The 59,778-nt window shown below is 37.6% G+C and overlaps 2 protein-coding genes and 2 long non-coding RNA genes across 4 annotated transcripts in view; 1 reads left to right on the forward strand and 3 right to left on the reverse strand.

The window, feature by feature from the left end:
• The first annotated feature begins 338 nt into the window (after positions 1–338).
• LOC130010255 (putative ankyrin repeat protein RF_0381) lies at positions 339–27,768 on the forward strand. Its single transcript, XM_056102405.1, has 3 exons — positions 339–722; positions 23,112–23,175; positions 24,183–27,768. The coding sequence occupies exons 2-3, from the start codon at positions 23,162–23,164 to the stop codon at positions 26,722–26,724; spliced, it is 2,556 nt and encodes an 851-aa protein (XP_055958380.1). The 5' UTR covers positions 339–722; positions 23,112–23,161; the 3' UTR covers positions 26,725–27,768.
• On the reverse strand, positions 5,767–16,147 carry LOC126808574 (uncharacterized). Its single transcript, XR_008788807.1, has 6 exons — positions 15,497–16,147; positions 10,057–10,189; positions 8,989–9,121; positions 7,964–8,096; positions 7,185–7,273; positions 5,767–6,821 (listed from the first exon to the last, which is right to left on the reverse strand). It is a non-coding gene; the product is annotated as an uncharacterized LOC126808574 (long non-coding RNA).
• LOC126808588 (uncharacterized) lies at positions 16,202–17,293 on the reverse strand. Its single transcript, XR_007674690.2, has 3 exons — positions 16,997–17,293; positions 16,376–16,564; positions 16,202–16,251 (listed from the first exon to the last, which is right to left on the reverse strand). It is a non-coding gene; the product is annotated as an uncharacterized LOC126808588 (long non-coding RNA).
• A 20,656-nt stretch (positions 27,769–48,424) lies between the features above and the next one.
• The window catches only part of LOC126808514 (structural maintenance of chromosomes protein 4), a 25,669-nt gene continuing 14,315 nt past the window's right edge, over positions 48,425–59,778 (reverse strand). The window contains exons 10-18 of the mRNA XM_056102480.1: positions 58,940–59,083; positions 58,226–58,303; positions 56,869–56,990; positions 55,047–55,155; positions 53,389–53,520; positions 50,757–50,959; positions 50,198–50,382; positions 49,334–49,443; positions 48,425–48,460 (exon numbers count right to left, since the gene is read on the reverse strand). Coding sequence (XP_055958455.1) covers positions 48,425–48,460; positions 49,334–49,443; positions 50,198–50,382; positions 50,757–50,959; positions 53,389–53,520; positions 55,047–55,155; positions 56,869–56,990; positions 58,226–58,303; positions 58,940–59,083 — 1,119 coding nt within the window. The remainder of the gene's footprint in view (positions 48,461–49,333; positions 49,444–50,197; positions 50,383–50,756; positions 50,960–53,388; positions 53,521–55,046; positions 55,156–56,868; positions 56,991–58,225; positions 58,304–58,939; positions 59,084–59,778) is intronic.

Below are 59,778 nucleotides of genomic sequence, written 5' to 3' on the forward strand. Positions count from 1 at the left end.
TCATAGACCAAATATGACATTTTTTTGCTTTCATCAAGGCCTATTTTTAACCATAATTCATATTTATTGCACATATTTTAGTTTATATGTACATATGTTAGCCAGGGATGGTAAAACATAGCTATTAGACATATTGCTTTGATGATGTTACTTCTGCAACCAAAGATTAGATTCATTCAGTCAGTGACATATTTAGGGGGTGGGGATACATGTTTAAGTATTACAATCAATGCATAGTGGAACAGAATGGACGATCTGAAAGTAGGTAAAAATTTTGAGTATAGTTGTTCGAGCAGAAGGGAGTGGATGTCATGCCCCCCCCCCCCACACTGTACAGAGGGAGAGCGAGAGGGGACCCTAATAGTTGTCATCGTCTATCGGATACTAGATTTAACAACAGGAATTTCAACTGTAATCTACAGGTGTAATAGTTAGGTGGGGCTTATTTACTGCCAAACAGACCGTGACTATTTTATCGTCTATATAAATATATATACGTTATAGACTTGTATATAGGCCACTATACTTATGTTATGTTATCGAGACAAGCAGGTATTCATTTATTGAAACTGACTATTATAATATTATATTAGATACAACCCGACATTTATACAGTAATATACAAGTGACCAATATGATATAATATTCACAGATTTACATGGAAACTTTTGTTGACATTTTGGAATAGAATCAGGCAACTACAAGATTGTTCAAGTAAATAGGTGAGTTTTTATTATGATAAAGGGGTTATAAAGACGGGAAATTTCCGAGGAACATTGTTCGACTGGGTAAGGTAGGCTACACTTTCTTTGGTGGCGGGTTGTGATTAAGACTGTTCGGGAGCCCCCTCTCCCTCCGACACCCCCGATAGCCCAGTAGGCCTGCAAGGGGAAAGGTAATATGTGCCCATCGACTGGTGTTTCGATTTGTTTATGTTTTTGTTACTCTCATTGGGAGTGGGGGGCCGGGGAGGTAAATTCCCTTTGATTTTGTCGGTTTTTTGGTCAAGAATGAAAAAAGTATATTCATAGGCGTACAAGCCAGTTGGTGGGATGGGGAGGGGGTCAGCTGCCCCCTAGCTTTCGGGCAATCTAACTTTTCGGGCAACGGGTAAAGTGAAAGCGAAAATTATTATTTCATCTATTTGGCAAAATAAAGTGCCGCAAATTTTTTAATTGAATGCCATTTTTGGCAAAACGTGGCAAAAGTGTGTTAATATTTTACCTACAATTTTGCCACGTTGTAACGTGGTAAAAAAAGTGGTAAAAAAAATGCCACGTTTGTCTGGAGTGCAGAAACGTAGCTTTTTAGATTGCCATGTTTTTGAAACGAGGTATTTTGTCCGAAACGAGGTTGGGTAAAAAAATGCCACGTTTTCTTCAAAATAATTATAACCGGTACTTGCCATCATCAAATAGAGCCACACATATAATGTCTCGACCTTCACGTGAATAACTGCAGATCTACAAATTAGATTATTTATCGGGATATCATAAATATAGTTAATTAATATGATGGTTTCCTTCACTGGAATTCTATTGTGTATAATAAACATGGCGGTTGGTGGTTCTTCTCCTAGCATATGTTAGATTAAATAAACACTAGTCTATTGTTTATTTAATTGCAAATCCCAAATGAGCAAATTTCAGATTTGATTAATTGTTTATTTTTTATTATTATTTGATAAACCATAGTTCAAAGTGTCAGTTCTGAATTTAGAACAATTTTACAGAATTAATATTTTTTTGCCAGCTTTTATCGGTCACCAGTTGGAAATATGAAATTTCCCTCAACGATTAATAATTTTGTTGAAAATTTGTGAATATTTCATAAGATCATTTTTAAAGCATATTATTTCTAATGATTGGTCATTCAAGCATACTAAAACATGTTTTCCTCAGTTTGGCTACTTTTTTTGTGTACCTAGTTTATACTTAGATGAATTATTATGGATTGTTTCTAATTTAAGTATGTATGTGTACTCAGACAATTATTTCGTCATGTTCTGTTGAGATACATCAATGAATCCTTGAAGATAAGTAGGACGACTGAAGATTTAGGCTTGCTATCATTTTTACTGACTGTTTATTCACAGTCTTACAGAAAGGACTATTATGTTACAGTAAAGACACAATTGTTACAGGGTTGACATAAAGTTATCTGTTTTTGAAAGAAAACTGGAAATATTCTGTCAAGAAATATATTTCCACAAACTACGTCACATGAGTACTGACTGGCACTAGCATCATATATTTCCAGACAAACGGGAGAAGGGTTTAATATAGGCTATGATTGTTCCTCAATCCCTATTCAGATACAAATCTGAATAAAAATATTGCTTTAAAAAAAAAACCAAAAAAAAAAAAACCGTGATATCAAATTTATGTTAATGGTGTGATGTTTCTGGATTGATTTTACAGGAAGGACATGCTCTCTGGAATCAAAATTATTTACAAATTGAAACAGCATAATTACATTCTTTTATTACTATTTTATTAGCTTGAAATTCCAATTTATAGAACTGTATATAAATCATAAAATGCTAAACTATAACATTGCTGAAATTAGTAGAATATATTGCGCTTCAAATAAATGATGATAACAAACGAATAACTTTCAAAATAAAAGCAAAAGTCAACATTACCAAATTTTGTAGGGGTTTGTCTTTATACTATGGCTAAAATTATCTATAGACATGGTAAGGTTTGGGGGCGTTTGGAAAACTTGGACCGTGAACATTTTATGATACATTTTCTATTTATTTTGTTTGAACATTAGTAGTTTATCCTATCATCTTCTAAGATTTTGGGAAAGTATATCCTACAAAGTTTTGTTCTGTGGTGTTTTTCACCACAAGAGTTCCACAAGATATTGGACATAGAAAATAATTCAATTTTTTCAAAAATTTCTTCTGAGACCCTCAATCCCCGTTGTGGTACCACATTCCACCAGATTTTCGGGGGCCATGAAATAAGATAGTCAAGTAAACTAGAGTACGACAGGTTTAGTATTCGGACAATGAATTACAGTGGGCTGATATCCAGTTACATTTGCTCTGTTTTTGCTTGAAAAGACACAAGAAACAGATTAAATTTAGATTAAAGCGATGTGCTCTTGCTTTTCTTTTGGAATTGTCTGTTTTGAATGCCATCTACAAGTCTTGCAAAATATTAACAAGCTTTTGCCAGGTTGGGACAAAAATGTCAAACGTGACATTCTGACTTAACTAGTCGCTATGATTGAATTTATCCACGACTGGACGCAATCACGAGCAATCAGTTGATCATAGTCGTAAGCGCGCCCATGTCGCCCGGTATCAATTGAAGAATCGGAGCCACAACGGATCACATGACTGACACGTAATAACCTTCAAAATGACCTCATTCCACTTGTCCCCTGGGTACCACGTGACTAAATAACCGAATCCTATTGGCTACGTCAGCGGAGCGCCGACTCACGCCAGTCATAGGTGCGTTCATGTCGCTTGCAACTAGGGACAACTGCTTGTCATCAGTCGTAAGAGTAGAACATGTTTCTCAGAGAAACTGGAGACGACTGGACGGCGACTGGTTGCCGTCCGACTTACACCAAACACAAGAGCGCTCAGGTCGCCCAAGTAGTCACGACTAATCAGTTCCACTTGATCGTAAACGAGTCGCCGATTTCGAGTCTCCGTCAGTTTTATCGCGTCGTAGGTAGGCTATATTGGACCACATGGAAGTGGCTGGAATAGCAGGACAATGCGTTTGCGGCAGTTAAATTTTCAAAATTTTCTCCTAATGGCTCCATCTTCGTGGACAGTATAAGATTGATTGGTTGATAGGAATTCGAGTCAGCTACTTAAGTTAGGCCATTTTGTACTTGATGTATTCATGAGCTGGGATCGCAGGAAAACGCGTTTGTTACCGTCCGCTCCTTCACCGGACACCACCGTCTGTGACTCTCATTTTTTTCGGGCATGGCAGGTTTTGCCACCCATCCACCCTCTCAACTCCTAACCTCTACCACTCATCGACCCCGGACGCCTATGTATCACGGGACAATTTATGTATAAATTTATCTGATATTTGTAGATGTATCTCGGTAAGAGGACACTGGTAAAACACCCTTCATAAAAGGCTTTTTGTTATTAAAAAATTTAAATGTCTCACCATGATCTAAATGTATAAATAATGAATCTATTTATCGTTGATGTTATACATACGTATACAATTTCACACACCGTCTTCTTTTATATTATAAATATTGTTATTGGCATACTTATTCAACAAGGATGTTACTCATATATCCATTTTATTTTTACACGTGTGACGGATTTAAGGGGCATAAAAGGTCTGACTATTCATTTTATTCGTGGAAAGCAGTGAGGTGTTACAATAGTTACATAGAAATAGATGTTAATACATAGATATGACGTCACCCTTTGGTGTTTTTAACCGGTATATAGGAGATTGTACACTTTTCTTAAACAATCGCCTATTATTTATAAAATTGTCCACTATTTATTGAAAATAATGGACAGTTTTACCAATATTAGACCAGTGCATGAAAATACTTTAAAACTTCATAGTTATCGAAATCTCAGATAACCTAATGTTGATTTCGCTTGTTTGTCGATGTGAAGAAATTACTGTTTCCATATTGTCTATTTTGTTGTCAGCGAATTTTGGTTTCTTTCCTACATAAAGAATTCAACTTAAATCCGCCTGTTGTATGTCACTGGTCTGTTTATAAGTACGTTCGGCACTTGATCGATGATACGTTTTTTATACGCTCACATTTTCACGTGGACGTATATTGACGTCGCTTATGTCCGTCCGTTCGTTCACAATTTCTTTGTAGACACTCTACGGGTTATAACTGTATATCCCAACGATCTCGGTTCCTTTCGATATTGGCTTGTATGGGATCGTGTCTTCATGGATTATGGCCCCTGATTGTACCCACTAGAGGTCGCAATTTTTATCCTATTTTGAAGATACTGAACATGTATGTTTATAACCCAAAGATCTCGATTCCTTGCGATATTGGCGCATATCTGAACGTAACTTCCTGGACTATGGCCCTTGATTGAACAAAAAACCGTGTTTGTACACAAGTTAGGTGTCTCTATTTAACAACACAAATTTGTGTTGAAAGAACACAAACTTGTGTTAAATGTTGAAACAACACAAGACTTGTGTTAAAATTTACCAAACAACACAAACTTTTGTTGAAACTTGTGTGAAAATCTACACAATACTTGTGTCGAAACTTGTGTTGAAATTTCTGAAACTTGTGTTGAAATTTCTGAAACTTGTATCAAAATTTCTGAAACTTGTGTTGAAATTTCTGAAACTTGTGTTGAAATTTCTGAAACTTGTGTGGTTTCATAAAAACTTGTGTATAACCACCAACAAAAACTTGTGTTTTATTTTCCCTCAATTTAGCAATCTTTCCCATGCAGCCCCCCACCCCTTTTGCTCTGTTTAACCTGTAAAGTTTGATAAATGAGGTAACAATAATTTTATTTGTTAAATTATCATTTATTCATAAAATGATAGGAAAAAGTAAATTAACACCACCAAATCAAAACTAAATAGACATCATTTGAAATGTTAACAGAAAAACAGAGATATAATTCTAATACTAATAAAATTTCTGTTATACTTTGCCCCCCTCCCCCCCCCCCCCCCCACATCACAAAATACAAAATAGCTATTTAATTTTTTCTTTACCCGAAAACAAGAACTGAGAAAAGAAAGATCCCTACCCCATAACCCCAAAAATATATAATTCAAATATATCTAAATTTAATAACATCCAAACCAAGCCCTAATTAGATTAATTATGCACTAAATTGAAATACTTTCAGAAACTGAAAAGTGCTACAAAGTCATATTACAAGTGATTTGTGAGGCATCTAGAAATAACTAGCATACACAGAAAACTAACAAAAGGAAAATGCACTATTTTGCAGGAGTAATAAAATGATGTAGAACCTTTTCCTCATTAAAAAAAACAAAACAAACAAAATGAATATTTTGTACATAAAAGGAGCAAAGCATCAAGATTACAGGATTGAAAAATAAAAAAATATCAGAGAAAATCGCAAACATTAAATAATATGTACAAAATATATATAAATAATCACAAGTCAAAAGCAAGGAGGAGCCACTGTGGTTCAGTGAGTGCATTGGCCGAGAAATTTCAACTGGATTTTCCGACATAGTTCCCACACGTCAGTAGTGTAGGACATGGCAAGGGATAATTGGGTATAAGCCCAGAATTGAAACTACCCCCACTGCGTTTACTTTAAAGAACCCTTGACAATTGAATTATCTGACTCAATGACAGACCCTTCTGATCCAATGTGCGTTTGTTAACCATTCGGCCCTCCTGGGTTCCCTTTAAACAACCCTTGACAGTTGAAATATTTGATATAAGAGTAGGTTGTAGGGCAGAATCACCATAATAACACAGAAAAGTAGGATATTAAACCCTATTTCATTTCATAAGCAAGGGAAAGTCACCTTAATGTAGGTCAAGGTTTTTTGTAATTCTGGGTATATTTGATCTACATTTGGTTTCTAGACTATGCCTATTAAATACTTTATGATTTCCGACCAAATTCTAAGTGAATTATATGTCACTTTACATTCTATATTATACATAAATTTCTGTAGAGAATTAAAATCTAATTGTGTTTGGGATGAATATTTAACAGTAAAAACAAAAAAAAATATTCAAAAATTGGGTCAAATGCATTCTTTTCCAGAATTATAAAATAAATTGATGCTTGGGATCTCTTGTTGTTATCATACATCAAATAATCTTCCAGCCTAAAAAATAAAAAGTAGGCAATAAGAATACTTTCTTACTATTTATGGTTCACAATGTTTAAATAAACAATTTATTTTGCCACATCGAGACTGAGTCTCCATCGACAACAAATTGGATATTACCTATTAAAATCTATTTGAAAAGTAAAATATTGTCCATTTTTATACTGCTACTTACTGTAAAAATACACATAGGGTCTATCACAACTTGAAGAAAATCAATGGATGTGATTGTCAAAAATCAAGAATGCCAAGACTTGAATAGGAGAGTCCTAGGCATTGCCCCAAGAAGAATAACTAGATTACTAATCAAGTGTATAGAACTAGTTGATGATTAAAAATACAAATATGTATGTTACTTACATTTTACCTGATTATCAAGCTCTGTGAGAAAAAGTTTCCATAATATGAATAGCCATTTCCAACTGTCTTCATCTTTCTGATGTAGTTAACTGAGAAAAAAAACATACTATGTTTTAGTTGACTTAAATCGATTCAATATTTAAATAGACGAAAGTTTTAAATTTAATTAAATTGTATTGTAATGTGTTGGTTTGCTTTGTCACAGATGAGACAAAATGAAAAAAATGAAATGAAATGGGGTTTGGCGTCCTGCTGTTCAGCTTCGACTGGGCTAATGAGGCTGGGCATATGCCATACAGTGTGCCACGAGAGAAATTTTGCCGGGTACCGTGACCCTAAGGCCTACTCTTGTATCAAATTCTAACTGCCAGGGGCTCTTTTACATGCACGCCAATGTGTACACGGGACCACGTTTTTTTGTTCAATCTGAACGACTAGACAGCTGTCCTTGTAAGGCCCCCCGTACTGCATCGTCTTACTGCAAACCCGCGACCTTAAAATATGCAAACCAGTGTCTAACCCACTTGGTCACCATGGGTCCCCACAGATGAGATAGTCACATCTACATGTATCTGGACATAAGTAAGATTCTGTCTGTGCACATACATGTACGTGTACAGTTTTACTATACTAAACTGAATTTTAAATTTCAAAATATTAAAATGAAATCGAGGTTTATGTCACATCAGCTCCAACCGGGCTATATTGTGCCAAACACATTATGGTGAGATTCTAAAATACCACAACAACAATCTTTTCTATTAGAATTGAACACTCACCCTCCAAAAACACCTATGAGAAATCATAGGTGCTCAAATCACCATTTCTTCAGCTCTTTCTTTTCCCATATTTGGGTTTTTTGACTTATTTTATTATATGATCTTTGATTTGCTATGGCATCTAATATGGAAACTGAAAAATATGAATATGTGACATATAACTGTTTAAGATACCTTACCATATACAAACTGTGTGATATCTAAAACCATTTTAATCCCGAAGATCTTACCTAAACCGTGAAAATCTGTTTTAATAACCCTTGTTTGTCATGTGACTGGAGAGTCACAGTAATTAAAAGAGAGCCATGTGGCTTAGTGTGTAAGGCACTGGCTTGCTACCCGGGAGGTTGCGGGTTCGCTCCCAGTGTTGACCGAGAAAGCTCATTTGGATTTTTCAGCATGGATTCCCTGTCTAGTCGTCATGGTGGCTAAGTGGGTAAGACGCTGGCTCGCTAGCCTGGAGGTCGGGTGTTCGATCCCTGCATTGGCCGAGAAAGTTAACCCAGATTTTCCGGCGTGGTTCCCTCTTGTTAGTGATGAAGGACGGAGGGCCTGACAAGGACAGCTGTCTGGTCATTCAGATTGAACAAAAAAACGTGGTCCCGTGTACACATTGGTGTGCATGTAAAAGATCCCCTGGCAGTTAGAATTTGATACATAAGAAGGCCTTAAGGTCACGGTACCCGGCAAAATTTCTCTCGTAGCACACTGTATGGCATATGCCCAACTTCATTAGCCCAGTCCTCCGTACTGCAATGTCTTACTGCAAACCCGCGACCTTAAAATATGCGAGCCAGTGTCTAACCCACTTGGCCACCGTGGACATAAGTAAGATTCTGTTTGTGCACATACATGTACGTGTACAAATTTACTATACTAAACTGAATTTTAAATTTCAAAACAATAAAATGAAATGGAGGTTTATGTCACATCAGCTCCAACCGGGATATATTGTGCCAAACACATTATGGTGAGATTCTAAAATACCATAACAACAATCTTTTCTATTAGAATTGAACACTCACCCTCCAAAAACACCTATGAGAAAGCATAGGTGCTCAAATCACCATTTCTTCAGCTCTTTCTTTTTCCATATTTGGGTTTTTTGACTTATTTTATTATATGATCTTTGATTTGCTATGGCATCTAATATGGAAACTGAAAAATATGAATATGTGACATGTAATAAACTGTTTAAGATACCTTACCATATACAAACTGTGTGATATCTAAAACCATTTGAATCCCGAAGGTCTTACCCACGCCTTGAAAATCTGTTTTAATAACCCTTGTTTGTCATGTGAGTGGACTGTCACAGTAATTAGAAGAGAGTCATGTGGCTTAGTGTGTAAGGCACTGGCTTGGTACCCGGGAGGTTGCGGGTTCGCTCCCAGTGTTGACCGAGAAAGCTCATTTGGATTTTTCAGCATGGATTCCCTGTCTAGTCGTCATAGTAGCTAAGTGGGTAAGACGCTGGCTCGCTAGCCTGGAGGTCGGGTGTTCGATCCCTGCATTGGCCGAGAAAGTTCACCCAGATTTTCCGGCGTGGTTTCCTCTTGTTAGTGATGCAGGACGGAGGACCTGACAAGGACAGCTGTCTAGTCATTCAGATTGAACAAAAAAACGTGGTCCCGTGTACACATTGGTGTGCATGTAAAAGATCCCCTGGCAGTTAGAATTTGATACCAGAGAAGGCCTTAAGATCACGGTACCCGGCAAAATTTATCTCGTAGCACACTGTATGGCATATGCCCAACTTCATTAGCCCAGTCCTCCGTACTGCAATGTCTTACTGCAAACCCGCGACCTTAAAATATGCGAGCCAGTGTCTAACCCACTTGGCCACCGTGGTCCCCCACAGATGAGACAGTCATATCTACATGTATCTGGACATAAGTAAGATTCTGTTTGTGCACATACATGTACGTGTACAAATTTACTATACTAAACTGAATTTTAAATTTCAAAACAATAAAATGAAATGGAGGTTTATGTCACATCAGCTCCAACCGGGATATATTGTGCCAAACACATTATGGTGAGATTCTAAAATACCATAACAACAATCTTTTCTATTAGAATTGAACACTCACCCTCCAAAAACACCTATGAGAAAGCATAGGTGCTCAAATCACCATTTCTTCAGCACTTTCTTTTTCCATATTTGGGTTTTTTGACTTATTTTATTATATGATCTTTGATTTGCTATGGCATCTAATATGGAAACTGAAAAATATGAATATGTGACATGTAATAAACTGTTTAAGATACCTTACCATATACAAACTGTGTGATATCTAAAACCATTTGAATCCCGAAGGTCTTACCCACGCCTTGAAAATCTGTTTTAATAACCCTTGTTTGTCATGTGACTGGACTGTCACAGTAATTAGAAGAGAGTCATGTGGCTTAGTGTGTAAGGCACTGGCTTGGTACCCGGGAGGTTGCGGGTTCGCTCCCAGTGTTGACCGAGAAAGCTCATTTGGATTTTTCAGCATGGATTCCATGCCTAGTCGTCATGGTGGGTAAGACGCTGGCTCGCTAGCCTGGAGGTCGGGTGTTCGATCCCTGCATTGGCCGAGAAAGTTCACCCAGATTTCCCGGCGTGGTTCCCCCTTGTCAGTGATGCAGGACGGAGGGCCTGACAAGGACAGCTGTCTAGTCATTCGGATGAAATGAAAAAACGAGGTCCCGTGTACACGTTGGCGTGCACGTAAAAGATCCCTTGACAGTTGGAATTCGATACACCGCAGTGCCGCTGTCCGGGCAAAATTTCCCTCATATAGCACACTGTGTGGTGCATGCCTGTCTTCATTAGCCCAGTTCGGAGCAAAACAGTAGGACGTTAAACCCCATTTCATTTCATTTCTAGTCGTTTCAATGGAACACAAAACCTGAGGTCCCATTGGCGTGCATTTAAGCCGATAGTATGGTAGTTGGAATTTGTTGGCTGTAGCACCCGTGTCACAGTTCGACTGCTAGTTTGCGATACCCACTCGATATGAATGAGTGGTGATTGGCTAATGAATTCTAAAATCAGACGAATGCTTCGGCGAAGCGGACACACCACTCAAATACAATTCGGCCAAATATATCAAACATGTTTGATTCGGGCGTATGTCAGTGGATAAACTAGGTGAAGTTTAGCGCCAATTGATTCAGCCAAATCCTTTGGCTAGTTTATCCAGCACTGACGATTTAAGTTTGTACTTTCTTTATATGCAAATATCACATTTGAAAGAGGCTGTAAGCCTACTTTCTTTATATGCAAATATCTTATTTGAAATAGGCCATTATTATGTGATTCCCCACTTGAATGTGACTAGGAATAGGGTCGCCTGTCCAGCCTTGTGGGTTTTCTCCGGGTCCTCCGGTTTCCTCCCTTTGCTAAATACCCCTAGGGTGTATTCGAAACAGTGTTCCGGTGCAGAGAACGGACGGAGAATGGGTTCTTGTCGGACTTGAGCAGTCTGGAATGCGTTCACGAACACATTCCCGTTCTCAAATCCCACACTACCTCATAGTGAGGGAGAACAAACATGGTCGACGCATCGATAACTGCTGAGAAAACAGCATCATGGGTGCATTTATTAATTTAGAAGTTTAATACCGTTCGAAAATTGGATGTAGTATGTGGCCAGTATAACATCAAGTAAGTTAGGTTGCCAGGCAACGAAACATATGCCCACAGCAGTTTAATCGTTTGGGCAGTCAACAGGGATTGTCACATATTCATTCTTTTGTAGGTAATGTGGGCATTTACAAGAAAATTTCATACAAGATTATAATTTTCGTCGTTTGTGGGTTTACAAAGGTTCTACACACTGAAACAAGGGCCTTAATTGTTGAAATTTGACAGATTTTTTTGTTTTGTGTTTTACTAATTTAAATAATGCATACAATTTTCATACAAATCGGATGATAATTTTGTTGTTCGTGCGTTCACAAGGTTCGAAAAAGTGAAACAAGGGCCACAACTCTAGACATAATTCACAGAAATCGCAGTAATTTAATAGACGTCTTCGTTTCACTAATTTAAAAGATTCAAATGAATTTCACAAAGTGAAACAAGGGCCATAACTCCAGAAGAAACTAACAGAAATTATTGAAATTAAATAGGATTCATCTCATTAAAATAAACAACATATCAATTTCAAAATAATCAGTTCTGTAGACGACGGACAAACCTACGGACGAGGGCGTATCAAAAGGTGATGTAATCGTCATCCAAAGAATTGAAAAGGAGTAAAACGGTGTCATAATTTATCAAAATTATGCTTAATAGCGAAGTAAATACTAAACAAGTTATCGTAACAGATTGTATAAAATTAATTCATCTTGTTACCATGGATACCGTTCTCTCATGTTCGAGACTCATGAAAGTGTTTTCATGTTCTTCAGCCGTTCTCGAACCTGCGCAAACACAGTTTCTAATACACTCCTACGGTACGCGCAAGCAAATCATTCAAATAAAATTGAACAATATTAGCCTCGAAATTACCTAGCGCCAGTAAGTATAAAGGATCTATCCGACAAACACTAACAACTCTAGGTTGATTACATGTCATTTGGGACTCACGTCATTTGGGACTCGCGTCATTTGGGACTCAAAAAAATATGACCACGACATTTGGGACTCCGGTATACGACGTTTGGGACTTTGGTATACGTCGTTTGGGACTCGGGTTAACGACGTTTGGGACTCGGGATAATTTATTAGAAATAGGCCAATTCAAACAAAACACGAAAGAAAATATTTATTAACATGAAACACGTGGTTAGTAAAAGGCTCAACCAAACGATAAAACATTAGTTGCACTTATGGTTCTTTGATAATCATCGTTTCTCATAAAAGTTTTATATTTATTTAAAACGAATAATATGCTGATGAATTTATTTGAAAATGACCTACACAAAAAACAAAATAAATATTTACACGACATGCAATCTTTTTTTACAAGCCCCTAGAAATTGTTAACGATAATCCGTGAGCTGCACGTTGACATGCTTGTCGTAGATGGCAATACCAATTGATAAATTAGTGCGTACAAGGCAAAGTTTTTTTGTGGAAAATATAAGAAATGGCAACGATCAAAGCGGGATAATTAAAGCTGATTAACTGATAATCCCGATGTTAGTGCAGTATGTTCAAAGAAACCTAACGGTTCTTTGGTGGATGAGGAAAAACGTGAGTTGTCAATCATCGAGAATGGCGGCCGTGTGTTGATTGCAGTTATACCGTTTCACGAAAAAACATTAGCAGTGGTCGGTCAATCAAGCTCGTTTACTATTTATAACGCAAATTTTTCGTTTCGGTTAAAACAAAATATACGTCCATTTTAATTGGCCGAAGGATGTGTGACTAATAGAAATATGGCGGGCGGACAAACTGACCAAACAGTATATTTCGAGGTATTTGAGGTAAGCTAATTTAATATTATATCATAACTGCATGTGCATACTTGTGTTTCTGTGTGATTAAATATTCAAAAAATCATTCTTAGGATACAGCCTCGACACCAGTCAGCCCTGAATTGCAATGTTTGTTTTGTGTTCTGGGCGCCATTTTGAAAAAAAACTGACATGACCTATATAATAAAATCCAGCGATAGTGCAGTCAATTTCCTTTAAAAGGGAATCCGAATTTGTTAATTTTCTGCAATATCACGTCGGTGGTAGCGGACGTTAAATAAACCTATTTCACGTACAAAGACCTAAAATAAAATCCAGGTGAATTGGGAAAAATATTCATGTATTTTCTTGATGAAGAGTAGCTATTTCAATTTGTAAATGCCCAGTCATCTTAGACAAATAATAATTCCAACTTCAAATCAGTTGTATTTATTCAAATCATACTATGAATAAGTGTATTTTTCCACTTCCATAATAATAAAAACTTGACTTTTATTATTTTATTTCTTCAGGCCAAGAACATGGAAAATTGGTAATTGCCTTGTATCACTGCTAACTATAAGGCACAGGGAGCCTTGGGCAGAAATGATAATAATATGGTTCTCAGATATGTTACTGTGTACAGACTGAACAAAAAATATATATACACTTGCTATTACATGTACATTATATCATTGGCAATAATAAGATCCAATTTTAGTTTTTAGTTACACACTGTTAACCACCAATAGATGAAAATAAATCATAAAATGTATTCAGCTCGACGTAAGACTTAAATAAATAGATACAGTTGGTTTAACTTGAATAGAAGTTTTAATTATCTATGCTGCATATATGCATATATCACCTTGCAGCTGAATCACATTACATATCTTTTTAGTTGATGTTCATATCGTCTTACGTATTTGTCAACATCAATGTGACCTTGTTCTATGTCACATTAGCCTATTCACACTTGTTACCACGAATTTACTCACCACACCCTCGCATAGTTATGAATTTATTGTTTCACTTGACTAAAGAAACATTTTGTAGGAATGTATGCTTTTATAGATTGGACACTTGTTTGCAATATCATTGTCGGTGGAAACTGGCACTATACCTATAGAATGACTTAACAAATAGCGGAGACGGGGTTTCAGCCGGCTGATTTAAATTATTTCTTTAAATACAGTAAAGCTTGAAATATGTCAGTTTTCCCTCTTTAGAATGTTTTTGTAAATAATTTTTTATTGTAGTTTCCGTGGCGTATTCCCAATAAGCGTTAGAAACAAAGATATACACCCTTAATCCCGGTGCCGATAAATGTTGGGTTGTGTGGAACATGCTAACAAATCTCAGGTACGATATATGTTTGATTCTGGTTGAGAACAGCATGAGAGCAACATGATTGTTTTCATTGGAGATGAGACGCAAATATTCAAAGGGGTCAGACAAACTCTAAACCAACCGCGTTCCCTTCACTGAGTCCCTTCAAAGGAGGCCCTGTCTGTCTACCTGTGGAATAACATGCATTTGTATCTGTTAAATTTGTGTGGTAGACAGATTGATATTATTTATATAACGTCTTACCCCAAACAAATTGCAAAAGAAACCATGAAGTTTCTGAGAGCGATATTTCGTAATTAGTGTGCTTTAATGGTGGGAGAATAAATAATTTTATTTTTTAAACACAAACTGGTCATATATAAAATAGCATTTTCTGACAAGACCAGCGATAATCTCGTAAGATATGACTTTTACTATGTCTATTAAATGGTTTTCGACGTCTCTTCAAGGTCACCGTCTTGCGCCAAAGTCGTGAAACGCACCGTCGGGGGATTTGTTGGGGCCTGTCTCCCCCAGAAAAATTTCCAGAAATTTCAAGTCGGTCTTGCCTGGCCGTGAATACGGCAACCTGAAAGTGGTCGATTTTAATGTAGACATCTGAACTCCAATCAACAAATCAATCAACCAGGCTGTTGTCGTTGCATTCACATGACACCAGACGTGTCACCGATGAAACAAATATGCCTGAAACAAATGTCGCTGTTAGTGCGACCCATTTGTGACAATTTCAAGGTCCCAAATAATAGTCCTTTTTTACTATTAATAGTTATTCAATCAGTAAGTGCTATTTACCTTATAATAGTCGTCTTGGCTTTTACCCGACATTACACAAAACACCAATGGTAACTGTCGGGTGGTCTCTCCAGTCTTAATGAAGGCGTGTATGGAAAACAGCTGAGACCATGGCTTGTTCACCACCCGAAAAGTTGCATCCATATACCAAGTTTTTGCACGTGCGAGTAGTTGCATCTGTCTATCAGTACAAAAAATGTGATGGCGCCTTTCCCCAACTTTTACTCTTTTGTTACATAGTGTGAGAGACAGTGATAGGTAAAAGATTATAATTATCCTATGACCGCATGTGTAATAAACTCTCCACTGTTCTCTAATTGACCACACTATTGTTCATTTAATAAAGAACCAGATGCTGCCATATGTATAATGGTCAAGTTAGATAATCCGCTGATCACTAATGACGTTTACTAGCGTTAGCTGTCACACATCAATTGTTCTGAAGCCTGCCATATGCTTATAGTGAGATAATCTATCAATGACAAATGATTTAATTATGTAGTCTTTACATAAGTCCTTTTGTTCCATATTATTAATTACCCGTGTTATCAAAGTGAATTTAGTATAAATTGGCTTTGGTTTTTCATGTAAATCAGACCAGCTTTGGCGGCTGACCAGGTACGACTTTATAGTATATCTAGTATGCTAGAATAAAATGTTGCATCCAGATCATGTTTTATTTCTATTAACTCAAACTATGTTATACTTTTTTGATAAAATCCCGGTGCACTATGATCGATGAAATCTTCGTCAAGCTAAAACAAAAAATAAATAAAAAAGTACATTTAAGTACATGTTAATAAATAAATAAAATTGTACATTTAATTACATGTTAATAAATTCTTATATACATGGGTATTTAATTGCATGAGTACTTACGCTTGACGACACGTCAGTGGGATCTTTTGGTCGCAGAGTCTGTCGGGTTCTTTATAGCGACCTTACAAGTGCTGCAATGGGTGGTCTGCTATGAATGGGTTCTTCTGCAGAACCGACACTGGATAAAACTCTCTCCGCTATTGAGGAACATGCCTTGGTAAAAACATTTTCTTTGGCTTCATGCTTTGCCTGTAATGATAAGATAAAACATATTAAACTACAAATATATTATTGGTTTATTTATATTTTCTTTATTTATTTATATATTAAATTCATTTATTATTATAGAGTTAACTAGGTTAACTAGAGTTAATTATGCAGAATTAATATAACACAACATACACAGATGGCAATAGAATGAGACAGTGTTCAGAAAAAGGGCGGAAGAAGACTACCTGTCCTACTTGATTTTAGGACATATATATAGCATGGACCTACTTGATTCGACCAATTTAATACAAGGAAATGAATGGCATAGTTTGTGTCAAGTGAATTTAGTGAACTTTAAACCCCATTTACTCGCCCTCTCTCTACAGAGATAAATACTTTTCGTGTTACATACAATAACAATTATTGGCCATTATTAAAAAAATATATTAAAAGGAAATGAAATTCTGTTACCTGTTTTTCTTTGTGTAGTACATGCTAACATCAATGACTGGAAAAAAAAATAACGAAACTGTAGAGAAACTTCTGAATCATTGAAAGTCTAATATTAGGCCTACACATTGATGACATTGATATAAAAAAAAAGGCTGATTTGTTTGTTGTTGTTTTTTTCTTTTACAGAAATAAGATTACATTTCAACTAAACAACTAACACAAAAGTTAGTATCTAGCTATAGTCCATGTCTGGATATACATTTCTCCTTTTGCCCGAACGTCTATAAAAATCAAAGATGGCGGCCAATAATTGCAACCGGGTATTACTATAAAATAAAGACAGATTCTTACCTGCTGGCTTGTCTGCGATATCACCTCGGTGGAAGCGGACGTAAAATACAACTAACTCAACAACAACAACAACAATTACCTGCTGGTCCTAGTCGGGGGTTTCAAGGAATTATAAGTATTTGAACAACGGTGTAGCGCCGATTAGCTAATAATAATTAAGCACGATTTCAGAAAAATTAAGACAGATTCATTAGATCGCTGAATTAGCGGAACACTTTTAGAACACATCAAAAAAATTTTCTTTGTGGCGCCATTTTTTAAATAGACTTCCGGTGCAGTTAGTGGCAGTAGATCTAAATCTGAATGTTTTAAACGAAACGAATTATTATATACATAGAAGCAATATATACATGCTAAATTAAATACACGGTTTTATTTTTTGTAAAAATTTACAAACCTGCGGTCTGGTATTCTATGTGACCATTATAATTTTTTTTAAAATATCACGGCTAAAGCACCCTGTTGATGCTAACTTCACTACATCTATCTAACTGAATGTCGCTGATATAATATCAAAGAAAGAATTTGTCGCAATGACTAAAGTATAGATACTTCTTCTTAGTTAGTTGTATTTTACGTCCGCTTCCACCGAAGTGATATCGCAGACAAAAAGTATAGATAACTTGGAGAACCATTATATCAATAAGTCGATTATGAGATACACGTGGATGGTCAATTAAATTTGATTGGTTACTTTACAGTTAACCAATACTGTCCAATTTCGATTACATCAACCAATTACATTATTAAGAGTTTTACTCATTTTTTTTGTTCATTGTACATTGAATCAATTTTCGAAAACACCAGGGTGCTGAAAATCACATGTACACTATATATTCATTTGATCTATCAGTTTATTGGGTCAATAAAAAAAGACAGACATTTTAACTTTACAGACAACTTAACATCAATTAACATTCAAGTCTGTCTGGCAATTGTCTGATTAATTGGTACTCACACCCTTCCAGTGAAGAACAGCATGTGATTTTCGAGATGTGAATTAAGCCCTTTATTACTTTTCTTAAAACTTGACGACTCCCGAATTCAGACTTTGTATGGAGTTTTTTTTTAAAAAAGAAAACAAATCTTGGAAGGTACACATTACTTGTGTTAATGATATGAAAAAAACACAAGATTTTATAAATCGACACAAGTTTGTGTTAATACAATGCAAAACAACACATAACTTGTGTAGATTAGTTTTAACACAAGTACTTGTGTTGAGATCCAACACAAGTGTTTTTTCAGTGTAGCCTGTGGAAACTGTACAGGTCACCATTTCTATCCGATTTTAAAAACCGTTCAAATATATCACCTTTACACCATAATAACGGTTGACTTTGAAATTCGTGAATTGGTTTGTCGCTTTGATCCTATTTCACTGTCACTTATATCAGAGTATATATTTAATTTTAAATCAATATTTGGACGGCTAATACCCTCCACATTAACCACAGTACTAAGAATATTATCAATACCTAAATCATTTTCGTGAGCAGCCTTTCCATCACAGCTTTGACGTCCGTTATCCCCAATATCAAGAACATCACAATTTTTGTGGCTATTACCCTTTATCGAGTACATCACCAAATGTTATCAGTATCCAAATTCTTATCACAAATATTCTCATCATTAATATTTGTTTTCGGCTGTGTTATAAACATGTCGTCTCCACTTAAAGATATCTTGCTAAATGAATATTTTGGACTATCTGTGTATGCTTGCATTATATGACTGGAGTGATTTGTCATGTGCATGTTGTTTTAAGAATATATCCATTATTTTGTGGCTTACTCTTTTAGAAAACTATCCGTTATTTGTATCTCTATGGTGCTATGTTTTAAGTTTGATAATAGCCTCAGACTGTCCATTATGTAAATACAAAGAAAAACTTCGGGGCTAACGCCCCTCGCGCTTACTCGCGCCGTTTAAATTTTAATAATAATTATTAATAATAACAAAATTTATATTTTGCAACAATTCATCCCACTTGGGAATGCTCTAGGACCATGAAAGTGTTCACATGGGTCAACTATAGTGCCTAAACAGCCAGGTTTTCACACTTGATTTGAAGACAGACAATGTTTCACATGTTCGAATGGAAGGTGGCAGTGAATTCCATAGAATTGATGCATTATACTGAAAGGTCCTTGAACCAAATTTATTCATCTTATAAACCGGTACATCTAACAATAATTTATTCTGGGATCTCAGTGACCTGTTTCGTTGGTAGTGTGTCAAGAGATTCTGAAGATATCTTGGTGCTGTTTTATTTAATGTTTTTTTTTATGTCAGAGTTAAAATTTTAAAGTTAATCCTCTCGTGCACTTGGAGCCAATGAAGATTATTTAAGATGGGAGTGATGTGTGATTTTGATCTAGCTTAAATCACAATTCGTGCAGCACGATTTTGGATCCTTGCAACTTGGAAATTTGTTCATCATTTATTCCAGAAAGTACGGCATTGCAGTAGTCAATTCTGGACAGCACGAATGATCGAGCCAGTGCAGCGGCTGCACCTTCGGGTATCAGATGACGGATTGATCCTATTCTTCGAAGATGAAAATGGTAAATTTTGCAGATATTGTTTATATGAGTGTTGAATCTAAGGACACACCAAGATTTTTCACAACATTTGATATCGGAATATCTGAATTGCCTATTGAGAGATTTCACAATGCAGGTATTAAGTCTGTGATCAGGTCCAATAAGGAGAAGCTCAGTTTTAAGCACCCCTGGGGGCTACTTTAAGGTGTGTTGCTATACGCTCCAGTATTGCCCGATCTGACCAATTGATTTTTACTCGTACGGACACCTGCTACCAATTTGGAGGGGGGGGGGGGCAAACCTTTTGTAACTGATGACCATATTCTACAACTATGAAATCTGGTAACTGGTAAACTGCGATTCAAATAAACTGTGATTCACTACCATAAAGAAATAACAACATATTAACTAACTATTCATACATTAGTTATTCATATTATCTAACAATTCAAACATGTACCATATAATTATAACACAGCATATTCAACTGTTCCTTCCACTAGTTTCGATTTTTTACGTAATGACTTTAACTGTAGTTGTCTCCCTTGAATAAATTTAAGTAAGCTGGACCTCGCACAAGGTACCACATGTGATGGGCAATTAGAGCAACAAACTACAACCCATTTATTAATTATCATTGTTTACGATAAAAACTAAATGAAAATAAGATCTACAAATGATTCTCTAAATCTACTTACGATTAATGCTGCTAATGTCAGTAAGTCTTACAAAATCTACTAAGTTTTCAGGACAACTTAAAAAAAAGGTTCTAAGGAATTCTACAAAAGAATTATAGGAATTGAGGGAATCATTTAATATATTCATGTAAATTTTAGCCTGTGATAACAAAAACATTAACATGGAAATCATTTCAACAATGATGTAAAGGTGATATATTTGAACGGTTTTTAAAATCGATAAAAATTGTGACCTCTAGTCGAGGGTCCACAAGCTAATCGATTTTTCATACAATCAGGGGCCATAATCCAAGAAGTTACGATCCAAAATGTGTGAATATCCAAAGGAAGTGAGATCTTTGGGATATAAACATGTATTTTAAGTTTCATCAAAATCGAATAAAAATTGTGACCTCTAGAGAATCCACAATCTTAGTGTAAAAGTATGTAATGCCATTTGCGTACAAGGAGCGGCAATTTTATCGAGAAGTTTCAGTCAGATTTTCACGAAATTCAAACTCAACGATCATTAGGATGTATGTGACAAAGTGCTTAATTTTCTATTTTATAAAATACAAACAATTATTTAGATGCAGTGAACTTATTGATCCCAGCTGGTTTTGATAATACATGTAGATGATATTGGCTTTTCAACTATACACTTTGTTCTAAACACGTACGCACTAATTAACGACTATCAGTCAGCGAAATTTGATAACTTGTAAATACCATATATAGTAATGATTTCGTGTGTGTAGACCCATTTGAAAGGTATATAACCACCAGTTTACTTACAGTAAAAGAGACGCAGAAGAGAGACGAACGGGGAGGAGCAGAGACCAGCGAATGGGCTCACCCGAGTTCAGCCGCTGCCGAGACAGAAGGGCGTAATGTACCGTGTTGATGTTTGATTTATGTTCGTGTGTATTTATGTTCCTGTTTCCGATGTAAATAAATTTTGACTAAAGTAAAATAGTGTTACATGTACGATTTATTTTTCGTTCAATCAGGGACCATATGTAACACTATCCTGTGTCGCGGAACCAAAAAGACTAAACTGTGACACTACTGTGTGTCGTTAAATAAATAAATTATGAATTCCTTCCACATTGTGGATACGGCCCGTGACACTAGGGTGACACTATCGTCTAGGACTTTCTTTGACTTCACGTTGTGATAACTTTTTCCAATGATCAATAACTCTAAAAACACAGTTTATGTTGCTCCTCTATTTATATATCAAATACAGCAAACTACAAAGGTTAAATAAAGGAAACTAAAATATCTATGATAGTACTTTTCGAGTTATTAAAATATCGACGGTCTGAGTTTAATATCTGTTTTATCTCAGACTATAACGGCTGAAACATGACAAGAGCCACACACCTAATGTTAGTTCTACATGATGTTCTCGCTATGATGTCTTCGACCAAGCCTCTAAGCCGAGGAGGCTATGGGTATGTTCCCCTTGAGCTCCGAATAATGTCTGGACTGAAATTAAACTCGTATCATCATATAAAGATGATACGCGCATGAGTCAGTACTAAGCCCCGGAAAATTGACCAGGTACGTCCTTTATCTGATTGGTCAGATGCACAGACGCAACCCTGGATTTAAACACAGTGTACTTATATGGGTACCTAGGATGGCGGCTAACCACGTTTCTAACACATGGGATTACCATATTTATTTTAGCAGACTATGATGCCATTGCCCGATTTTTAACTACCAGACATATTCTTGCCTAGTTCTCACTGGTACTAGCTAAAATACATTAACAAAAACATTTTACAGAACTTAAATAAACGCTACTGTATATAGACCCTATAGTATTATACATATAATCCAGTAAAATACAGTCCAATTTGCGCGAATGTCGAAAAGAACCGAGATGTTTGGGATATAAACTTACATCTTAAGTTTCAACAAAATCGGATTGAAATTCTGACTTCTAGCGGGTCCATTATTTCGTACAATCAGGTGCCATAATCAAAAAGTTACAGTCCGATTAGTGCAAATATCGAATCAACCGAGATCTTTGGTTATAGATATATATTTCATCAAGTGAACTCTAGAGTGTCCACAAGCTAAAAATCAGGGGCCCTAATCCATGAAGTGGGGGTCCGATACATGACAGTATCGACAGGAACCGCAATTTTTGGGAGTTTTAAGTTTCCTCAAAATCGGATAGTGCCCACATACAAATTATGGACGGACGTTCAGACGTGCGGAAGGATAGGGGCGACGACAATATAAAATTATTCAGTCGTTTTAGGCGATCCCTCTTAACATAAATTGAAGTTCTTTACTGGCTAGAAAATGATTGTCCACTACACAGACACCAGTTCGTAGATATCCCGAGAATGGTATGGTTTCATGTCTGTAGAATCTGTCCATCACACAGAATCCAGTCGTAGATATCCCGAGAATGGTATGGTTTCATGTCTGTAGAATCTGTCCATCACACAGAATCCAGTATTAGATATCTCGAGTATGGTATGGTGTACAGAAGTAGGTATATATACATAACTAATAGTCTGTATTTATATGTTTTTTTAGTGATGTTGACATAATAACGGCTACAGGATATAGTCAAACAGCGAATTAAGATGGATGAATATAGGTTCGTATATTTAATATATTATATACACTCAGTGGCGGCGCCAGGGGGGGGGGGGGGCAAGGGGGGGGGGGCATTTGCCCCCCCATTAATCTGGTTTGCCCTCTGTTTGCCCCCCCCCCCAATAATTTTAGAAAATAAAAAAAAGTATTTGTGATACGTTTCGGTAATCAATACCTTCTACGGTGAATAAATCCCACATCCCCACTCAGTCATAAACTTGCATGTTGTAGAGCATTTCCGACAGTCTATTTTTCAAAATTTTCTAGTCGAGGTCCCCAATGGACTCGCTACTTCGGCGCTCACAAGGGGAATTCGTTGAGGTTCGCAAGTCCGTTCGTTTAACATTTTGTTCTCTAGTCGGATAAACTAGTGCTCAGGCAACGAACATTATCTGGGCATATCTATTTATCTCGACGATCGGTGCCTGACAGAATACTGTAAGACAGCATTTCCGGCAGTCTATTTTTCAAAATTTTCTGGGGTAGGACTCCCTACTTTGACGCTCGTGAGTGGGCTTTGGTGATTCGCAAGTCAGTTCGTTTGACACTTTACCTCATCGATCAGTGCCTGAAATACTGCCAGGGTGCATTTCCGGCAACCTGTTTTTCAAAATTTTCTGGGGGAGGCCCCCTACCCCTAGTTGAAGCTCGTGCCTTTGCCCCCTTAACCTTGGACTTTGCCCCAGCTTTGCCCCTCCAATCACCGACGGCTGGCGCCGTCACTGTATACACTAGCCTATTGTACATACGGTGAACATCAGGGTTAACTGGGGTACGGTATCCTGTTTAAATCATCTCCAGTGGACAGATTATAATAACACTCTAACTAAACGGTATAAATAATTCATGTATATTTAGACAATTACATATTTCAAATATAAGAATTGTTTTATAATAAAGAGGTATTGAATAATTCGTGATTAATAAGACAGAATACGTTGAATTTTTACATTGTTTTTGTATTTATACCATCTTTAAAACTAAAACAATATGTTTAATATATTTTAGGTTGGGGATTAAACTACTTCAAGCTCAAACAGACGGAAATATACAGGGATTCGTAGAAACATTATCATTACAAGATAAGCAGCAAGCTTTAATTACATGTGCTAGACGAGGGTTGTATGAAGTTGTAATTTATATGTTAGAACACGGTATTGATTCACATTATATTAATGCCGATCAGAACAACCTGATACATTATCTTTTATATAAATATGATAGTGATGACGAACCCGATAGACGTGATTTGTTATTACAATGTGTAGTTAGATTAGTTGATGCTGGTGTAGATGTCAACCAGGAGAATAGACATAAAGAGACACCTATATTTATAGCTGCTGAACGAGGGTTGTATGAAGTTGTAATGTATCTGTTAACACACGGAGTAGATGTACATTATGTTGATATATATAAGGAAAACCTGATATGTCAACTTTTAAATAACTATGATAGATATAACAAGCCAGCTAGGCGTGATTTGTTAATACAATGTGTAGTTAAATCAATTGATGCTGGTGTAGATGTCAACCAGGAGAATGATGATAAACTGACACCTATATTTATAGCTGCTAGACGAGGGTTTTATGAAGTTGTGATATATATGTTAAAACACGGAGTAGATGTACATTATGTTGATTGTTTAAAACGCAACATTCTTCACCATGTTTTAGTTTTTTCGGATTCCCATGTTAAATTTGAAGAGAAGTGTATACAGGTCGTTAATACTTTAATAAAAACAGGAGTAGACATAAATCAACCTGACAATGATGGTAATACCCCGTTGTTCTATGTCGTTGGAATCTACGCGGATAAACGGCTTGAATGGATCGAATTACAATCGAAACTAAAGACAGGACAGGACAGTCGTGGTCCACTGTATTTTAAATTGGTTAACATTTTATTAAAAGCTGGTTGTAATGTGAACCATCAAAATAAACTGGGACGAACGGCTTTAATGAGCTATATGAAATACCAAGCTGATATCAGTATATTAAAACTGTTAATTCCACATTCTGATCTAAGTTTAACTGATTATAATGGTGATACAGCAATTAGTTATAGTGTCCAATATCACATGATCAATTCTACAGCCGTTTTTAAACTTTTAGTAAATTCAGGTTCAGATCTGATGTCACGTGACAACGGAGTTAAGTTATTCCATGATATTTTAAAATGTAAGAGGTTGTGGGTGTTCAGTTATTACATCGGGCGTAAGTTGATTGTTAATGGTTTTACAATTGAAGGAGAAAATATGCTTCATCTTTTAGCTCGTTTAAACTATGATTATTCTGTAAGCAAGTTTAAATGGCTGTTAAATAACGAACTAGACATCAACCATCCCTGTTTTAATACCAACACACCTACTATGATAACATCCTTTTTATTAAACAGTAAATATTTAGAATTGTTGACACATCATCCCAGACTAGAGATCAATACACAAAATAACCAGGGTCATACAGCTCTACACCTTTGTATCATTGGATTTACTATGTTTAAAGATGGCTTGAACAAGAGACAGGTAAATGATGTTGTTAAGAATTATTGTAGACAGATATATCCAATATACATGGCTTGTATTGATATTTTGCTTGGTGTTGATGGAATTGATGTAAATATTCCCGATAATGGAGGTAGAACTAGTTTAATGATGGCTGCAATGAAAAACGACAGAGTTCTTACAAGGAAACTACTTCAAGCTGGTGCCATAGTTACCATGTTAGACTATTCAGGAAGATCTGCTCTACAATATCTTAATATTTATCAGAGTGTGTTTGATTTGACTTGTTTTAAATTACTTCTATCTAATGGTAGCACTGGTCTTCTCAATTTACCCTGTATCGATGGTAACACAATTATTCAAACAACCATGTGTTTTCCCTTTTTCTGGGAACCATACCATGTTGTTTGTTTTATGAGATATTTAGTTGCTGAAAACTGCTGTCTTCAGATTCTCGTACCATCATCACTTGAAAGTAGCTATAACCAAATTGATCTTACTGAGTTAAACCTTCAAGAAAGAGATAGGCTGAGAAAACTGTTGTATCTTAGTGGCGCCGAAGGGGAGGAAATTATGACTTCGTTAAATTTTGACGAGGAAGACAAAAGATATGAACGAACAGACATTTTCCACTCACCAGACAGAGCAGAATTCGTTAGTTTCTGTAGTAATATATCTCTCAAGTCCCTGTGCAGAAGATTCATCAGACAGAATCTTGGATTGGGAATAAAGGAGAAGGTTAAGGATCTGGAATTGCCTCGCGAATTAAACGACTTTCTTCTATTGAAAGATGTTCTTCATCCTAAAGATTACAACATAGATAATATTGATGATGTTTGTAATGATTTTGATGATGATGATGATTATCATGGTTATGATATAGATAAAGATAGAGATGATGATTATAGTCAATATAACTACCAGTATTTTACTCTCAATACGGATCATGAACTAAGACAAGATTTCCTAGAAAACAACCTATTTCCTAATGGTGGTAGTGATGATGATGATAGTGATGATGATGATAGTGATGTTTATTTAATATAAGGACGTTGATTATAAGAAAGATATAGTGAACTGGTCATTGTTCTAAAGACGATAAAAACTGGATATGGTAGAAACAAGCGAACACCACCTGTAATCTTGATATGATAGAAACAAGCTGGCAACACCTGTAATCTTGATATGGTAAAAACAAGCGAGCTCTACCTGTAATCTTGATATGGTAGAAACAAGCGAGCATCACCTGCAGCTTGATATAGTAGCCGGGGCGGATCCAGAGGGGGTGGGGAGAGTTGTGACCCCCCCCCCCCTCCTGCTCAGCTACATAATTTTTTTGTAAATCAACCCTTTTTATGAGAAGTTTCTAGACCGTGTGCTTTATCCTTTATCGTCAGATGTGGGACAGGATGGGCACGCAAAGCACGAGATAATGATAAAGACATTATGTGATATCACAATTAATGCTTTGCATCCATGAAATTGAATCACAATGTCATTGTATTAATTCATAATAAAAATTGACGCCAAACGAGGTTTTGAATTTCTCTGTTTAAAAAGCTCAATGTGTATGTATATACGCCACAATGACGATAGAGACCATGCGGGAGGGGGGGGGGGGAATACATTGTCTCAGGAACCTGGCAAACCCCCTCCTGCAAAACTTCCTGGATCCGCCCCTGGGTAGAAACAATCGAGCACTACCTGTAATCTGACTGAATCTCAACTCGTAGATTATCTAGTAGTAAAGCATGGATGGATTAAGCACTATATAAATGTACATCATTATTATTATTATAACAATATATTAAATCTGACTATCTGTACAGGTGTGTCTACCTGTCTATCTACTGTTCTATTGCTCTCTTCTTCTTAGCTCGTATGAGTGACCCCGCACCCCCTCCCCCTTCATGCACTTGTATGAGTGCCCCCCACGGTTTGTATGATTGAGTGATGTAATGTAGCCATATTACTGTGTGTTTTTGTTTTATTGTAAAACCCACAGTTGTTCAGATAAATATGTGATAAAATTGTGTAAATATAAAAACATAAAATCATTTGATGTAAAAAAGAAAAGAAAATATATTGTACCAAAAATATGTAAAAAAAAAACAACAAGACTTTGTTTTGTATATCAACAGTGGGTAAGAAGTGTAAAATTAGTTTTGTCCAGACAAAAGGGGTTCTAACCATGGTATTTGGTACCATTATATCGACTGGATACTCCGTCCTGTATCACTAACAGACAGTAGGGGTTCTAGCCATGGTATTTTGTACAATCCTATCGACTTGGATACTCCGTCCTGCACCACTAACAAAGGGAAACCACCCTGAGAAATCCAGATGAACTTTCGTGGAATGTTAGGCCCTAATTAGTGTTTTGATCATGTTAGGGTCTCATCACACGATGATTTCCAGTCATCAGTCTTAATGGGTCAACCGGTCTGCCTGCGGTTTGGTCTAAACATTAAGGTCAACTGCAGATTTGGTCAAAGGCCACGAGATGTAAACAGGCTAGTGCTAATCCTACCCTAGCTCACAATCTCGTCAGCAATCACATGCCCTTGATGAAATCTGCAGTTGGCTCTAAAATTCAAACTTCACCATCTACCTGCACAATTTCCGAGAAGAAAATCAAGAATCCCCCCAAGAATTTATCAAGGAATGCAAGCATATCTTCTCAATACCACTGTTTATTGGTCTTTGAGAAATTCATGTTTTCCGTCTACAATAGAATTATGACTGCCAGAGTTATGTCTTTGAACTATGACCCTTTTCCTCATGCACGTGATGTGTAGAGTGTAATCCTCAACAGTTTGAACTTTGAACTATGACCCTTTTCCCCATACACGTGATGTGTAGAGTGTAATCGTCAACAGTTTGAAGTTTGAACTATGACATCCTCCCCATAAACGTGATGTGTAGCGTGTAATCCTCAACAGTTTGAAGGATGAACTATGATCCCCTCCCAATACACGCGATATGTAGGGTGTAAAGCTCAATGATTTGAACTTTGAACCTCTTCCCATACAAATAAGTGTAAGGTGTAAACTTCAACAGTTTGAAGGATGAACTATGGCCCCCTCCCCATGTACGTGTTTTGTAGGGTGTGATTTTGCTTTTGATATGACACAACAATTTTATGTTTGGAAACAAAGCATTCAAGGTAATATTTGAGAACGTCGCCAAATTTTAACACTTGCGTACAAATAAATAGACCGTGGAACTGAGTGAGTGGTTTAAACGACATCACGGATAGAACATACTAAATGAATAGACCGTGGAACTGGGTGAGCGGTTTAAACGACATCACGGATAGAACATGTTAAATTAAATTGTGATAATTATTCAATCATGAACCAATATTTTATTACTCCGTCAGCTAATCGAGATCTAGTTACTTTTGTAACGATTTCTTATCTGTCGGCAGCGGCGATCACCGGCGCAAGATGGTGAACATGTCAACGAGATAAAATTCACGTTAGTTAGGAATGCCATTAAACACGAATATTAAAGCGTTAAAATTAAACCAAATGCTTTAAAGTTGAATTAACCAAATGTTCACATGTCATTTATTTATTTATTTTTTTCGGTAATGCTACAAATAATTTTCTGTATTTTTTTGCAGTCACGTACTTATGGTAATGCTTTCATGAATACTGTTTTTACACGCCCACCTTGAAATGTGGTCGTATATTGTCGTCCGTCCGTCCATCCATCGGTCCGATGTCCACAATTGCTTGTGGACGCTCTAGAGGCCAAAGCTAACATCCGATTGACTTTAAATTTATACAGTGTTTAAGGTCATGGGACGAAGAAGCCTATTGATTTTCAGCGATAATTACCGCCAGCGTTATGGCCAAATTTATCATCCGATTGACTTCAGATTGATACAGAGTTTAAGGTCTTGAGACGAACAGGTATATTTTTCAATGACTTTTGATAACTGAACAGCTAAATCCATGATATTAAATGTTTCGTATTCTAAACGTTAGCATGTGACAGAACTTGATAATTACTTAATGTGTTGTGACTTTTAATCAGATTTTATTGTATTATAAATGTTTCATTAAAAGTAAAAATATGCGACAACTCTTGTTGACTGCACGGACGCTTTAGCTGCTGTGGGCGTATGTTTCGTTGACTGGCAGCCTATCGTTATTAAAACATGTGATGTTACCGGTTTAATATTATCCGACGCCAAATTTATTATCAGCCGGGTCACTTGATTTGCACTGATACGGTAACCTGACCGGCGTACGCCTTGTACAAACCGGCTCGCCTATCGGCGGACAAATCAAGCAGGCCCACTGTCTATTCTTCACCGTGATTCTTCTTTGATCGCCAAAGCGAATCATTTCTTGTCACATCCGACACAAATTTAGAATAATCCAACACAACACTATTTTCATGTAGAATTGCGCGATACAAAAACTCAAACAGCATTTGTTTGAATTGATCCGCCTTTGTAAAATTTGCACCTGAGCGGACCAGTTCATAATTGCACTCGGTCAATATTCCAAATTTAGGAATGGAATTTTACCGTAAACGAAAAATTCGTGCTGTACATCAATTAACGGACTAAACTTGCTAAAGTAACTAATGGAGATCTATCCGCTTGGGTATTCATTAGGACGCGAGTGTTGAAATTTGGCGACAGTCTATCGCTTAACAGAGAGATGTTGATATGACATGAAACAATGAGGGTATAATATAATATTTAATCTACAGCAAGATGAAAATAAAATAAAAAGATTAAAGGAGCTAAGTCTTTAACTCAATATCATCCACAGTCTTCTTGTAAACACGACTTACTGGTAAATTTAAATCAACATTGATGTTGTGATCTTACCGTAAAAACAAACATGGGCTTCTGATGTCCAATATTTAAGACAAAATGAACATTTTAAAATTGGCACACGAATCGCGTGCTAGAATGCTTTCGGCCGCCATTTGTAATGAAGCGACTCGATGAACGAAGCTAAACATATCCCACAGAGGAATACCACCGGTGTAGACGGAATAACCAAACGCTAAAAGAGTGTCATTCAATTTGTACCCATCGCGTATTTCGCAGAACATAACTGATTAGAATTTACAGTAAAACAAATCGATTAAAGGACAATATTGGTGCCAGTCATTATCACATATGTGATAGAACTAATTCAACACGTTCCAAATATAATTTTAACTCAGAGATCATTGCTACGATAGCTGAGTAATACAGGATTCGCGAATCGGAAGTGACGAACGCCAAAGGAAAACACGAGACATACCTCTATATAACTGGCTGAAGTGCCGACTGATAACAGATACATGGGCGAATTTCTGCTCATTAATAATTCCTTCGAAGACTAAAAGTTGTTGTGTGAGACTGTGAGAGGATATCTAACAATTTATAAAAAGAATTGACTGCCAGTGGATAAGAGAACACAAAGAAAAACAGAAAAAAAAGTCCGTGCATTACCATGTTTTTATAAGGTAGGGGAAAGCGGGGTTAGTCCGACCCCATTCATATCTCGCGCCCACTCGGCCAAACCTCAGCAGATTCCAGTACCCTACATCTAGCCTCAGCTGTATGACGAAGTCCGCCATTGGGACTACTTTCAAGTTCCGGATTACCAACGCCGTTGCCCATGACGACGCATTTAAAGAATGTTTTACCATACAAAGATTTCAAAGTCTGAAGCTGTTTTTCTTTCAAGTTTATCCTATTTCCTTTAGACACGGACCAGTTTGAACTGAAAAGTCTACATACGTTTCGAACGACGCAGTTTTGAGAACTTCTTTCTAAAAGCGGCAAGTTTTCCTAATAATACCCCCGTCAGACCGGGGTAGCGTCCTTACTTCGCTGCTTCGGCGATGGAAAATGGTTTTAGAGCGCGTTAAGATCGCCATAAGCGTAGTGGAAACGCCAGCTATCGTGCTGTAGTCACCATGGTTGCCAATGATCGCCGAGTCACCGCGTTTATTTTGAGCATGTTCAAAGCAAACGCCAAGGTTCTGCGATCTAAACTGTAAAACTATGAGAATACGACTTTTTTTTCAAGTTTGTAATTTTTGGGGACATTTTCGCGCGTTGTGTTCACGTTTGCCGGCGACCTTGTGCATTTTCTGGTCGCCGTACGGTCGCAGAGGCGCAGTAAGGACGCCACCCCGGTCTGACGGGGGCATAAGTAAACCGGTGCCGCATCGCAATTGTATAGGCGTAGGTACATATCACTTACTGTCATACAGCCGAGGCTTGATGTTCGCCCATTCGGACATGGTGACTTTGAGATGAAATTACTTGTATACGCCTGTCAATAAAACTATTTAATGTATGCCGTACATTAGCCAACTCCACTGTCTTTAATCTAGTATGGTCTGCGGCAGTGGTTCTCAACCGTTTTGTGCCAACGGCACACCTTGAAACACATGAAAAAACAGCGACACACCCGACTTAATATATACTATTCAAAAAAAGTAGGGGATATTTGATTTTGGGGGCATAATACTAAAATATGCAAATGACTACGAAAAAAGTCACTATAGAACCTAACAGAAGAAGCATTTCCAGTTACATGTGACGCCCAAACGCACCAATAGCTACCGTATGGAATGCAGGTGATGCTTGGGATCATCATGGGGGTCCAACCCAAGATTAGCACGACTCTGACTTTGAATGTTACAGTCATTGTGGCATTGAATTCCAGGGTGGAAACATCAGTTTAATTGTTTTAGTGACCAGAAAACAAATTTTGATATGCGTCGGCTTACCCAAAATGAAAGGTTACGTGCCCTTGGCATGCTACAGATCGGCACAACACAGGCGGTTGTGGCGCGGACGATGAATGTTTCTCAGTCTGTCATAAGCAGGCTATGGTCCAGATACCGTGATACACAATCTGTACAGGACAGACCACGCTCAGGTCGACCAAGGGCGACAACTCAAGCCCAGGATCGATTTATCCGTACCTTGGCCTTGAGAAATCGTGTCATCACAGCAAATCAGATCAGCGCTCGTCTTCAAACAGACACTGGTGTGAGAGTGAGTGGCCAGACGATTCGGAATCGACTGCATAGGGGTCACCTTCGCGCCCGACGTCCTCGCGTGATACCTTGTTTGAGAGATCATCACATTCAGGCAAGACGTCGTTGGTGTAGGGATCGTTAACACTGTGATAATCGACGCTGGAGCAATGTGATGTTTTCAGATGAATCAAGGTTCACTGTTGATTTTTTGGACAGACGTAGGAGGGTGTGGCGTCGTCGAAACGAGCGCTTCCAAGACGTTAACGTCATCAGACATGATCGATTTGGGGGTGGTTCTGTTATGGTGTGGGGAGGCATCACTGTTGCTGGAAGAACGGCTTTACATGTTGTTGCAGGGCGTGTTACAGGCCAGTACTACCGGGACAACATCTTGGCAGTCCATGTTGTGCCGTTCGCACGACGTCATGGCCGCCGTTTCATCTTCCAGGATGACAACGCAAGATGTCACAGGGCCAGGATCGTTACAGGTTACCTCCAACAACAGAACATCACCACATTACCTTGGCCAGCACTGAGTTCCGACCTCTCCCCCATCGAGCATGTCTGGGACATGCTTGGACAGAGGTTACGTCAACGTCAACAACGTCCTGCCAATGTCCAAGAACTTGCTGCTGCGTTGCAACAGGAATGGGACAATCTGGACCAAAATAACCTTAGACGTCTCATTAGGAGTATGCCACGTCGGATCAATGCTTGTTTGGCAAACAGAGGAGGATTTACCCGTTACTGACTTGGTTGTGATGCCGTGGTAACTTTGCTGTTTGACCCCGGGTATCATTTTACCCTTATAATGGTCAGTCTGTGCCTTACTTAGTCTAACGATCATTTGGAATAGATCGATGAATGTGAACTTCATTTCATTTTGTCATTTGTTTCTTCGTCAGTTTCATTAGGTGACTTTAATAACACTTAAAAATCAAATATCCCCTACTTTTTTTGAATAGTATATATGAAAAATCATAGACAGCATACAACTGTAGCCACAGACTAGTTATAGACACATAGTATGGCTCAAACTATACGGCACACATAGGAAGATCTCACGGCACACCTGTGTGCCGCGAAACACTGGTTGGTAATCACTGGTCTACGGTAACGTAGCTTCATAAGTTATCGAGATATGTTGGTTTCATTAAAAATGGTGCGAACTAGCCCCGCTCTCCCCTATAGAATGAATATAAACAAGGGAATGTACGGACTGTTTCTATTTTTCTCGTGTTCTCTTATCTAATGACATTCAATTACTGTATTGAATTGTCAGCTATCCTCTCTTACAGTCCCATATAACAACTTTTGGTCTTCGAAGGAATTATTAGTGAGCAGAAATTCGCCCATGTATCTGTTATCAGTCAGCACTTCAGCCAGTTATATAGAGATATGTCCTGTGTTTTCCTTTGGCGTTCGTCACTTCCGATTCGCGAAGCCTGTATTACTCAGCTATCGTAGCAGTGATCTCTCTGTTAAAATTATATTTGGAATGTGTTTAACCAGTTCTATCACATATGTGATAATGACTGGCACCAATATTGTCCTTTAAAAGTAAATCAGTTTATATACATTCATATTACATTGTTATATGTGTTGCAACCCATTTATGTCCGTTCTAGATGCCAAATTACAGAGATTTAACTCGTTTAAGATAACAGAATTTATAATACACAAATTACATAGAGGTCTGTCTGTAAAACGAGATGGCGTTCTATATGTGTCAAGTCATGTGATATAACAAGATGGCCATCTATATGTGCCAGGTCATGTGATAAAACAAGATGGCAGTCTATATGTGTCAGGTCATGTGATAAAACAAGATGGCCGTCTATATGTGTCAAGTCATGTGATAAAACAAGATGGCCGTCTATATGTGTCAGGTCATGTGATAAACAAGATGGCCGTCTATATGTGTCTAGTAAATAGAACAATAAACTATAACACATACTTGTGGAAGAACAATTTCTAAATTACTAAACATATTCAACATCTTGTATTTATAAAAACAGGAAGGACAGTATTCTGACCACTGACACCACCAAGTCAGGCGCATGTTTAAAATGGCGGCGCAGAATCTTCCTAGCTCACGTAGATCATTATCTCTCCTACATTGTAAAAACATGTAAAATATTGCTGCCATTTTGGCCTCCCTTCACTGTAATCATATCCATGTATTCCCAGAGTTTCGGATTTCTTAACATTGGTGGCTAATCCCAGAGACCTTATGCTAAACGTGACGTTAACTTAATCATGGATACCCCTGGCTGCTCAAATTCCTGGACACGTCCCCTGAAAGTAGTCGATATAGTAAATTTTTCCCACAGATTACTGGACACGCCCCCTGAAAGTATATGATATCGTGAGCTTATCCGACACTCCGCCTGAAAGTATATGATATAGTGAGCTGATCCGATAGATTACTGGACACGCCCCCGCCCCCCATACCTGAAATGTTGCGACTGATTGCTAGACACGCCCCCTGAAAGTATGTGATATCCTGGACGCGCCCGTTGACAGTATATGACAGATTACTGGACAGTGGAAGTATTATTGGACAAGCCCCCGTGGACATATATGACAAATTACTGGACACGCCCCCATGAAAGTATATAACAGATGACTGGACACGCCCCCATGAAAGTATATGACAGATGACTGGACACGCCCCCATGAAACTATACTATTCAAAAAAAAGTAGGGGATATTTGATTTTTAAGTGTTATTAAAGTCACCTAATGAAACTGGCGAAGAAACAAATGACAAAATGAAATGAAGTTCACATTCATCGATTTATTCCAAATGATCGTTAGACTAAGTAAGGCACAGACTGACCATTATAAGGGTAAAATGATACCCGGGGTCAAACAGCAAAGTTACCACAGCATCACAACCAAGTCAGTAACGGGTAAATCCTCCTCTGTTTGCCAAACAAGCATTGATCCGACGTGGCATACTCCTAATGAGACGTCTAAGGTCATTTTGGTCCAGATTGTCCCATTCCTGTTGCAACGCAGCAGCAAGTTCTTGGACATTGGCAGGACGTTGTTGACGTTGACATAACCTCTGTCCAAGCATGTCCCAGACATGCTCGATGGGGGAGAGGTCGGGACTCAGTGCTGGCCAAGGTAATGTGGTGATGTTCTGTTGTTGGAGGTAACCTGTAACGATCCTGGCCCTGTGACATCTTGCGTTGTCATCCTGGAAGATGAAACGGCGGCCATGACGTCGTGCGAACGGCACAACATGGACTGCCAAGATGTTGTCCCGGTAGTACTGGCCTGTAACACGCCCTGCAACAACATGTAAAGCCGTTCTTCCAGCAACAGTGATGCCTCCCCACACCATAACAGAACCACCCCCAAATCGATCATGTCTGATGACGTTAACGTCTTGGAAGCGCTCGTTTCGACGACGCCACACCCCCCTACGTCTGTCCAAAAAATCAACAGTGAACCTTGACTCATCTGAAAACATCACACTGCTCCAGCGTCGATTATCCCAGTGTTGACGATCCCTACACCAACGACGTCTTGCCTGAATGTGATGATCTCTCAAACAAGGGATCACGCGAGGACGTCGGGCGCGAAGGTGACCCCTATGCAGTCGATTCCGAATCGTCTGGCCACTCACTCTCACACCAGTGTCTGTTTGAAGACGAGCGCTGATCTGATTTGCTGTGATGACACGATTTCTCAAGGCCAAGGTACGGATAAATCGATCCTGGGCTTGAGTTGTCGCCCTTGGTCGACCTGAGCGTGGTCTGTCATGTACAGATTGTGTATCAAGGTATCAGGACCATAGCCTGCTTATGACAGACTGAGAAACATTCATCGTCCGCGCCACAACCGCCTGTGTTGTGCCGATCTGTAGCATGCCAAGGGCACGTAACCTTTCATTTTGGGTAAGCCGACGCATATCAAAATTTGTTTTCTGGTCACTAAAACAATTAAACTGATGTTTCCACCCTGGAATTCAATGCCACAATGACTGTAACATTCAAAGTCAGAGTCGTGCAAATCTTGGGTTGGACCCCCATGATGATCCCAAGCATCACCTGCATTCCATGCGGTAGCTATTGGTGCGTTTGGGCGTCACATGTAACTGGAAATGTTTCTTCTGTTAGGTTCTATAGTGACTTTTTTCGTAGTCATTTGCATATTTTAGTATTATGCCCCCAAAATCAAATATCCCCTACTTTTTTTGAATAGTATATATGACAGATGACTGGACACTCCCCCATGAAAGTATATGACAGATGACTGGACAAGCCCCCATGAAAGTATATGACAGGTGACATGTAGTTCAACTTTTGATTTTTAACTTGATGCTAAATTCAGTTCTTGTTTCACATTTACAGTAAAATACAAACAATCAATTTGATATTTTTATATTTTTTATGACTATAATTTCTGCCATCAATTTTAATCTCAATTAGACAAATATTATTAGTTATAAAATCTTACAGAAATATAATCTCTACACCTACAGGTAAGGCCAATTAAACAAAGGTGTAACAAAATATACCTTAGTTATAAAATGTTACAGAAATATGTTGATATCTCTACACCGACAGGTAAGGCCAACTTAACAAATTATTTTTCTTCTCAAAAACTCCTACATCACTTATAAAGAGCTGTGTGACCTTTTTTTATTTCAAACTATAAGAACGGTCTACCACATATAAATCTTGTCCACGTGTTAGAAGAACGGTCTACCGCCTATAAATCTTGTCCACATGTTATAACAACGGTCCAACGCCTATAAATCTTGTCCACTTATTATAAAGAACAGTCTACCGCCTATAAATCTTGTCCACGTTTTACAACAATTAACTAGACCTGCCACGTGTTATTATATAAAGAAATTTGAATAAAAAACGGAAATGTACCGAAGGTTCAATTATCAAATCCCTGATAAATTTTATTGACATCAATATAATGGATAACCACCCCACCCCCCTGCACCAAAATAATTTCTACTGTATAATTATCTATAACTACCAATAGAACATTTTAAAACAATCTCTACATCTCTGTAACCTTTGTCTTAATACACAATCACAGAATTACCCCCCCCCACACCCCCCCCCCCCCCTCCCTACTTAAACATACATTCTCTGTACCAAGCACCCTCCCATTGTTTTTTTTACACAAGATGACTGAAAGTTTTTTTTGTATTTATGACACATCTTAAACTTCGGATGACTGAAAGTTTTTGTATTTATGGCACATCTTAAACTTCAGATGACTGAAAGTTTTTGTATTTATGACACAGCTTGGATTATTTCTGTAAAAATTTCTTCATCATTTTTCTCTGTTTTCTCTGTTTCTTTGACAGCCGGTTCTATGTTTGCATTGGTATCGAGACTGCCGAGGGATAGTTTATTGGGATTAATGGTGACAGATTTGGTACAGTTGTGGGTTTTATAAATACCAACAAGTCTGTCTGCTAGTTCAAACATATTACTACGTAGTGATATAATTATAAACTGAGCATTCCTGGTTCGTTCCTGAAAAAATAAATCCATGTCAATTAGAACAGACAATTATAATAAATATACACAGTAGTCCCTATCATGTTTGAATTAGCTAGCCCCTATCATGTTTGAATTAGCTAGTCCGTATTATGTTTGAATTAGATAGTCCGTATTATGTTTGAATTAGCTAGCCCCTATCATGTTTGAATTAGCTAGCCCCTATCATGTTTGAATTAGCTAGTCCCTATCCTGTTTGAATTAGCTAGCCCCTATCATGTTTGAATTAGCTAGCCCCTATCATGTTTAAATTAGCTAGCCCCTATCATGTTTGAATTAGCTAGCCCCTATCATGTTTGAATTAGCTAGCCCCTATCATGTTTGAATTAGCTAGCCCCTATCATGTTTGAATTAGATAGTCCGTATCATGTTTGAATTAGCTAGCCCCTATCATGTTTGAATTAGCTAGCCCCTATCATGTTTGAATTAGCTAGTCCCTATCATGTTTGAATTAGCTAGTCCCTATCATGTTTGAATTAGCTAGTCCCTATCATGTTTGAATTAGCTAGCCCCTATCATGTTTGAATTAGCTAGCCCCTATCATGTTTGAATTAGATAGTCCCTAATCATGTCTAAATATTGAGTAAAAACACCAACATGTCAGTATCAAGTTTTTATTTCCCTTCAGGCAAATAAAATAATAATAATTTGACTTCTATCTTGTTTTTGGTACAAGTCACCTATTGTTGTTTGTGTTGTTTATCTTATTTCTATTTTTATTATCTTAAAACACATGTGTAGGTGTCTGTCCTGTGGCCAGCAAGATATGGAAGGGTGACACTCTAGAGCACTAGATGTTTGTCCTGCAGTAGGAAAGGCTGACCACAAGCCAGAGGTAACCGGCCAGTTAGAGATCGAAGCGCGACACTCTAGACCACTAGGCCATCCCAACCGGGTGTTTGTCCTGTGGTAGGAAAGGCTGTCCACAAGCCATGGGTAACCAGCCACCTAGAGATCTAAGCGCAACAATCTAGACCACTAGACAATCCCAACCACCCTGTTCTTGAATCAAGACAATAAAAACATATTCCATGGTATTTTTGAGAAAGATAATAAATTCTCCTTATTGAGTCAAGTATTTGACAAGGAGTAGGGTTGTCTGACCAATCTCATGTTTCTTCTCCTGGTCCTCCATTTTAAAATACTGCTAAAGACTCCTAAGGGCTAGTAAATTATTGTAACATTGTACCATATGTTAGTCCCAAAATGACCTAGCGGTCTAAAGATGATTTTAGGTCTAAAATGTCATGTTACCTTGATATAATTAGCGATGATGGAAACATTTTTAAAATCGAGAGCTGCATCAATTTCATCCATGACATAAAGTGGTGTGGGTTTATAATGATGTAGAGCGAAGACCAGCGCCAGGGAACTCAGGGTTTTCTCTCCTCCGGATAGATTTGATATATTCTTCCACGATTTTCTAGGTGGTCGAACACTGGAATAAAAAATACAGGCAGACAATAAAATTACTGTATAATTCTTTATAGATCAGGCCCCAGTTTCATAAAACATTCTCAGATATAGCCCTTTATAATAAAACTTTTGTTGTTTTAATGTATCAAATACATCAATAAGTTTTGCGTTTCTGGATCAAAGATATTTCTCATAATTCTTAAATTAAGTCTGAGAATGCTTTGTGAAACAGGAGGTGGGGGGGGGGCTGGTGGTGTAGGGCAGAGGACCTGGTGGTGTTGGGCAGAGGACCTTATGGTGTATGACAGAGGACCTGGCAAGGATACCATCTAGTAATTTGGATAGTACAAAAACAGATGACTGCCTTTGTGTTTATCTTGACAGAACAAGAAATTACACAAGAGTTTTTTCATCATTACATCAAGATGTCATTACCTGAATACGATGCCCTCTGAGAATGGGTCTAGAGAATCAATTAATTCAAGTTCAGCGTCGCCACCTAGTGTTATCATCTGATACATCTCTTTTAATTTATTCGTGATGACGCTAAAACCAGCCATAAATTCATCCAATCGTTGTTTACGTAGATCTTCGTGATATCGACGTTGTTTATCTCGTATTTCTGTGATTTGGTCGAGTTCTGATACTCTCTTTAAATAAACCTCTTCCTGAAACAAACCAAGATTAAAACATTTACAAAGATCCCCTATTTAAATACCCCTCCAATATATTAATTTCTCTTCACTGTTTAAAAATAAACAACCCAATTTATTATTAATGTATAATGATTAATTATCGAATAGTGGTCCGGAAATTAAACGCTTGAAAAATGGACACTCTTTATCAGTCAGCTTTAAACTGGACACATGTACAAATTAGATGATTTTGGGGTTATTTTAAATGTTTACAAATTTTTAAACAAAGATTTTATATTGAATGAATGAGAAAGAATTTAGTGCTAAATACACAAGATTAAATGATACCCATGTTACAGTGTTAGCACTATTTCTTTTTAATTTGTATTATTTCAACTTTTAACATCGCCAACCTTTTTCCTGTATTCTGTAATGGCTGCCATGTTGGGTTTCATTTTCTCCAGATTTTCTTCCATAACGGTAATTTTAAATTGTAGTTGATCCTTGTTCACCGATTGGATGATTTCTTCTGACAAGGGCTGTAACTCTACAACCTCTTCCCCATCGATAGGTGTCAATGCTAACTTGCTGATCTAAAATATAGAAACGATATTACCAGGCTATTGTAATAATAAAATGGGAGCCGGTAAAATGGAAATGGTTACCACCAGTAACCAGGTTTACTGGAAAGTTTAAGTGCGTGATGATAATTGATTATTGAGGTCCCCTGTTTACTCTGATCATTCCTGTTCTAGGCCTAGAATGGAGACCAATCACTGGGTCATCCGGAAAGAGAGAGAGAGAGAGAGGGGGGGGGGTGTTAACGTCCACTCCGACACAAACTAGGTCATTTAGGGACTAACATATGGCTTAATTTTATTTCAATAATTCGCATGCGCGTAGGGGTCTTTAGCAGTGGGAGGAAACCGGAGGACTTGTGACCCTGCTCCTGGTCACGCACAAGCGGTCAATCGAAACCACGCCACTGGGAAGTAAGGGTAGCTGTAACTGATGGATCGAGGAGTTACAAGGGCATCAGAGTTCTCCTACTCCCAGTTCAGGGTTCTAGACGTGAAGAGGCGAGTAGACCGTTAGTTATATATCTAGACGTGAAGAGGCCAGTAGATCGTTAGTTATATGGTTATATATTATGGTTTTAACCTCTTTCTTCCAATGTTTCGTTTTAAGCTGATTATCTTTAACGATATTTTCGTATTTATCCAGTTGATATCGAACGTCTATTGTATCTTTCTGTAACCTGGTTTCTTCTTCTTCCAACTCGGTCATTACTTTCTTTAAATCAAAAATTACCGCTTCCACTTCCTTCATCTTCACCTATTAAACATATAAATATACAGATATATTATACTCATATAAACCATACAAATGTTTAAACTTATCACATAGAACAGGCATAAGGTTTGAAATGAAACGAAATGAAATGGGGTTTAACGTCCTACTGTTCTGCTCCTATACTGGGCTAATGAAGACGGGCATACGCCATACAGTGTGCTATGAGGGAAATTTTGCCTGAGCAGCGGCACTATCGCCTACTCCTATATCGAATTCCAACTGCCAAGGGATCTTTAACATGCATTCCAATGTATACACGGGACCTCAGTTTTTCGTATCATCCGAAGGACTAGACAGGCTGTCCTTGTCAGGCCCTCTGTTCTGCACCACTTACAAGGGGAAACCACGTCGGAAAATCCAGATGAACTTTCTCGGCCAATGCAGGGATCGAACACCCGACCTCCAGGCTAGCGAGCCAGCGTATTAACCACCTAGCCACCATGGCTCCCCATAATGTTTGAGATAGGATGAGTAACTCTTCGAGATTTGCTAAAACAATACAAATCCTACATCTATAACTGCAACAAGTGACAAGTGAAGCAGACGGTAAGAAAAATCTGGAAGGTTCTTCTTGACCCTCACCAAAATTCAAACATTTTATGGTCCCATGAGAACCACTGAACACTCCCTTCAAACAAATAGGAAATAAACAACGACTATTTAGAATTTATCAGACTGTTATTGTCCATTTGATACCGTTAAATTTTTTCATTACAGATGCTCGATAAATTCTAAACAGGAGGTGTTTATCGATATTGTAGCCTAAAATAATTAACATTTTTCTTGGAATTTTTTTCTTTCGTGATTGTTGACAGTCGTTTTTTTTTTTGTTTAAATAAGGTAATGAAAACATCTGTGACGTTATAAGATACCTGCCACTCGCTTTCCATTCGCTTCACTAAGTGACTGGACAATGGTCTGTTTGAAAAGGGAGGTAAGTCTGAGATAATTTTGATCATGGGAAAAGATAATGTACGGAATTGTTTTTATGTACTTTATAATTGATTTTTAACTCCAGCAGTGACTAGTTTCCAAATAAACTGCATATTATGTTTGATAAATGTCCATACATATGTTGTGTAGCGTACTCCTGCGGTTGCTATGCTGATTTGAAAACTGTAACACTTGTCATTTCGACGGTGTGATTCTTTCTTGGCAAAAAACCCTGTGTATGAAAATTAGTCTCTGTCCTCAGTCATCTGTCCGTCTTGTATATTTTTTTTAGAATATATGACCATCAGTTTTTTACGGTCTATAGCAAGTTCAGTAAGCTGTAGTATTTTTAGTCACTTGTTAAAAATTTGAATTTTTATACCTGTTAGTCTGATTATGATAGAATGACCATAGCAACCATTACTATCAGACCAGAATTGAAATGATATTTACTTATTACCTTTCAACTACACTCACTAACTTTGTTTTTTAGGGGTGTGTTTCAACAAGTCAATGGTTGAATTTCATTGTTGATGACATACAAGCAAAATTTCATGAAGATTTCCTAGAATAAAGTTTTGAGGTGTAGAATTGTTGTCCACTGTAAAGAGTGTCTAGTACCCACTAAACATTCATTCGCAGTGAGTCGCCCAGGTTTGTTCGTTTGTTTGTTCTTGGAGTTTTATATCCAGGACTGTTATACTCATTTCACCCCGCCTTTCGACCAATCAGAATCCAAGAAATTTTTATTTTGGGCTACAATAAACAATAACTGAACAGTCCCTTGAAACAACAAACAAAGCATACCACTGAACACTCCCTTGAAATTATTTTAAAAGTTTTTAACGAGGATACCTGTAATTGATCATAATTTTCTAAAACTTTTGTAGCACCAACTTCCATTTCTTCAAATTCTTTCTCTAAATCGGCCATCTTCAGTTTATTTTCTTCAATTTCTTCCTTCGTAGATTCCAGTTTATCTTCAGCTTTCTTTAAATTTCTAAAATTAGTTTAAAATAATTGGTTTTTAAGTCAAACTTCGAAAATTAAGTTTAAAATGATTGGTTTAAGTCAAACATTGAAAATTTAAGTTTCTAAATAATTGGTTTCTAATTGGCGACCCTACTACTTGTCACATACAAGCGGGGAATTGAAACCAGGCCACTTGACGCAATGACAGAAAGACCTAAGGAACTAAAACACAAGCATTAAGACCACTAATAATAATAATAATGAAATGAAATGAAATGGGGTTTAACGTCCTACTATTCTGCTCCTAACCTGGGCTAATGAAGACGGACGTACGCCATACAGTGTGCTATGAGGGAAATTTTGCCCGGACAGCGGCACTACGGCCTACTCTTATATCGAATTCCAACTGCCAAGGGATCTTTTACGTGCACGCCAATGTGTACACGGGACCTCGGTTTTTCGTCACATCCGAACGACTAGACAGCTTTCCTTGTCAGCCCCAATAATAATAATAATAATGTATATTTAAAATGCCCTCAAAATCCATCAAGACATTACATTTACATGAGTTTCTGGTCAATACAACACATATAAGGCAATCTGACCCCGGTTTCACGAAACATTCTATCGAATCTGACCCCGGTTTCACGAAACATTCTATCGAATCTGACCCCGGTTTCACGAAACATTCTATCGAATCTGACCCCGGTTTCACGAAACATTTTATCATTGTTGATGAGAAATATCCTTGATCCAGAAACACAAAAATTTGCACGTAGTAAAATCGAACCCCCGAGTAGAGTGTTTTAACCCTGACGTATAAAGTATTTACCTTTGAGCTGTTTTAACGCTAACTTTAGTTTTGGTTATATTTCCTGTGACCTGATCTATTTCACTTGATATTTTATCAACATTGCCTTGTACGGCCTTCAACTTGGAGCCACCAATCTCCATTATCTTCTTGTGTAAACTGAAAAACATAAATTCTTAAAATGTTTCCTTGCTCAAATCATGATTTGTTGTTGAAGCACAAAATTGGTTCTATTTTGAAATGAAATGAAATGGGGTTTAATTTACTACTGTTTTGCTCCAAACTGGGCTAATGAAACTGTCAAGGGATCTTTAACGTGCATGCCAATGTCCACATGGGACCTCGGTTTTTCATCCCATCCAAAGGACTAGACAGCTGTCCTTGTCAGGCCCTCCATCCTGCATCACTGACAAGGGGGGAACCTTTCCAGAAAATCTGGATGAACTTTCTCGACCAATGCAGGGATCGAACACCCGACCTCCAGGCTAGCAAGCCAGCGTCTTAACCACTTATAGCCATCGGAATCCCCTCTTTTTTGAAATATGAAAATAGACATCTTCCTCTGACAAGGTACTACTTCTCTATATCTGTATTACTACCCAGACAAATTACTACAAGGTACTACTTTCCTACATCTGAATTACTACCAAGACAAATTACTACAAGGTACTACTTCCCTACAGTTGTATTACTTCCCGGACAAATTACTACAAGGTACTACTTTGATACATCTGTATTACTACCTGGACAAATTACTATTTTCATATAAGGACAAATGTTAAGTTGTGTGGAGACTAGAGGGATACTCAACTGAACATTCAGGAATTGAATTCTCTAAATCTAAATTTCGGCTGATGTCCCCCACCGAAATCCCCCCCAAAAAACAGATGACACTTTTTCAAAGTTCTAACCTCTGTCCCACATGGCCAAAATTGAAGGAGAAAATGGATATATTTTGCATATTTTCAGTGTGCATTGAATTTCGAGACTGAATATTTTGTAAATTGATAAAAGACAAACTGACATTAACTATGCCAATTTTGGACTTTGTGTATACAATAGTGACTTTGTCAGAGGCTGTGGAAATCTCCCCCAAAAAGTGAATAGTGCATTTGCCACCTGGTTGCACGAACTGTGTGAACCGCACATTGCGTGTGTTCTACTCGTATTAGAAATGTGAGTTTAAAGCAACCAAAAACCTGAATTCGGGCATATGCCATACAGTGTGCTATGGGCCAAATTTTGCCTGGGCAGCGGCACAAAAGCCTACTCTTATATTGAATTCCAACTACCGGGGGATCTTTTACGTGCATGCCAATGTTTACACAGGACCTTGTTTTTTCGTATAATCCAAATGACTAGACAGCTGTCCTTGTCAGGCCTTTCTTCCTGCACCACTAACAAGGCAAAACCATGTCAGAAAATCCCGATGAACTTTCTCGGCCAATGCAAGAATCAAACACGCGACCTACAGGCTAGCGAGCCAGCGTCTTACCCACTTAGCCCCCAAGGGGGACCGACATAACTATGACAGGACTCCATTTTTCGACACCCGATTGCAATGCGAGATAGACAATCGAGAATCCCTAATTCTGTGGGGTTTTTTAAATCAATCCCAGCCTAGCTGTCAGCAATAAATGGTTCAACTTCAATCAGTCGTTCCCCAAATCATGTTAGTTCAAACTAAACATAAATTTCCAAATAAGATATGAAAGTTTAATAAAGCGCAATAAAACTTGTCAATTTCATCAGATAATTCAAACAATCTTTAACTTACAGATGAAATCTAAATCATAGCTTTCCACGCTGACACACAATCTTTTGAAGACATTGGTACACATTGTTCTATGAGGGAAATGTCATTCTTAAGCAGGACTACGATCTTCTCCTCCAAAACGTGGCCATTTAATAGAACTGACTAAAGCAAAACCAATCGAAACATAGCAAGGATTTCGACATGACGCATAATTTTCATAAATGAATGACTGACCTTTTCACCTCATCTTGTAATTTGGTGGAGACAGATGCAACTTTTTCAAACTCTGTAAAGAAAAATAAATTCATATAATTTATTCTATACGGGTATAAGTGAAAGATGATTGAAAACAATTTCCCGGACAGAGAAAATGAAATAGGGTGTAACATCCTACTATTACTGGTAGGGTTGGATGGCCGAATGGTTAGTGAGTGCTAATCATAAGGTCTGTTATTGAGTCAACGGCGTGGTTTCGATTCCCCGGTTGTACGTGACAAGGAGTAGGGTCACCTGTCTAACCTCGTGGGTTTTCTTTAGATCCTCAAGTTTCCCCCCACTGCTAAAGACCCCTACGCGCATGCGAATTATTGAAATAAAATTGAACCATATGTTAGTCCCAAAATGACTTAGTTTGTGTCGAGTCGATGTTAAATCCCATTTCTCTCTCTCCCTAATATTCCTCCCCTCGGAAAGTCCTGTATCACTGACAAACTGACATGATGAACTTTCAGCCAAAACTGGGATCGATCACGGGACCTCCAGGTAAGTGCGCCAATGCCTTATTCCGAGCCACTGTGACCCCTTTGAGATAGAGGAATTCATGGGTGTTTAAACTACAGTCTACAGAATATTTTGATTGGTTTGAGACTAGCAAATTTGTACTACTTTTCATGCGAACATTGTATAAAGATGGACGTCATGTTTTCGGTGGTTTTTTTATACTTTCGATGGCCCCCACCACATGAAGATCTCCCCGGTTGTAGTAAAACGTAGCATCAGGGGTCATATGAGCAGCTTTTGAAACTATGATGTCAGTCATTTGATTAACCAATCAGAATCAGTGTTTCGAGTGGGTATTCGGAATAATAACTTTTACTTTGATTTGTTTTCTATCACAAATGTCTACCCACAGTTCTTCATGTCTACCCACAGTTCCGCATGCCGAACTATAAAAACTTTACCTGCATCATCTAGAACCCTGGTTATTTAACAACTCTTCCAGATTCTGGTGTAACGAAAACACGTAAAACTTAACAAAATAGGATCTATGCAGTGGTGTAGTGAAGACACGAAATAGGATCTGTGTTTTAATGAGGTTGGTATTTGCCTACCTTGTTTAAATTGATTAACTTTTTTCTCCATTGTTTGTAACTGTTTAGCATCAGGCGCCACATCTTTAACTTTCACTTTCTGTTCTTTCACCAGTTTGGTCAGGACAGGGATCTGTTCAGTTACACCCTAAAATAACAACAATTTATATCTAGAATGAAGATTTGTTCTAAAATGCAAATAGTCAGGGTGTCTCTTCGTGTATCACAGATAGTCATCATGGGGACTTGGTGTGTATCATACGGTCAGTATGGGGACTTGGTGTATAACATAGTCAGTATAGGGACATGGTGTATAACATACTGTCAGTAATGGGACTGGGGACATGGTGTATTTCATACTGTCAGTATGGGGACATGGCCTACATAACATACAGTCAGTATAGGGATTTGGTTATAACATAGTCAATATGGGGACATGGTGTAAAAACGTAGTCAATATGGGGACATGGTGTATATAGGACCTTGTTTTTTTCATCCAATCTAAACAACTAGATGGTGTTCCGTTTGGCACCATTGGCCGGGGGGGGGGGGGGGGGGGGGGACCATGCAGAAAAATCTCCAGGATCTTTCTCCATGAATTACGGAAGTAGAGATGAAATCAACTGAAAGTAGAGATGAAATCAACTGAAATCAACTGAAAGTAGAGATAGTAGAAATGAAATCAACTGAAAGTAGAGATGAAATCAACTGAAAGTAGAGATAGTAGAGATGAAATCAACTGAAAGAAGAGATGAAATCAACTGAAAGTAGAGATGAAATCAACTGACCGTTATCTCGTGTTTGTATAACTCATAGTTTGTTTCGAGAGTCTTCAGATCTTTCTCTTGAGTTCGAATCATATCATCTAGACGATCTCGATTATCACGATATTCTTCTGTTTCAACGGTTGCCTAGGCGATACAATAATAAACAAAACAGATTAAAATACATGATACTCTTCAGGTTCAATGGTTGCCTAAACGATACAATAATAAACACAACAGATTAAAATACATGATACTCTTCAGGTTCAACGGTTGCCTAGGCGATACAATAATAAACACAACAGATTAAACGACAGTCTAACATCAAAATCTTTCTTTGCTTGATTTGATCTGACCGACATGTTAGAGAGGAGAAGTTGATCTGAACGAAGTATTAAGAAGGAGAATTTGATCTAACAGGCGTGTTAGCGGGGACAGCAGGATTTCTACAGTGAGGGTCCTTTTATGTGTGAACAGTTGGACCTTGTTTACTTATCCAATTCGAAGGAATAGTACTAGGACCTTGCTGACGCTATCCTCAACTGCTCACAAAATTAGGCTTACAAAATTGTCAGCTTTGTCTCGGTCCCAATTCCTGGATTAATACTCAAGAGGTTCCAAGTCTCAAAATACTTTGCCAGACACCTATTTTAAATGGAGAGAGAGAGAGATAGTGTTTAATGTCCACTTGACAGACACTAGGTCATTTTGGGACTAACATATGGTTCAATTTTATTTCAATAATTCACTTGCGCGTAGGGGTCTTTAGCAGTGGGAGGACCCGGAGAAAACCCACAAGGTTGGACAGGCGACCCAACTCCTTGTCATGTACAAGCAGGGAATCAAAACAGACCTTACGATTCAACATGCATCTGTTCAACATTCAGCCATCCAACCCCCAATTTGAAATGGACATACGCCATACAGTGTGCTATGGCCTACTCTTGTATCAAATTCCAACTGCCAAGGGATCTTTTACGTGCATGCCAATGTATACACAGGTTCTCGGTTTTTCATCCCATCTGACTGACTAGACAGTTGTCCTTCTCAGTCCCTCTGTGCTTTCACCACTGACAAGGGGAAACCATGCCGGACATAGATGCGAAAATGATGCTCAATAAATGGAACAAAACTATAAAAAAAATCTTACCTTTTCAAGAGATTTCTCAATGGCTGTCAATTGTTTAGGGTCTACATCTGTCACTGCCGCTGACCCCATACGACCTTTACTCACCTTTGACCCTCCTCCAGATAAAGTACCTAAAAATAGAAACAGAATATGTTTAATGCCAAGGATAACCTTCACTACACATGGTACAAATTTATTTCAATATTCGACACGATCCTACTGTAAACCAACGCATTAGATTTTTTTCATAGAAAAAACTAGGTCATTTTGGGACTAACATATGGTTCAATTTTATTTTAATAATTCGATTGTATGTAGGGATCTTTAGCAGTGGGATGAAACCAGAGGTTGGATCGACGACCCTATTCCTCGTCACATACATGCTTGAGATCAAAACCAGACTGCTTGACTCAATAACAGATCATATAATCTAAAGCGCATGTGTTAAAACGGTAGACCACCACCCCCCGAATACAAATGAAATGAAATGAAATGGGGTTTAACGTCCTACTGTTCTGCTCCTAAACTGGGCTAATGAAGATGGGCCTATGCCATACAGTGTGCAATGAGGGAAATTTTGCCCGGGCAGCGGCACTACGGCCTACACTTATATCGAATTCCAACTGCCAAGGGATCTTTTACGTGCATGCCAATGTGTACACAGGCCCTCAGTTTTTCGTCCTATCCGCACGACTAGACAACTGTCCTTGTCAGGCCCTCTGTCCTGCATCACTGACAAGGGAAAACCACGCCGGAAAATTTGGATGAACTTTCTCCGCCAATGCAGGGATCGAACACCCGACCTACATGCTAGCGAGCCAGATTCTTACCCACTTAGCCACCATGATCTTTCCCCCCCCGAATAGAATATATAGAGAAACGAACCTGCTACATCTATAACTTGACCAGCAAGAGTTACCACCCTGTATCTGGTTTTACCGTACGCTATTCTCGTTCCTTGGTTTAAATCTTGCGCTACCAGTGTATCACGTAAAGCATAATAAAACGCTGGTAGAAACGCTGGGTCCTTCACCTTTACAAGGTCAAATAATCGGGGTACATTTTCAGGTCTGAAATTATACAAATAAAATAGGATTGAACATCCTACTGTTCAGCACCGACTTGGATAATGAAGACCGGCATACACTGTAATCTGGGTATCATTTGATCTTGTGTATCTAGCACTAATTTCTTTCATATTTGGTTAATATGAAATCTTTGTTTAAAATTCTTAAAAACCATGTTAATTGTACTTGTGTCCAGTTTAAAGATGACTGATTAATTTTGATCATGAGTCTCCAATTTACAAGCATTTAATTTCCTGATCACTGTTCAAAAATTAATCATTATACATCAATAACCAATTGGGACTAACATATGGTTTGATTTTATAAAGGGTGTGGGATAATAAATTTAAGTTATTGAGAAATTGTTGGCATCTTACGTTTTTATTTTTCTATTCGCTTGATCGTTTAATCTCTGCATCTTGTCTAACCCAATAAACGTAGCCACACCAACATCTGCCTTCTTTAGAAAATCAACACATTTCTGTGCTGTTGAAATCGTATCCACTACGATATTATCTAGCGAACCACAAGCTGTTGATATCGCTACATCATATTCTTTATCAATTCCTCCCAGATCACCCTAAAAACATAAAACATTCTTTATCATTCTTTATCAAATCATCATAAAAATGGAGAACAGCAACACATATAACAAAGTTTCGGTTATCTGATGAAACGGGGAGAGAGAGAGAGAGAGAGAGAGAGAGAGAGAGAGAGAGATGGTTTAACGTTCACGACACAAACCTGGGCCCTTATTCACAAAAACTTAAACTAAGATACAATCGAAATTTTAAGAAATACTGCAATTTGATTGGCTGACCAGTAAAATCAATTTGCATATATCCAATGAAGTTGCAGTATTTCTTAAAATTTCGGTTGTAACTTAGTTTAAGTTTTCGTGAATAAGGGCCCAGGTCATTTCGGGACTAATATATGGTTCAATTTTATTTCAATAATTCGCTTGCGCATAGGGGTCTTTAGCAGTGAGAGAAAACAACAGGACCCGGAGAAAACCCACGAGGTTGGACATGCGAACCTACACGAGGTTGGACAGGCGACCCTAGGCCTACTCCTTGTCACGTACAATCAGGGATTCGAAACCACGTCAGTTGACAGCAGTTGGAGGAAACCAGAGAAAAACAATTGGGGGTGAGCAAATTTCAACTGAGAAGGGTTCTTTTAGAGGCACCTTGAACCTTATCCAGTGGAAACCTGAGCTCGTATTAAATAGCTGGTTCTCAAACCTCAGACAGTGGGAGGATACTGAAATGGGGGTGAGCAAATTCTAACTGTGAAGGGTTCTTTAAGAGGCACCTTGATTTCTGTCCCTTTAGAACCCTTTCCAGTGGAACCCTGAGCTGGTATTAAATCATTCAAGTTTATAGCTGGTATTCAAACTTCGGTCAGTCATTTAGACGGTTGACTTTCAAAACCACTTGACTACCAAATGAGCTTTAGCGTACTACTGTTCTGTACCAGCTGGGATAATACGACCATACTTTGAGTAAATTTTAAAAATGATTTAATATCTGATCATTTCACCATCATTAGTCAACTGTGCTTGAAGAAACCGAAACCTCAAAAGACCAAAATAACTTACAGAAAGACCAAACATTTAGATATCAAGACATTTAAAACATCTATAGAAAATAGTAAATTATTAGAAAGTCTTCAATTAACTAATTCCCTTGACGATCAAATTCAACTGTATAATATCACTCTCTCAAATATACTTGATAATCATGCACCGAAAGTTTCCAAGGAAACTAAGACCCAACAGAAAATGGTTTTCCGATGATAATTGTGAATCAATACTTACTAGACGCAAGGCAGAGAAGACATGGAGGAAAACTAAACTTTTTGAAAAAGTCGCTGCATATCAACTCAAATCGCATTTTAATTCAAACAATCTCAACGAAAAGTTTCAAATTGATCAGGGCACAGTACAGAAACGGCACTTGTTCGTGTTTATAACGACATCATCAAAAATATTGAAAACAAGGCATCAACAGCACTGCCTTTGACACAATTGATAAATCCATTCTTATCCAGCGCCTTTCCACTTGGTTTGGTGTCCAGCGAAAAGTTTTGGATTGGTTCAGCTCTTATCTGACAAACCGAACCCAGTCAGTAGTCATTGGCGGTAACCAATCTTTACCATCGTCTCTTGCCTTTGGTGTACCTCAAGGATCCGTATTGGGATCCGTGCTTTTTACGGCATATACTTCTCCAGTTGGTGAAATTATTCGAAAACATGGCATTGACTATCACATGTATGTAGACAATACTCAACTCTATATATCACTAAAATCGGAAAATGAATATAACCAGATAGATAAAATTCAACATTGTATTACTGACAGACAATGGATGAGGCTCAATTTTCTAAAACTGAATGATGATAAAACTGTAGCACTTCCGATTGGACCAAAAATTCAACTTAATCGATTATTAACTGAAACTTTATCCATTGGTTACACTGAAATAGCACTTTCAAAAACAGCAAACAATCTTGGGGTAATATTTGATCAGGAGCTTAACATGAAAAGGTTTATAAGTAAAACATGCCGTGCTGTAAACTTTCATCTTTATAACATTTAAAACAGGGTTTTTGGTGCTAGAAAGTATGCATATAGTTTACTTTCCAAACATCGTTTGATAATTAACACTAAACCTGTTACCATTAAACTAAGTCATAGTACTAACTAAATGATTTTTGTAATTCTTAAATGATTTTTATCAATTATCGAACGATGTTTTGAAAGTAAACTACATGTATACTTTCTAGCGACAAAACCCCCGTTCTAAACGACACCATTCTTTTAGTGACTGACAAGGGGGAGCCATGCACTTTCTTGGTCAAAACTGGGATCGACAATAGGGACCTCCAGGTCAGTGAGTCAGCATCCTACTCATGCAGCCACGGCAGCTCCACGCCATCTGAATCATTTTGAAACTAACACATGGTACGCCTTTATGTCAATGAGGCACCAGTAGACTAGAACTTACCAGTCTTCCATGGATACCAGATATTTTTCCCAATCTTTTCTGTTCCATAAGAGCCTGGATAACCTTTCCTTTGTTCAAGTCTGCCTGCATGGAACTACGAGTGGCTTCTAGTTTCGCTCTTAATTCACGGACCTAAAATATCAGCAAATATAAAACATCGTCTTTACAATGTATGTAAATATAACATCTATAATATAAAACATCGTCTTTACACCATGTGTAAATATAACATCTATAATATAAAACATCGTCTTTACAATGTGTGTAAATATAACATCTATAATATAAAACATCATCTTTACAATGTGTGTAAATATAACATCTATAATATAAAACACCATCTTTACAATATGTGTAAATATAACAACAATAATAAGTCTAGGATCTCTGTAGAATTTATACTTGGGTATCAGAAATATAAAGTCTAGAACGAATTACCTTCGGTAACTATTTCAGTGACCCATGCTTCACTATTTGGGATACGATTACATATTTTTATTGAAATTGTGTGTTTAACATCCTACTACTGTAAATGAATCAGGTTTATTAAGATGGGAATATGCCATGCAGTATGCTGTGAGTCTCCATTTACTTCAAGTACTCAACATCCACCTAATAGTTGTTGGTTTTTGGCCTGCTTGAAAACAACTTGTCAAGTGATAACCACACATCCATATGGATAAGTCCATTGGCCAATTACGCTATTTTACCGAGATTTCGTCTAATGGTTTGAATGCAGCTAAGGCGGGTGTGGCCTCAGGCAGGGTAAACTTACCTGTTATCACTGTTTGTCGTGTATTTTGTACACGGTGAACAGTCCATTTGCTGATTACACTATTTTGCATATACCATTTTTTAGGACTTCGAATATTGTCTAATGGTTGGATTGTTCGTACTTGGTTTTATTTTATTTTTAGGAAATTTAAAACTTAAAACTAAAATATTATCAGGATGCAGGCATTTCATTGCTTGAGAGATAAAATCCAAGAACAAACTTTAGCTTGGCCAGGATTATTAAAAATATTTTAGTTTAAGTTTTTGTAAATAAGTCTCCCATGATCGATTGGCCGAAAAAGTTTATCAGGATTTATCAGATTGGTGGCCAGGGTCAGGGATAACATAGTTGTGGTTTCACCCTTGACAGTCGTGTAGGATGGAGGGTCTGGCCAGGGTCAGGGATAACATAGTCGTGGTTTCACCCTTGACAGTTGTGTAGGATAGAGGGTCTGACCAGGGTCAGGGACAACATATAAATATAGTTGTTCAGTTTGGACATAAAACCAAGCTACTGTGCACGCATTGGTATGCACGTAAAAGATCCCTTAACAGATGGAATCCAAATAAGAGTAGGCCATAGCGCCTCTGTCCGAGCAAAATAAGAGTAGCTCATCGCGACGCTGTCCGGGTAAAATTCCCTCAGTCTTCTGCATGTGACGCATCCCCGTCTTCATTACCCCAGTCAAAACAAAATAGTAGGATGTTAAACCCCATTTTATTTCACAAGAGAGAGAGAAATTGGATTTAACATCCATGCGACATTTTGGAACTAACACATGGTTCACTAAGTCTCTTGCGTGTAGGGGTCTTTAGCAGTGGGAGGACCCAGCGAAAACTCACGAGGTTGGATTCATTTGACAAACGAATCAGTAATAACTTACAGTCTGAGTTGATTTTGCTTCTTTTTCTTCAACCTGTTTAAAATCTTGTTTACATTTAGAAACTATCTTCTGTAATTCTGGTATTCTCGTCTCCATTTCAATTATATTCCTGTTAAAATAGATTACTGTTTATACAAGCTGTCTATTTAAACATATTTAATACTGGAAGCAGTGAAATCTCTTAATTACTCCAACGTACGCTAGACATGTCTCTCGTTAACCATCAGCTCCTTGCGCATGTTTCCTAGGAAACATGTCTGCGATATCACCCTCGTTAGAAACAGGCATCAAGTCAGACACCCACAATATATTTAACACAAGTTAAAGGATACAGTAGAACTTGTATTAAGCAAGCACCCAAGGGAAATGCTTGCTTAATGGAGGTGCTCTTTGACTAGAGGTATCTAACATTGCCACAACCCCTACCACAAAAAATAAAGATATAGATTGCATATATTTTTTTTATTCATGTAGTATAACAGTAACAATACATCTAGTTGTGAATTCAAAGTAGTCGTGTATACATGTTTGTTTAGTAATACTGGATCTCTGGCCTCCCAATATTTCTTTTACTTTCATCATACTGAATCATAGCGTCTAAAAGCGTTTCAAAATGCCGCGAATTTGAGTATTTCCCACCCCAACTATTTTAGCGATTACGCGACCACTTAATATAATCTGGATGCTTTTTGTGCTGACATAAATTAATTACGCCTGGGTGCATTGGGAGCGAACATCAATACGTGCATCGATAAATTTGACCGTCGCTGAATCTTGCGCCGAATGAAAATTCTTTACTCAAATCTCGGACATAACTTCTGTAAACTTGTCATTTTGTAGCAACCTTCGATACTACTGTCTATCATTGTGATGCATTCGATAATATTTATCCATTTTTGTGAAGAAAATCGATGAATTAATTTTATTTTATCAAAAAAGCACACATTTTATAGGGGATGTAACTCTGTATGTAATATTATAGGGGGCGCTAAAACGTCTGTTTAACATCAGTGCTGTTGAACAACAAAGTGGCAATGGAAAAGAGATACTAGATGATCGTGACAAAACTCGGTACTGTTATTTTATTCAATCAGTATCAAATAATGTGTCGTTACGCGTGAAAACAATGATCAGGATAGTCGTTTAATAAAAGAAAAGATTAATAAACAGATAATCCCGGGTTGATTGTTATTTTTACATTTCTTTTTACCTGATCAGTGGGGGTCCAGTTAATTAACTACTACTCACGGGATTAGCGGGAGTGTTACAAAGAAAGAACGACAAGATGGTATCATTCAACAATGGCTGTTGAATGGGCGATATTTTGTTAAATTTATTAGTAAAAAAGTGACCGCTGGCCGCGTTAGAGGAGTGACCGTTGAAAGAGTAGAATTTTTACGGGGGGGAATCAATTGTGATGCCCGCTGCACGCGTTGAACAGGTGCGTGTTTAGTAGAGGTTAAATTACTTAAAAATCGCTCGGGGGGATTTTTTGGTGCTCGTTGAAGCAAGTGTTCGCTGATTAGGAGTGCACGCCCGAGCAAGTTCTACTGTACTTAAAATATAGTTTATTAATCTCAATATTTAGGAGAGCAAATTATATAATTTGCAAGAGTTTATAATCAATACCGAGAATGAAAGTCGAGAGGAGCAGGAGCGAAAACGCATCCTTAACGTGAAGAACTGGGACATAGATTTTTCATCTTATACAAATTCCGTAAACAACTGACTACCATTACCCACCTACAACCATGTATCTTACGACCTACAACCTGTAACCTATGACCTGTAACCCATTATATAATTCAAGTTACATACATACGTTTTTCTAGTTTTTAAAGTTTCTTCCAATGTTTCCAGTTTTTCTGATGTTTCTTTTAGCTTATTTTCTTCTCTTGTCTGGTTGCTAAGATACACATCAAGTTCTGATTGGGCAATTTGATACTGTAACAGTTACAAACATATATATATGAAAATCAAATAAATACATATATCACTTTTAAAGGAAAGAGATAGAAATGGGGTTTAACATCCACTCGACACAAACCAGGTCATTTCGGGACTAACATATGGTTCAATTTTATTTCAATAATTCACTTGCGAGTAGGGGCCTTTTAGCCGTGGAAGGAACCTGGAGGACCTGGAGATAACCCACGGGCTTTAACTGTCCACAAACTAGGTAATTTTGGGACTAACATATGATTCAGTTTGATTTCAAAAATATGCTTGTGCATAGAGATGACTAACAATTAAACGTGATATACAGTTTTGTCAAATTTACTACAAATGTGGCCATTTTTAAGTCAGGAGATGTCATATTGAAAGATCTAGTACCACTGATGACGTTGGGTAATAACAGAGTTTACGCTGTCAGTCACCAAAGTCGCAAAAAAAAACAACAAAAAAAAAATGTAAGAGGCAATCAAAATTTCATTTGGGCAATAATTTTTATGATAAAAGTTTTGAGGTACTTGCGATTCTTTATGAGACGTGGCGGGAAGGAAATCTTACAATTCTAATCGTAAGTATCTTAGATAATGGTGGATCACGTGGTGGATCACGTGGTGGATCACTATGTGACTTATACAGACGTGAAAGACAATCAACAATATTCACGTTTCAGTGTTTACAAGAAAAAGTAAATGATCTACCATTTTACATAAAGTCACATCAAGTTGATTTTACATAAAGTCACATCAAGTTGAATTTCTGATAAATAATCACTTGAATCGTGTGAAATCTTTTTTAAATTGTTAAAAATGTGGTACTAGAAGCTTTTAAACAATACAACCAACACTGTAGAACTGGTACCGTGTACAATGTAACCAAGTACTTTTCGCCTATTCAAAGGTTCCAAATAATAGAGCAATATGCCCTTTAACAGGTAAAAATATCCAAGTTCATTAATGTGATATTGATATATAACCTTAGATATACATGGTATATTACCTTAGATATACATGGTATATTACCTTAGATATACGTGATATATAACCTTAGATATACGTGATATATTAATATATAACCTTAGATATACATGGTATATTAATGCTTTATTACCTGAGATATACATGTGATATTAATATATAACCTTAGATATACATGATATATTAATATATAACCTTAGATATACATGATATATTACCCTAGATATACGTGATATATTAATGCTTTATTACCTTAGATTTTGCTTCGTTCACCGATTGACACAATTCTAAAACTTTCTCTTCTTTTTTATCTTTTTCAACTTGAAGTTCCTGTATTAAAACATTTAAAGACAGCTTTAAAGTAAACAACATCTACCCAGGACCAGGCCTTCGTCCTGCACCACTGACAGGACCAGGCCTTCTGTCCTGCACAACTGACAGGACCAGGCCTTCGGTCCTGCACAACTGACAGGACCAGGCCTTCCGTCCTGCGCCACTGATAGGACCAGGCCTTCAATCCTGCACCACTGACAAGGGGGGAATCAGGTCAGAAAATGTAAAGGAACTCTTTAGTCAACAGCTGGGCAATAATACAACGTCTATGTTCAGTAAAAGTGAAATGAAATGACAGTGCTAATGAAGATAGGCTATACAGTGAGACTACAGCCTTCCCTCATTCCTAATTTAAACTGTCAACAGTCCATGCACTCTCAGATTTTTGTACCATCCCAACAACTAGACACTTTTCTTGCCAGGCTCTCCATCCTTCATTATTGACTTGTGGAGACAAACCAGGACCAAACCTGTGACCAACACTTTAATCACTGAGCCACAACAGCTCCTGTGTAATGAAGGAAATGATATAATATTATAATACTAAAATGCTTTGGCTGAAGATAACATCCACTTTGCCATAGTCATCTAGCCAAGGCAGCTCTAACGTAATGAGGAATAAATGTATCTTACCATTGTTTCAGTTTTCAGACTATCCATAACTTTCTTCACAGATTCTTCTGCTTGTATTTTCTCTGATTCTAATTTCTCCAGTTTTACAGTCAATTCTTCCACCAGTTTCTCACTTTTAGCAGGGACGGCTTTTAATTCCTCTATCTGTCGAACAATGTACACTTGATTTACACAAAGAGAGAGAGAGAGAGAAATGGGGTTTAACGTTCACTCAACACATACTAGGTCATTTCAGGACTAACACATGGTTCAATTTTATTTCAACCATTCGTCACAAGGTTGGACAGTCAACCTACTCCTTGTCACGTACAACCGGGGCATCGAAACAACGCGAGACCTTATGATACAGCATACACATGCTAACAATTACGCCATCCACCCTCGCTATCTATCGAACAATATACATACGATTTACACAAATCATTAGGTAAAGTTTGCAAAGATAGGTTGCCAGGCAACGAAACATACGCCCACAGCAGCTAAATTGTCCGGGCAGTCAACAAGAGTTGTCGCATATTTTTACTTTTTTCAGTAATGAAACATTTATAATACACTAAAATCTGATTAAGAGCCACAACTCATGAAGCAATTATCAGAAAACCATTAGAATTTGTTTGTTTTTTATGAAGTTCTGCCCCATGTAAACGTTTTGTATACAAAACTTTTAATATCATGGATTTAGCTGTTCAAGTCATAAAAATTCATTGAAAATCAATATACTTGTTCGTCTCAAGATCTTAAACTCTGTGTATCAATCTTAAGTCAATCGGATGATAACTTTAGCCTTTAGAGTGTCACAAAGTTATCAAGGGCCATAACTCTGAAAGTAATTATCGGAA

This window comes from Patella vulgata, chromosome 1 (genome assembly GCF_932274485.2).
Source record: "Patella vulgata chromosome 1, xgPatVulg1.2, whole genome shotgun sequence".
Classification (NCBI taxonomy): Eukaryota; Metazoa; Mollusca; class Gastropoda; family Patellidae; genus Patella; species Patella vulgata.